The sequence below is a fragment of the Chlorocebus sabaeus genome, chromosome 11, assembly GCF_047675955.1.
Source record: "Chlorocebus sabaeus isolate Y175 chromosome 11, mChlSab1.0.hap1, whole genome shotgun sequence".
NCBI lineage: Eukaryota > Metazoa > Chordata > Mammalia > Primates > Cercopithecidae > Chlorocebus > Chlorocebus sabaeus.
In genome coordinates this window covers 94585313-94657401 of record NC_132914.1, presented here as the reverse complement: position 1 = coordinate 94657401, position 72089 = coordinate 94585313, and the positions used below count along the sequence as shown (strand labels likewise).

At 39.8% G+C, this 72089-nt stretch overlaps 1 long non-coding RNA gene across 1 annotated transcript; it reads left to right on the top strand.

Annotated features, from left to right (window-relative positions):
* Nucleotides 1–35744: 35744 nt before the first annotated feature.
* Nucleotides 35745–44671, top strand: LOC103238912 (uncharacterized). Its single transcript, XR_005239897.2, has 4 exons — nt 35745–36153; nt 36812–37074; nt 39362–39467; nt 41354–44671. It is a non-coding gene; the product is annotated as an uncharacterized lncRNA (long non-coding RNA).
* The last annotated feature ends 27418 nt before the right edge of the window (nt 44672–72089 follow it).

Sequence of the window (72089 nt, the reverse complement as noted above, 5' to 3'; positions counted from 1 at the left end):
CAGCTGTTTCTGCACCTCACTTCTGTGTTCTGTACATCACTTTCCTTTTTCTGTCCATAATTGTGATCTGACCATGTGGCAGCCCTGGAGTCACTCTGAACCTATTCTGGTCTGGGGCTGCCCAATTCTCAAATTTTTCTTTGCTCACTTCAAACTCTGTTATATCTAATTCCTAAAGTTTTTATTTTAACATCACCCAATGTTATGTTCATGGCTGAGACACCAATAACAAAAGACAGATTAACAGCAGAAAAAGCATACAAATATATTTAATGTAAGTTTACATAACATGGGAGCTTTCAGAAATAAAGACCTCCCAAAATAGGGAAACCTGTATATTTCTATGCTAGGTTTCATGGAGAGTGAACAGTCTTGGGGAAGTATGATTGGACAAAGTAGGTATGACATGGCAATAAACTGGGGAAGACTTAGCAAGGACTTTTTATTCAGATTCTTTTTTCTTTCTCTCTCTCTCTCTCTCTGAGACAGAGTCTCATTCTGTCGTCCAGGCTGGAGTGCAGTGGTGCAATCTCGCCTCACTGCAGCCTCCGCCTTGCATATTCAAGTGATTCTCCTGCCTCACACCCAGCTAATTTTTGTACTTTTGTAGAGACAGGGTTTCACCATGTTGGGCAGGCTCATCTCGAACTCCTGAACTCAAGTGATCTGCCTGCTTCGGCCTCCGAAAGTGTTAGGATTACAGGCATGAGCCACTGCACCCGGCCTTTTTATTCAGATTCTGTGAAGCATCTCTGTGTCTCTGAGGATAAGGATATTCTTTTCCTCTGTAGTAGAAAGAGTACCTCTTGAATGAGGGTCTTATGACCTTCTTCAGAGGGGAAAGAGCAGGGGAACAGGAGAGTGACCTTCCGACTTCTACCATTTTCTCAAATGCCAAGGTGCCATATTTTGGGGTAGGATGATCTGAACCCCATCAGGTTATCATCGTGTTTTCCTAGCTAGAGCTTTACTTCCTCATGGGCAAAAACCATGTGTAAACATCTTTCACTTAGGAAATAGAAAAATAAATAAACATATTCTGTGCCAGCCACAGAGCTAAGACGTTTCCCAGATGTGTTCTCATTCACTTTGGACAAAAACTCTTGAAGGTAGTATGTTAAAGCATAATTTTCAAAATGTTCAAAACATTCTTCTTATACAGATATATGGTGAATATGTACTGAATTTTATTAACTCATTATTAAGAAAACTAGCAGGATGAAAAACTCGGTTTGAAACAATTAGGAAAAACAAGAACGATAGGGCACCAGGTAGGGCAGAGGGGGAAAAATAATGCTGAGAGATCATTGCTAAGTTAGTTGCAAAATCAGTTAATGTCCTACAAGGCAATAAACCCATAATCTGGGGGAAATCAAGACAATAATTAAAACAAATTTACCTTGAAGATCTGAATTGGCTTTTATTTACAATTCTAGAGTCAGGCAACACCTCATACTATAAAATAGAATAAGTATTCCAGTGAGCCCAGCAGAGAAGGCTGGTTTAATAGACAGAAAGGGGCTGAGGAAAGCAGAAACAGGAAAAAATAATCAGATAGGTCATTTCAAAGTTATTTTTCCTGTAAAGGTTAAAGTAGAGGAGATTTCCTTATCATGTTGGCTAAAACAGGCTTGTTGGGAGATTTGGCTATTATCTATCTTGCGCATGTGCGCACTCTCTCTTTTTTTCTCTCTGTCTCTCGCTCTTGATTTCTGGGAAGGTCAGATAAGGGTCTTAGTTTCAGCATGTCAGCAGGGAACTCCAGCATGAAGGACACCATTTTGGTTTGATTTGTTGGGCCTAGTACAGAGCTCAGCCCAAACCAATGAATGGCCTTTTATAAATTTTATTTAACAGGGGCTATTTTCTCCACCGGACAGAAATGTGTATTATCACATCTTAGCAGTTTTACAGAATCGTAAAATATCTGGAACCTAATCAATTATGCAAATTTACATTTCCCTAAATGGTCAGATGACTTTGAAGTGGGCCTTGTTGAAAATTTTATTAGCACAGCATTAAAAGATAACTTTATCTTCTTTCTGCCTTATTTCCTGTTTTGGAAGTTTTCTGTAACAGTAGGTATTATTTATTCCATTTTACAGATGTGGAAGCTGAGGTTCAGAGTAGTGAAGTTCCTTGCCTGTGACTGCAAGTAAGTAAAAGAGCCATGTATAAGTGCTAATGTTTGCTTGATTCCAAAGCTCACCTTTGTCCTACCATTCTATGCAGTTAGGTACCTTAAAGGTATTCAATAAATATTTCTAAATTTATTAGCATAGCAGTAGCATCCCATGGCTTAGTTTATAAAATATTAGCCAAGGAACATATAATAGTTAATACTTGTCCCTAAAGTTCTTAACTCATGGCAAAGCTTACACATCAAGAAAAAAGGAAATACCATTATTTGAATGACAGTCCTTTAATTCCCAGTCAGATCCTGCATTTTAGAGAAACAATCAAGATTGTCTTAGATTCTACGATATAGCATCCTAACCTTGTAATACTTAGATATTCACTGAACAAATATTGATCATCTAGTGGATATCAGGATCCTTTGTTCCCCCTATATCACCATTCATGGTAAGATACTTAAAGGTAGATAAAATTTTTTAAATTTTATTTTGAGAGTTATAAGGCATTAATTTCAGATGATCAGAGACAAACTAGTGATAGGTAATAATGTCACATGTTAAAGACTGAGAATTATCCTGGTAGCTAAAATATCATGCTGACTTCCTAATTCTAAAAAATTCTCTAGCCTATTGAGGAGTGCCATCAAAGGTGACATTTGGTAACTTGACAATGGAAGAAAAACAATATAATTTTTCTCAAGACAGATCAGGCATCTCTGCAATGAATTTTTCTTTGCATAGAGCCAAATAATGTTGCAGTAAGCCATGCCACTTTTCTTTCTATGTAACTTCAGTAAATCCACTCCTCGCAAGGTAGGACAATATCAAATTCCTGTACTTATTTGTATGGTTGTAGTACTGCTTCCGGACAGCAGAGGTCACTAATAATAGGTATACTAGATTACCAAATTTTAATAAATGCAAAATAACTAAAGGAGGAAGCAGTTTTACCTAAATTTTGTGCTCTGTGGTAATTGTACAAAATAACCAATAATGCCATGTATTCTTTGAGACATTACACACTTGCTCTCTACATACATACACTGGGTAAAAAAAAAAAAAAAAAAAAATCAGAAAGTCAGTGTTTATTGGTATTCCACTTGCATACACACACAGAAAAGGAAATTACCAGGCATGGTGGCTCCTGCCTGTAATCCCAGCATTTTGGGAGGCCATCGCTTGAGGCCAGGAGTTTGAGAACAGCCTGGGCAACATAGTGAGACCTTGTCTCTACAAACTTTTTAAAAAAATTAGCCAGGTGTGGTGGTGTGCACCTGTAGTCCCAGCTACTCAGGAGGCTGAGGTGGGAGGATCACTTGATCCTGAGAGGCTGAGGCTGCATTGAACCAGGATGGTGCCACTGCACTCCAGCCTGGGTGACAAAGCAAGACAAAAGGAAACTGGTAACCTCAGGAAGAGTCTACTGGTTGTCTAGTTAACAATACTCGAGTAACCAACAGATGATTCCCTTAGAAAACTAGGGGAAAAAACTGTCATATTCTTCTAGTGATAATACAGTCATCAAAAGCACAATCATATTAGGTAATAGTCATCTGGCTGTTGATCTAGAAATCAGTCAACCATTTGCCTGATAGCACAACCAAAAGAACACTGGTATTTGAGGTTCTTCACCTTTGGTTTGACCAATTGCTAGTAACAAAACATTTAAACCATAAATGAGAATTCAAGTCAAGGGCACTAAATTCTAAGTAGCTCTTAACATCTTAAGATTGAAACGTTGACCGGGCGCGGTGGCTCACACTTGTAATCCCAGCATTTTGGGAGGCTGAGGTGGGCGGATCACGAGGTCAGGAGACCATCCTGGCTAAGATGGTGAAACCCTGTCTCTACCAAAAATACAAAAAATTAGCCAGGTGTGGTGGCGGGCGCCTGTAGTCCCAGATACTGGGGAGGTTGAGGCAGGAGAAATGGTGTGAACCTGGGAGGTGGAGCTTGTAGTGAGCTGAGATGGGCCACTGCACTCCAGCCTGGGTGACATAGCGAGACTCCGTCTCAAAAAAAAAAAGATTGAAATGTTGTTGTCTAGTCCCTAGGCCAGTGGTTCTCAAGCTTTTTGGAAGCAATCGTTCTGTATCAAATTCGCTTGGAAAACTTGTTAAAACACAGATTGCAGGTTCCACCCCCAGAGTTTCTGATTCAGGAAACTTGAAGTAGGGTCTAATAATTTGTAATTATTTAATAATTTAATTTAATAATAATTTGTAGTTCTAACTGGTTCTCAGGGGATGCTGCTGTCAGTGGTCTAGAAATCACACTTTGAGAACCACTACTGTCCACCAAAGCCTGAATTCCAGAAGCCCAGCAACACTGCACCATGGTCAGATATAAAGGACCAAAACCTCATCTAAGAGCTCAAAAAGCCACATTCCAATTGGCTAGAGCTCAAACTAATAATGTTGTTATCCTGTTCATATTTTAATCATGTCCGTTGTCATCTCATTATATTTTGTCTGCCCTTATCTGAGTGTGTTTGTTTGTTTGATTGTTTGTTTGTTTTGAGATGGAGTCTCACTCTGTTGCCCAGGCTGGAGTGCAATGGCACAATCTCAGCTCACTGCAACCTCTGCCTCCCGGGTTCAAGCAATTCTCCTGCTTCGGCCTCTTGAGTAGCTGGGATTACAGGCACATACCACCAAGCCCAGCTAATTTTTGTATTTTTAGTAGAGTCAGGGTTTCACCATGTTGGCCAGGCTGGTCTTAAACTCCTGACTTCAGGCGATCCACCCGCCTCAGCCTCCCAAAGTGCTGGGATTACAGGCATGAGCCACAGTGCCTGGCCATCTGAGTGTTATTAAATGTTTTCCTGGTTATGTTACCACTTTCTATCCACCCATCCATCACCTTGCTGTTTGCTGTGCATTCCTCATCTCAGGTTCAACAGCCTTATAACCAAGTTGAATTTTTTGAAACATGGAATTAATAGCAATGGACAAAAATCCTAAAGAGATAAAGAGACTAACTGAAGCAATGATCAAATAAGAAGAGTTTTGTTATGAATGGCCAGAAAAGTCCTCACCCACTTCGGCCTGGCCTTTCTAAGTTCTCCTTTCTTTATCTTGTTGTTTTGTCCAATCACTAGCAGGCAGGCCAGATCCTGAGTGAGTGAGTATTCAGTGAGATGCTGTGTTGTGCTACAAATTTCCATGCTAACAGAGAGAACTATCGGCAGAAAAAAAAAAAAAAAAAAAAAAAGTGAGAGTGAATAAAATGCAAAAGCCATGACAAAATATCATTGACTCATGAATTTGTCTCCCAATTTTTCAGAAATACATATTAGCGCATTTCTAGTTATGCTCCATGGGTCAGATAGAGACAGGTGAATAGCCACAGTACAACAAAAGGGTTCTTTAATGCCCTCATGAATGAATTCGCCTCATTTCCCAAAGCTGAAAGTGAATGAAAATAAGAAATTACAATGGAAATCACACTGCAGTCTTCACTCTGGGCTAGCTTACAATGAAGACTATAATAATAGATAATAAATATGCAGCAAACCATGGCTGTTAAAGGAGATGATTCTTCTGCCGGCACATGGTACACATCCATCATTGCATGTACAATAGGCCAACTGCTCCACGTTGCAGGAGCAATGTTACTAGCCAGTAATTACAGGCGTGAGGATTTCCTGCACACAGAAAAGGAAGTGAAAGTGCCTTTAACAATACAGGCCTCATACACTTGCTTTGTATGCAAAAATGTCCTGTTACAACACTGTCACCCTTGCCTTTTGAGATGAATATTTATAAAGAAGTTTCCGGAACAACAACTTCATTTCAAACTTGGGCTGCAGTCAGATAGGTTAGGTTTAAAGGACCCAGACTTTAGAATGAGGTTAGAATCTCCAGGCCATGATGGCAGAGAGGAAAGAAGGATTCTAACTATAACTTCAACACAGTGTTTTTTAAATCATGTTTTATTAATTCAGTCCACATGCAGACTTCTTCAGGCAGAAAGAATTTGCATTTTAACTAATTCACTTTCTGATAAATATCAGAAATGAAGGAGTGTGCCCCCATTAGTGATTAAAAAGCCTGGAGAGATTCCTGTCCACTGGATTTTGGGGTGGTGCCTCATCTCAGGTCTGTAATTGTATGCTGTCAGCAGCTTGCCACAACGCACAGAGCATATGGCATCCTCCAAGGATTCGCTACTATTTTTTTTTTTACCTTGTGAATCAGTCGGTTACTCTAACTCCTCTGTGAGATAATTCAAACAGCTGATCCCAACCAACTTGAAGGTGGGAAAAGCTCTTTGTCTCACTTTCTATCCTACTGGCTGGGGTAGGGTTGCAGCATTTCATCCGTGGTTTACTTAATAGTACATAGCTAATTGGCATTACTATTCCTGAAATAAAGAATGGAACAATGTATTCCATCCACAGGGCATTCCAGAACCAAATAGGTAGAGTTACATTTTTATGTAACCCAAAATTGTCTTTTATTAGATGGGATCTTAAATGAAAATAAATTGCAAATTTGTTTTTATTTCACTAACACTGAGAAACACTGGAAATGTAATCAATTCAAGATTAGCTCTGCTTGGAGAAAGACAGAAAAATCTGAGTCTCTTAAATAGTTTTAGACTTAGTCAAAATCTTGTAATCCAATTTACAGAATAGCATTTCCTTCAGTCTATTTTTTGTTTTGTTTTGATCAGAACAGGACAATGTCTACTGTAATTTTACTAACTACGACATTCTGGACACTTAGCATAGAGCAAAGTCATGAATATCAGACTTCTTTGAGTTCTTATCTTTCATGGTTCACAGATCTCATCTCTTCTTTGATCATCAGGGTAGCTCCCAAATTGAATCTGTTTTTCTCTCCTTTTTCCCTCTACAGCCAACTATTTCATTCTGGACCAAAAGATTAATGAAATCATGGTTAGAGTGAAAAAGAACCTAGTGAACCAAAGAGTGATAAATGAGTAAATAAATCTCAAAGAAAAAATATAATGAGACAAAAATATGCCTAAGAAGAAAGATGAATAGAAGTATAGATCTGGTGATCAAATTTCAGCATCAAATACACTTATAAATAATAATTTAAAAAAAAAAAACAGGGGCAAAAAACCTCCAGAGAGATAGTTTAATCCCAAAGGGAATCTTTCAAACAGAAAATATGTTTTTACAGCACTTTATTGACATCATTTTCAAGTTTCATATTTAATTGCAATTAAAATGTTAAAACAGATTCTAAGTTAGACTCAGCTTAAGTCTGAGTTGAAGTGAGTATTGCAAAGACAATTGGATTCAGAAATGAATGACACCCCTCTATTTCTGAGTAATGGCTACAGTTTCATTCAAATGTCTTAATCAAATAAAAAATAAATGATGGGAAATAGGATGACACCAAAGAGAAAACCATGACATTCTTTATAATTATCCAGCTGCTTCAAAAAGGCACACATTGGCCAAGTGGTTTCCTGATTCCAGCAGCACTCGCAGATCTCCTACTGTTGACTCTCAGGAGACCCAGTTTACCAATGTAGTTTCTCGTGGTTTTATATGACATGCCCAAGTATCTAGCCACCCCAGTTCAATTAAAGGGAAAACAAACAAACAAACAAGGACTGGGGTCTCTGTCCTAATTTTCTGTCCTGGCTTATCCTGTGCTTTTAGAAGCTGTGCCCCAACCTTATGTCTCATGAGCCATCTCCCAGCCCTTCCCAGAAAAGCAAGGCAGGCATCTCCTGCAGTTGAGAAGTAAAGGAAAATGTTTAGGAAAAAGAAATGCCAAGACAGCAGAAAGAAATTTTAATGACTAAGTAAACGTAAAAGGCAATAAAGAAAAAACAAAGGCCAGGGAGGGAAAAGAGTGCCTATATACAGAACAATTAGCAAAAAGGAAATTACTAGAGCTAGGAAAAAATCATTAGTTTTCTAACTCTGAGAATGAAATGCAGCAGCAAGTTGCCATTATTGGGACTCTTCCGAGCTCTGGAGGGTTTGGTGCCAAGGTCTTTAAGCCCATTCTTTCTTTAAGCAGCTAGCCTGGGCTGGGAGATTTCAGTCTGAAAAGATCCAGAAACATCAGCCTCGGAACTAAAACCAGTGCCCAAAAGTTTCCATTAACGTGCTCTTGTGTGCAGCTCACCAGGAGGGTGACACCATAGACTGTGCTAAAATGTTCCAGCTTGTGGTAACATATGTGCAATACTTAATACTAAAAGATAGCATTAAATGTGAAAACACAGGTTATTTTTTTAAAGCTAAACAAATGCAAGGTATTACTATCACAATATTAGGACGAACATAACTGTTATTTTCCTGAGTTTGATTTATTAAGAAATATGCAATCAATCGTTGAAAGTAGCTGTCACCAAAAAATCTGCCTCCAAAGAAAGTATAATCTTTGTAAAATACAATTGTCTAAAATCCACCTCTTCCCACCCCTCTTCCACTAACAGCATTTCTCTGCTCACCCTTCAGTGGTCCTCCTTTGTTCCAGTGGTGAAGAGAGAATTCCTTGAAGGCTCTCAACCAGACTACTGTCTTCTCCAGCCATATCACGTACCTTTTCTCTGGGCTTTTACCACCCTGCTCTGCCATTCCTCATATTTACCAGGACACAGGACCTTCCACATGCTACTCCTTCATCAGGAAACACTCTTCCCTTGACTCTTGGTCAAATAAACCCATACATATCCCTCCAAAGCCACTTTCTCAGAGAAACCTTCTCTGACCTCCCTACTAGAGCTAATCCTAACAGAACAGGCTCTCAGCAGCCCATATACCTCTCTCCCCCTACTACAATGAATACTATACACTTGACATTTGAATGATGTAGGTCCCCATCAAAGACTTAAACTCCATAAGAGTAGGGACTGTGTCAGTTTTGCTCACCATTTGCCTCAACACCAATGATAGTATCTGATAAATAGTAGATGCTCAATAAATAATCATTGAATAAATGGATGAAAAGAATAGATCCCTTATCAGGTAGTTAACCAGCATAGTTTATCGAAAACAAGACCAAATTTTTGAATTATAATTCTTCACCAAATATTAATTCATCAGGTAGTTTATTCAACAAGTGTGTACTGGGTTTCCTAAGTCAACTAGAAAAATAAACAAAGCACAATCCCTGCCCTCAGAGTGCTTATACTTTAGATTCTGTAAAGTTACAGATAGTAAAAATTTTCAATTTTGCAGGCCAATCTCTTGCAACTACTCAATTCTATTGTGTAGTACAGGGGTCCTCAACCCCTGGGCCGTGGACTGCTATTGCCTGTTAGGAACCAGGCAGCACAGCAGGAGGTGAGTGGCGAGTGAGTGAGCATTACTGTCTGAGTTCTGGCTCCTGTCAGATCAGTGGCTGCATTAGATTCTCATAGGAGCGCAAACCCTATTGTGAACTGCACATGTGAGGGATCTAGGTTGCCGACTCCGTATGAGCATCTGATGCCTGATGATCTGAGGTGGAATTTCATCCCCAAGCCATCCCCCATCCCCTTACCCCACCCCAGTCTATGGAAAAATTATCTTCCACAAAACCCAGCCCCAGTGCCAAAAAGGTTGGTGATCACTGGTATAGTACAAAAGAAGCCATGGGCAATAGGTAAATGAATGAACATGTCTGTGTTACAATAAAACTTTATTTACAAAGACAGGCAGTTGTTTTTGGTTATAGTTGGTTGCTGGTTGGCTGTAGTTTGCCACACCCTACTCTAGGAGAAGTTACAGGACATGTGTTTAGATATATATAAAATTTGCATTCACACAAAATATTTGGATTCAGCAACCATATGTTGGGTCCCTTCTATGGGCCATGCACCCAGCTAGGGTTGTGGAGCACACAAAATTCAGAATGCTGGACTTGTCCAAGGTGCAACTTATTATCTAAGGGGAGAGATCCACATGCTCACTTATTTTTATAAAACAGCTTGAAAAGGATGCAGGATGAAAGTCTTTATGTAACACAGTAAAAATAAAATATTCTGAAAGCCCAGAGGAGGCAGGGATGCAGCTATTTGGATTCCTGAAAGAGTCATTGCCCATAAGTGGCACATAGAAAGCCATGCCTTAGAAAGAGAATCTCAATGCCTTGGGCTGGGTGGTTGCAAGGGAAAGAGGAAGGGGGCAGGGGGACATGTAAGAGCTGGTGCGTGTAGCCTGGTTAGAAGGATCTGAATTAGTGTGGCAGCTGTTGAAACAGGGAGGAGAGGACAAATTCCAGGGACACTGCAGTGGTTCCATCTGTGAGACTGATCTGCTAATTGGTTTATACTGTAGTGATATGGCAGAGTTGTCTTGTAACTTACAGAGATAATGCCATGAGAGTGTGAGCAGAATATGAGCTCAGTGTTGTTTAGCCACCAGGGTTGACAGCAGAGGCCCCGAGTTATCATAACTCCATCTACCAAGTCGCCTTGTGACCTATATGCATTTATAAATAAAATAAGAGACCAGGGTTAGGAACAGCATGAACAGGTGAAAAACTGCTTCTCTGTGTTTTGCCTTTCAGACCACGCAGCCTATCATTAGGGGATCATTGGTGACTAATGCTTTTTCTACATAACTTTCCATCCTACCTCTGATTCCAAGAAAGACCAACTCTTGGTCACTCACTTTAAAGGCTGGATCTTTTCTGGGAAGACCCAGTTTTAACTCACTAATCAGAGGCTCATTTGCAACATACTCTTCCCCAGGGTCTGGAGAGCTATTCTGGGGATATAGGGGTATTGACTTGAGAGGCCTGAGGAAGAACTCCTAGACACCCCCAAATCTACACTCATTCAAGCAGTGAATCAGCTGCTCTGGTATTCATTTCCTCCAGCACCCTCCTTGGAAGCGCTAATGGACTACAAAAATGTGGAAGGGAAGGCAGGCAAGCAGGCCCAGAGGGAGGTGTAGAACTAAGGGCAGCTGATAGAAAGCACCACTGACTAATACTCTCCTGACTCATTCAGATCCCTTGGACCATCTTTCACATGTCACTTGTCTTATCAGGCTCTGTGAGAACCTTCATTAAGGCTCCTCTATCTTAGAGCCCATGACTTATTCCCTGGTGGACTCTTCCTCTTCAGCTTAAGGGTCACTGAGAAAGAGGCTGAGCCAGGCAACTGTGGCTCTACTGAATAACTTACAACAGGTTATTTTCTCTTTTGAAAAGTCTGCTTCACCCTCAGAATCTCACAGAAGCGGTGGTGCCCTTCATCACCTTGAAGCATTATTTTATTGGCACAATCTCTGATTCACATTAGAGAGACCACGCATGAAACTGGAGGAGTATAATTTTCTGTAGTGGTGGGGACATGAAGACACAGCCCCCAGCCTCAGATCCCACCCTCCCACCCCAGTTAATGATCTAATGCTGGGCATGTCATCCAGTCTGTGCAGTCATCCTCAACATACACAGGAGATTGGTTCCAGGATGCATACCCTCAACTCCCACAACAAAATCTGTACATACTCAAGTTCCACGGTCAACCTGCATGTACAAAAGTTCAGCCCTCCATATATGCAGGGTTTGCATCCTGCAAACACTGCGTTTGGTTGAAAAACATGTGCATATACTTGGATCCAAGCAGTTCAAACCTGTGTTGTTTAAGGGTCAACTGTACAAGCATTGATATGAGTGAAAGTATGGGAATGGGCTTTGGAAATGATAAAGACTATGTTGGGGCTTTTATGAGAGGAGACATGGTTAAAGAAAAGAGCATGGGATTTAGAATGAGATTCAATTTTTATGCTGCACTCTTCAGGTAAAACAAGTGATGTCTTAGAATTCTCATTTCTTCTTCTGCATAATGGAGAGAATGAAACCTCTGGGACTATTTCAAGGATGCAGTAACATAATGTGAGTGGAACATTTTGCAAACTGTAAAGCACTAGACAGATCACTGTTGTCCCTGTAACAGTATCGGATAATCACTAGTCAAGTTTGATCCTATCTGTGTTTTGAGGAAAGTACAAAGGACATAAAAAGGAGACACACACAACAGCACTAGATGCTGAGGAGATTATACAGATCATATTTCTCTATGCCAGCCAGTTAATTCTTAATAGAGAGCTCCTGAGAAGGGAAATCAGCTAAAGAAGCTGAGAGGCCAACCGTAGCACTTTTCAAAGAGAAAATCATTTTCCTCACATCAAGTTTGAACTTGGTCAGATGTAGTTCATTGGATATTTGAGCCTTGAAAAGACTCCAGTCTCAGTGGAAGGTTGAAATTTATCTAAAATAAAAATAAATAAATAAAAATTTCAGCTTTTTTTTTTCTATCAGCAACATAAGCACTCTAAAGCTCTAAGAATTACAACTGCTTTTGTGCAACATTCTGCAGAGACTTGAGGTAAACCGGGTGATGAGGAATGAAGGCAATTGTTGGAGTTGGATCCACCTTAATTCCAAATCCACTGACACTCTGCCATAGCTCAACCTCTCTGAGCCTCTTCTTTTCAACTATAAAATGAAGTCTATTCCTCATAGGTCTGCCATGAGGGTCATCATGTGAGTAAAACACTTAAGAAAGTGCTAATTAAAGTCTTGGTCAAAGAGAGTCCCCAAAGGCTGGATGGAATTATGAGAGGTGTGATGGTTAATACTGAGTGTCAACTTGATCGGTCTGAAGAATGCAAAGTATTATTTCTGAGTGTGTCTGTGAGGGTGTTGCCAAAGGAGATTAACATTTGTGTAAGTGGACTGGGAGAGGCAGACCCACCCTCAATCTGGGTAGGTACCATCTAATCAGCTGCCAGCACAACTAGAACAAAACAGGCAGGAGAAGATGGAAGAGAAGACTTGCTGAGTCTTCTGGCTTCTATCTTTCTCCTGTGCTGAATGCTTCCTGCCCTCGAACATCAGACTCCAAGCTCTTCAGCTTTTGGACTCTTGGACTTATACTGTGGTTTGCCAGGGGCTCTCAGGCCTTTGGCCACAGACTGAAGGCTGCACTGTTGGCTTCCCTACTTTTGAGGCTTTGAGACTCGGGCTGATCCACCACTGGCTTCCTTTCTCTCAACTTGTAGACGGCCTATCGTGGGACTTTACCTTGTGATTGTGTGAGAAAATTCTCCTTAATAAACTCCCTTTCATATATACATATATCTTATTAGTTCTGTCCCTCTAGAGAATCCTAATAAAAGTGGGAATCAGAAGAAATTCCCTATGTAATACTAAATAATAAGAATTATTAGTTCATGGATTAATAACAAAGGCCACTGATATAAACCAGTTTTATAGCTAATATTTTATTAGCTTCTTTTTTTTCTCTTTTTAAAGACTTCAAATGCATAAAGTTAGTTAATCACCCACATCTTCCTTCACTTCTACTGTAAAGAATTCAATGTATATTCTTCCATTTCACCTTCCACGGCTGTGTGTCTGTGAGTACACACACTCATGTGTAGAGAGACACACAGAGAGAGGTAGGAACATTCAGGTTTTCGGTTGTGTTTGCCTTGGTTTTACGTATTGATTACCCTGACAACAAACACATCACAGGGTTGACCCTGTTCTTAGTATTCCAGAAACACCATTGCAATGAATATCTTCATAAGTGTCGGCATATGGGTCTGAGCCAGCTTGTCAGAGGTCTATTCTCAGGAGCTGGATTTCTAGGTTATGAGATGTGCACATGCTTAATTGTATTACACACAGCCATATTCCTTCCAGAACAGCTGTTCTGATTATACTTCACTCTGCAGCGCATGAAGGATGCCTTCATTCCCACATCTTTGCCAACAGTTGATATGATTTGACTTTCTAATTTTTGTCCATCTGTTGCATATAAAGTGATATCTCAATGTTGTTTTAATTTGTGTTTTTCTGATTACTGAGACTGAGTATTTCTGTTGTTTATTAAACAACAAGATTTACTCTTTTTCCTATTTATCTCTATTTCCTATTTTTCCTATTTTTTTATTGCTAATTTACAATGATCTTCTTTAACTCCAGATAATAACCTCTTATTGATAATGGACATACAGATTTCTATTTCCACTATTAACATGTCTATATGCCCTGCATTGAACAGAAATCTTTGATTTTTATATCATCAAATACATCAGTATTAGGGTTTGTGATTAGGGGTTTTGTTTAGGAATTCCTTGCCTTCCCTGAGATCACAAAAACACCCCTCTACTTGATCACAAGTCCAGGAACAAAGAAAGAGTAGATGACTCTCCTCTGCTATGTCAGGCTCTGACTGCTCCTCTCCTCTCTTCTTGTTGTCCTTTTATGCTCCACAACGTGATTATTTTCCATTTCCCTTGATTATTAGGCCTTGGCATGTCTTATTCCTTGTACTCTATCAATATCTGTTCTCAATTGTTTTCAGAAAAGTATGGATAAACACGTTTATAGGTATCACTGGCTGATAAGATAAAGTGCATAACCCATCTCAAGGACATCTTCAATTTTCACAGAGTACATTTTAATGAAGTACTCCAATACATTAGAGTATGTGATATTGCAAAAAAGAATGCAGAGCTCTCCAGTCAGGTAGACCTAGGCTTGAATCCTGGTTTTGTCAGTTATTTTGTAAGGCTAATCAAGTCACTTAACTTCTCTGTGTGCCATTTGAAAATTACAATAACTATCCTATAGAATATATTGCTTAGAAATAATAATAAAAATGTTAATAATAAGAGCTACAATATATGATATATTGCCTAGAAAAGGCCGGAATATACTAAGATCATAAATGAATGCCAAAATCTAAAGGGCTTGACAAAGCAAAGATTTCTCTCTTACAGAGAAACCTGTCTAACATTGGTCAGCTACACATGGTCACTCCGAGACCCAGATAGAAACTTCACATCTAGAATGTTACTGATCATATAGCTGAGTACAGAGGGTGCTGTGGTTCACCTCAAAGACTTCTCATTAAGGACTGAGGTGCTCATTCTCCCAGAAGCCAAGATGTAGACTGCTGACAACTTATAGCTGAAACCCTTTATTGCCCTCAGCCAAAGAGAGGTGCCACCCACAAGGGTATGTCCCAAGCCCAGGGAAGCCTGCATCTAATAACAGGCTGGTGTGAGCTACAAAGGGTCAGATCTCTTGCCTCAAATGAGAACAATTCAGAAGGGCCATCCAACACCAGAGCTCCATAAAAGATTGGCCAATGCTTCTGTTGTAGAACAACCTTACCGCAGTTCATCTCCCTTTCTCCAGTCCTGTTTCCCTCACTCCTTTACAGGCAGTATTCCTGAGAATTCTTATCAATAAAATGCTAGCAAGACATTTTTTGCCTACCAGTCTGTTTCTTGGGGAATCAGACCTCAGAGAGTTGGTATTAGCAGTTGGCCTAGGAAGCCAATTCCAAAATGGGATTCTGAAGATGGACCACCTGAGTGTCAGTCTGGCAAGAAAAATATCAACACTTCTGGTAGATGAAGTACAGATATTCCATGGAAGGCTTCAATAGTGTAATTTTTAAACTTTTAATTTTTGGTGAAACATGGTGGGATAGTAGTGAAAGAAAATTCACTGGCAGATGCAACATCTAAAGAGCTTGAGAGGTGTTGGGGAAATGGCCATTAGAAGGACTATGGAATTGGGTGGCTCCTATCAGGTGACATCAATGCAACGGAGAAAGACAATGAAGGTCTAAGGATGGTTTATCTCCAATTTAAGGTAAATTATGAAAGCCAGAAGGCCTACTTGGCAGCACAAAAAGCCAAAGGTCAGAAAAAGCTGAGAATCAGACCAGGACTTAAGTATAAGGATACAAATGCTCCAGTGAAGGTTAAATTCTCAACCTCAGCAAGTCTGCTATGCCAAGGTCAAGACCTTTAATTGGGAAGGTGTGGAACCTAAAACCTAGGATGGGGATATCTGTATCAATGCATTTGAATTCACATAGGACAAAAAACTGTATACATTTATGATTTATCTCAGATTTACATAAATTCCCCATCCCTTTGTTATGATATCACATGAAAGGACCTAGACCATCTAGACATTCTTCAGAACATCACTTGGCAGCTATATCAATGACATTTTGTTAATCAGATATGACAAGTAGTATGTGGCAAGTTGACTAGAGGCATTAGTAACTCCATGAGGATTCAAGGGCCCCCTGCCTTAGTGAAGATTTTAGGGGCCCAGTAGCCTGAGACATACCAGAACATATCTCTCCAGAATAAAGGGAGAATCAAGGCATCTCATGCCTCCAGCATGAAGAAGGGAGCAAAACATCTCATATACATCTTTGGGTTCTAGAGGCAGCATATTCTACACTTGGATATTCGTTCCAGTCCATTCACTAAGTGATACAGCAAGTTGCCAGAGCAGGTCCAGGTTGCAGTGGAATCAGTCCTGCCTTACAATTGTGGGCCTTACAATCTGCCAGTTCCTGTGGTAATAGAGATATTTGTGAAAGGAAAAAAACCAATATGTGTAGTACACAGCAAAGAATTTAACCTTACACAAAATAAGCTCTGGCCTTTGTCCATGGCTCCTGAGAGATAATCTCTGTTTGTATGGAGATTTTGGGCTGGCCAGACAGTAACAATATGATTTCAGATGGGGCTACTGATACTTTAGGGTCCAGGCTGACTATGCCAGGAACACCAACAATGTGAATTAGAATGGGGACTTTGAGTTGCATGGTATCAGTCGGCCTGGAGACTAAGATCAATCAATCACGCCAAAAATAGTGGAGCCCAATAAAAACTCTGAACATTGATGTTGGGTGAGCCTCCTTGATTGGCGATGGTCTGTGGGCATTGTCACACACCAGTGCCAGGAAAGCAATGTGTACTGACAGAAGGTCCACATTTGGTACTTCCCCAGATTCTGCCCTTTGTACTTTTTTCCTTGGCTGATTTTATTCTGTGTTCTTTCCCTATAATGAACCATAACTATGAGTGTAATCACTTTCAGTATGTTCTGTGAGTTCCTCGACTGAATTATCAAAACTAAGGGTAGTTTTGGAAACCCCCCAAACATCCAGTTGGGTGTCAAAAGTGAGAACAGTCTTGTGGAAACTATTTGCTCTAACTTTTTAGTTGGCTTAAACTCTTCACATGGAGCTATTGGGCAGAAGGCCCAATAAGAGATCTACAGTATAGAGGCCTTAGGATTCTTAAGCAAAGCCATGCCATCTGCATTGGACAATTATATACTGTATTCGTCTTTTTCTCATGCTGTTAATTAAGACATACCTGGGACTGGATAATTTATAAAAGAAAGAGGTTTAATTGACTCACAGTTCCACATGGCTGGGGAGGCCTCACAATCATGGCAGAAAGTGAAGGGGAAGCAAGACATGTCTTACATAGCAGCAGGCAAGACAGAGCTTGTGCAGGGGAACCCCCGTTTATAAAACTATCAGATCTCATGAGAATTATTCACTATCATGAGAACAGTATGGGGGAAATTGCCCCATGATTCAATTCTCTCCACCGGGCCCCACCCTTGACATGGCAGGATTATTACAATTCAAGGTGAGATTTGGATGGGGATACAGCCAAACTATTTAATATACTATTCAGAAAACAATTCCTAGCATGCTACTAGGCCTTGGAGACTGAGTGTCTGAGCATAGGAATCATGTGACCAGGAAGCAAGAACTCCCCATCAGGAGCTGGCACTGGCATACATACCCTGAATAATAAAGTTGGACAAGCCCAGTAACAACTCATCATAAGATTGAAATAGTACATTGGCAGTGAGGCACAAGCAGGGTCATAGGGCACAAGTATGCTGCACAAGCACATGACCCAGATCCCCATGTCACCACTGTTGCACCATCACCTCCCCCTCAGCTCACACCTATGGTCTCATGGTGGGGTCCCTTATATTCAGCTGATGACAGAGCAAAAAAAGACTAAGCTCAATTTCCAAATGTATTGGTTCAGTGTGTAAATGCAAACCAAAATGGACTTCAGCAGCCCTGAAAAACAGCAATAAGGGAAAATCCTCTCATCGGACGAAACTTTGAATGGTATACCTGGCCATCTGCTTTGTGAGGACTAAGAAGTGGTTCAAGGTAAAAGAATGTATAGACTCTTGGACAGTTGTGAATAGCTTAGCTGGTTGATCATGGCCTTGGAAGTACAAAGATCTGAAAATCAGGGACAAGAAGTTATTGGAAGAATTCATGTAAATAGACCTATGGGAACATCCACGATGTAAAAGGTATTTATCAAACAACCAGCTTGGCCAATTGACATGAGCTGGCCTCTTTCATCAGTCAGCATAAAACCATGGGATCCATTTCCTATTACATCCCACCCACCAGAAGCTGCCAATCTGATAAAGCTATGGAAAGACCCTTGGAAGGCACAGCTAAGAAAACAGCTTAGCATGTCATCCTGCAAGGATGTGGGCTATTCTCCAGAACATAGGATACATCTCTTGTAGACAGAATCAGGACCTTCCTACCCCCAAGATGTCTATATCCAAATCCAAAGAACCTATGAATAATTTACCTTATATGACAAAAGGGACTTTGGGAAGGGAAAATTACTCTGGATTATCCAGGTGTGCTCAGTGTAATCACAGGGTCCTTATGAGTGAAGCAGGGAGAGGTAGGAGAGGCAGATAAAGAAATGAATGACAGAGCAGGGAGGAGAGTCAGAGAGAGACTGAAAGATGCTACACTGCAAGATGCTACACTGCTGGTTTTGAATATGGAGGAAGGGGCTAAAAGCCAAGACATAGAGGTGGCCTGTAGATGCTGGAAAGTAAAAGAAATCGATCTTCCCTAGTGCCTTGAAATGAACAAACCCCTGCTGACACCTTGATTTTATCCCAGGGAGACTCATTTCAAACTTTTCATCTCCAGAACAGCAATATAATAAAATTGTGTTCTAAGCCACACTTACGTTGTGATAATTGCTTACAGTAGCAATAGGGAACTAACACAACATTCTAAATCAATGGCCATTATATGGTTCTGTGGTTTTAATAAGTAGAATATATGAGTCCAGGAACCAAGCAATGAAAATAAGAAATAAATGTGGGATGACCCCCACTTTTTACCCCATCTTTGTAAGCTCAACGCCTAGCAGAAGTGAGACACATTGCACATATTACTGAGCTAGACTGTCAGTTATTTAATTACTCTGAGTTTGTTTCCTCGTCTGCAAATGGGGATAAGATGTACATCCTCGTGTTGTGAGAACTGAATTAATTTATAAACAGAGCCTGGCACAATGTTCACTTCCCCATAAACTTCGACTCCTCTCTCTCTCTCACACCTGCTGATAATCAGCTGAGTCTACTTCCCTTTTCTCCTACATTTCTTTCAAATCCATTCTCATAACTACTGCTTAAACAAAAATTCAAGCCCTCATCATCTCATGCCCAGAAGAATGCAATAGTCTTCTCGCTAGTCTCCCTACTTGCAGTCTTTCCCTTTCTCTCATCCTCCCTCTTCAACCCCGCCAGAATGATTCGCTTTTCTAAAAATATAAATCCCAAAAGTCTTCTCTAAGGTACCCACTTTTTAGTTTTGAAAACCTTTCTCCTCTAATTAGAAGCCTTCAATGGCTCCCCACTGCTCTCAAGGTAAAGTTTGAAATCCTCAGCATTGAATCCAAGGAGCTTCAAAATTTTGCCCAACCTGCCTTTCTAGTTTCTCCTAGGGTTGTGCAGGAAAATGGGTTTTTCAGGATACAGAACAGCTCAAGGGAGAGATAGATTGCAGGGAAATGTGGGTATTATATCTGCTTTCTCCTTCATTAGCATGTGGCCTTGCAGAAGCTGAGGGATTTCTTCAAGACATGGGAAAACCAATTTTTATAATTTTTTTTTAAAGGAAGGCGGCAATTTATTGCCATGAGGTGTCACAGAGTGGTAATTTATGCCACTAGAAAATGTGTTCATACCCATGCAAACTGTGTCTTTCCAGCAACACACATTATAGTGGACAAAGGGGAAACCAAAACCAACTCAAGATTTGTTGCATCTGCTTCTGGTATGTTCTCTATCCTTGGCTGACTAAATTGGGAATCCCAGTTCACCCTGTGGGCACATCTGTATTTGTACATGTGTGTGGAGATATATGCCTGTATGTGCATGTATACACATGTGTGCCTGCATATGTTTGTATGTGCATGTATGTGTGTGTAATTTCTGCTAGTCACAGCATTCCTCAACAGCATTCCTCAACAGGGATACTCTTAGCATTTGGGAAAGGGTAGTTCTTGAATGTGTGGAAATTCCAAGTTTCTTGCAGGATGTTTAGCATCCCTAATAAGTAGATACTAAATGTCTATTGTTATTGTGACAACCACCCTCACATTTCCAAATGCCTACTAGGATGGCAGTGCCTTCCCTCATTGAGAATAATTACTTGATAGAAAGTTCCATGGGGGTAAGGAGCTCTACATTTATGTGGCCTCATGAGCACCTAGCATGAGGCTTTGCACAAAGTAGACAATAAATACTTGTGGATGAGTAAATGAATCACTGAGTCAAATCTTTACATTCATGGTTATCTGCCATTGTATATTATGCATGTGCTCTTTTCTCTCTTTGGAATGACCTGCCTTTATCCTGATGAGTCCAGAAATGTTCCACCCATCCAAAGTAAACTACTGCAAACCTTCACTGACTCTGTAACATGGTTAATCTCCAAATATGTTCCCATCACTGTTTGCACAAACCTCCTCCCTAGCATTTACTACAGTGAATTGAATTTGTTTTTATGCCTATATATTCTGTAAGACTATGAATACCTTGGAGGATGTGGGGGATGAATTATTTATCTATGTATTCTCTGGAGTCTCAGCATCTTACCTGGCACATAATAACTTGTTGAACATTTTGTTGAATGAATAAGTGAATGAAGGACGAAGGAGAGATAATTGCAAGCCTATGCAGAATGATTTTAAAACCCAGGGGAAAAATCTGGGGAAACTGAATATTGAAGGGATTTTCCATGGGAGAGAGAGAGCAAGCCTGGGACAAGAGCTGGATTTCTAGGGGCCAGCTAGAGGAGAGGTCAGGGAAGCATCTTTGATACTGCTGCACAACAGCCTAGGAGAGGAATGTGTAAGGGTAGGAATGATAACCTGAGCCCAAGTTGTCTGTCTTGCAATGAAAGACTCAGAAAGGAGCCACAGATTCCAGCAAACTTCTACAAGCTTCTTGCCTCAGCCTTTCATGGGCCACGTCCAACCAGTGTACACACTAAAAGACAAGGAGGCACAGGCTCTGAAATCAGGCTACCTGGCCTCAAATCTCAACTTTGCCACCAATTAGCTGTGTTACAAGGAGCTCGGTGTTTACATTTTCTATGTCTCAATATCCTTATCTGTAAAATGGGGATAATACTAGTACATACCTCTAGGGCTGGTTGTTGAGGTGTAAATGAGATAACACGGGTAATGTGTTTAGAACACTGCTTGGCACATCATAAGCATATAACCAGAATTAGTTGTATATAGGAAGAGCTTAGACTATCACTTAGAATAATCTAAGAAAGTCTCCCAGGACCAACTAAGAGAAACTTTTGAGAACTATCTAGGAAGAGGAGACAGAAACTCTGCTTTGGGACTGTTACTCACAGAGGTTTGTAAGATTTCTGCAAACATTTAACCCCTCAAGCACTTATCTTGCTCACCCTTAGCTATACTTCCACAGATGTCAGCAATAAAATTTCTAAATGAAAATCTCTGTGAGTTAATTTGGGGGAACATTAATGAAGAGAGGGTCTAAAAAGATCATTCAACTACCAAATCTGTCCTGAGAGAGAAGCAACCCTTCTAACAACAAGCAGATGCTAATACCTAAGACAGTCAAATCCTCAGCAAGTAAGGCCTAGAAGCAAACGGAATAAAAGAATTCCCAGGATGAAGAAGTGACTCCAACATTTGACTTGCAGGTGCACAGCTCCCTAAAAATGCCTAAAACTGACCTTGTTGCCTCTGCCTCCAAGTATACCATTTCTGGCAGGGCAGTATTCTTTAAGTGCGTGAAGCTGATATGGTTTGGCTATGTCCCCATCTGAATCTCAACTTGAATTGTATCTCCCAGAACTCCCACATGTTGTGGGAGGGGACCCAGGGGGAGGTAATAGAATCATGGGGCTGGTCTTTCCCATGCTATTCTTGTGATGGTGATTAAGTGTCACAAGACCTGATGATGTGTTTATCAGGGGTTTCCACTTTTGCTTCTTCCTAATTTTCTCTTGCTGTCATGAGTAAGAAGTGCCTTGGCTGGGCACTGTGGCTCATGCCTGTAATTCCAACACTTTGGGAGGCCCAGGCTGGCGGATCACTTGAGGACAGGAGTTTGAGACCAGCCTAGCCAACATGGTGAAATCCCATCTCTATTAAAAATTAAAAAATTAGCCAGGTGTGACTACAGGCATGCCTGTAGTCACAGCTACTCAGAAGGCTGAGGCACGAGAACAGCTTGAAGCCAGGAGGTGGAGGTTGCAGTGAGCCGAGATTGTGCCATTGCACTCCAGCATGGGCAACAGAGCTGGACTTCAGCTCAAAAAAAAAAAAAAAAAGAAAGAAAGAAAGAAAGAAGTGCCTTTTGCCACCTGCCATCATTCTGAGGCCTCCCCAGGCATGTGGAACTATAAGTCCAATTAAACGTCTTTTCGTTCCTGGTTTCAGGTACGTATTTATCAACAACGTTGAAAACAGACTAATATAGTAAATTGGTATCAGTAGAGTGAGGTGCTACTGAAAAGATACCCAAAAATGTGGAAAAGACTTTGGAACTGGGTATCAGGCAGAGGTTGAAACAGTTTGGAGGTCTCAGAAGAAGACAGAAAAATGTGGGAAAGTTTGGAACTTCCTAGAGACTTGTTGAATGGCTTTGCCCAAATCGATGACAGTGATATGGACAATAAGATCCAGGCTGAGGTGGTGTCAGATGGAGATGAGGAACTTGTGGTGAGCTGGAGTAAAGATGACTCTTGTTATGTTTTAGCAAAGAGACTGGCGACATTTTGCCCCTGCCTTAGAGATTTGTGGAACTTTGAACTTGAGAAAGATGATTTAGGATATCTGGTGGAAGAAATTTCTAAGCAGCAAAGCATTCAAGAGGTGACTTGGTTACTGTTAAAGTCATTCAGTTTTATAAGGGAAGCACAGCATAAAAGTTTGGAAAATATGCAGCCTGGCTATTCGATAGAAAAGAAAGACCCATTTTCTGGGGAGAAATTCCAGCCGGCTGCAGAAATTTGCGTAAGTAGCAAGGAGCCTTCCTATGTGTTGTGGGAGGGACGCAGCGGGAGCCAGTCTTTCCCATGCTATTCTCATGATAGTGATTAAGTCTCATGAGATCTGATACATTTATCAGGAGTTTCCACTTTTGCTTCTTCCTCATTTTCTCTTGCCTGCCGCGACGTAAGAGGTGCCTTTCACCTCTTGCCATGATTCTGAGGCCTCCCCGGCTATGCAGAATTAGAAGTCCAATTAAACCTCATTTTCTTCTCAGTTTCGGGTTTGTCTTTATCAGCAGCATGAAAATGGACTAATACACAAACTAATAAACTTGTGGTTTTTTGTTATTTTGTTTTCCGTTAGCTTTCACATCAAACTTCTCACCAAATATTACTTTATATTTTCTATTTTGAGTTTTTTCCATTTTATTTTTGAAATATTAAATGTATGAATGTGTAGGTCCTGTTTAAAGAATAATGATGTATCTACCCATCCAGGTTAAGAAACAGAATACTAGGAGTTCTTTAAATGTCCCTATGGGTTGCTTCTTTATAATCCTATTACTTCTTTACTGGTTCCCTTGGGTTCACCTTTACTGCTCTGATTCCATTGTTGTCACCAGATTATCATTACTCCATGCCAAGATCAAAACCATGGCTTCTTCATTCATTCATTCAAAATATTATTAGCACCTCCTGTAAGATGAGCATTATGTTGGACCTGACTGACATCAAAGGTGAAGTTCTGCCAGGAGCTCAGAGTCAAAGGACAGACAGACCAGAATGGACAGGTTAGAACAAACAAGTATAATGCATACATGACAGAAGTAGAACAGGTGCTTTGGTGGCTGGGGGAAATCCCTGGCTCATCTCTATCTCCTGTGTCTTCAATCTTCCTGGATTTCATTGTCATCATATTTTACTCCTGGTCAAAGCAGACACTAATTCCCCTCTGCCTGGCTTTATGACCCTCCAAGAATCTGGCACCAAGGAGATTGTTAAGTAGACTACATCAGATTCAGGTCTGACTCTCAGCTCTACCCCTTACAAGCCGTGTCATCTTAGAAAGCCTACTTAACCTCTCTGAGCTTCAGACACCTCATCAGTAAATGCAGAATAATCATATCTCCTACAGAGTTAAGGATCCGTCCCATGACGAACATGAAGGTACTTTGCCAACTAAAAAGTACAACACAAATGTTGAATGGGATGTTCTTCCTTTCTCTTTTTGTCCTTGTTGAAACGTATCCACCCTTTAAGATTCAACAACTGTTGTTCCCATGGACCCTCCACCTCCTAGGCAATCTCTATGTTCCCTAGATCCCTCTTGCTATTTTTGTCAGCACCACATATTTTGTGATGTGATTACTTCATGAGAGTGCAATTATTTTCTCAAATCAGACCCTGAATTATTTTTAAGGTAGGATTATGTCTCATATATCCCTAGTGTCCTCACAGAAGCTAAAACTCTGTTTGGCATCATTTAGAATATTCTTTCTCACACATCATTGCCGATGGAGCAGAATATACCTCACTTACTGTTAGAATTCCACTATAGAAACATTGTTTCAATGATACTTCCATAGATTTCAGCCAGAAATTTGTTATGAAATTAAAATGGTTGCAATGAAGAGAATGCCAGCAATATCTGCAAGTCTAATGTATTGTTAAGTTGACATCAAATGAAGAATTAAGAATTCCAGATCTTGGCTTATGTTCCCCATCATTGATGGCATTTCCCCAGGCAGGTCTTTCAATGTGGCCATATGCCTCAGTCTTGCCATCTGCAAAATGAAGTCATTAACTGCTGCCTACTGATTCTAAAAGAATTAAGTGTTGATATATTCTACAAGTAAGCCGTTGTAATGCCATGATCTCACAGAAATAAAGAAATCAAACATATTTAAGATATCCTTATAATTATTACTGTTTCTACATTATATTAAATTATCCACAGACAAAGATATCCACTAAGCCTGTGAACAAGATGAATTCCCAAGTCTGTTTTGCTCAGTCTAATTTAGTCAAAAAAGTGAACAGATTTGGGATTTTATGCACCGTGGAATTGAGGGGCGAGCAGGGGATGAGGGCAGAACAAGAAAAGCTTCTCAATCTCACTGAGAAAGCATCCCCAGCTCAAATTCCTTCTCATGTCCTTAACAGTCAAGCTTTAAAGTCATTGAAGAACACATGACTTAAAATGCCAAGAAAGTTAGGATTCCTTTCTTATCATTTTCTTTTGACTTTATGATTAGCAATTGGTAATCTAAAAACAAAACCTATACAGCAGAGTCAGAATACTGACTTTTAACTATGTTAACTTTTTCTGCTTTCAGTACCCAGTTTGCTCACATTTTGGCCAATTCACATTGACTGTTATTGCAACCCCAACGAAACACCAATAATTGGTGTTAAAGATAAATAAATAAGCCACTACTACTAATTAATATAACTTACCATTTCTTAAAGGGAAAGTGAGGAGTAGGGCAGAAAAAGGATAAGATTTAGAGCCAGAAAGACCCAAGTTTGAAACCCAGTCACTTACCATCTAGATGATGAGCAAGTTACCTTCTCTGAGATTTGGTTTCCTCATCTATAAAATGGAGAGAACAAAATTTACCTTGCAAGAGTGGTGTAAGAATTAGGGTGAAGGTAGCTAAAACATCCATCACAGTATTTGCCCTGAGTAGTTAGTATATTTTAAATGTTAGAATGCATGCTGGCAATTTACATTAAATTATTTTTCATCCAGGTCTCCATACCCCTACTTCAAAAGGCCTTGACCCAACACCATAGACTGAAGGGTAGAGTGAGGGGCAAGTGATCATAATATTCTAAGGAGAAGAGGAAGAAAAAAGGAAGGAAGAAGTGTTTGGAAACAGCATATTCAACACGACTATCATTTTGTATTAGATTATTTGGGTTATTTGGGACATGATTTCCAGGTTCCCTATAGAAGCCATGCACCACCTTTCTGGTAGCTTAGATTTTGTTTCAGGTGGGTTGTGGTTTTTGTTATTTTTGTCACCATTGTTTTAATGACTGTTAGCATCAATCATTGTCAGGCAAAAACAACTTCCAAGCAGACACACTTTTAACAATCGGCATTAACTGTGGTTATAGATTTCCTGGCTGTGTCTGTGCTGCTGCTGCTTATAACGCTGAAGTTCATAAAGGTGAAGAGTGTCTGACAGCATACTTCTGGCATTTGAAGATTTCATTTGGCAGTATCGACTGCAGTAAACTGGACACCCACCAAACAACATTGATAAGAGTATCTCTTGTGGCTCTGAGAGGCAGTCAGATACCCTGAAAAGAGATGTGGGCTCAAAATTCACAACAGCTGGTTCCGCCCCTGATTCTACAATGGATTTGCTCTGTGACCTTGGGCATTTTATTAAAGCTCTTTGGCACTGAGCAGCATCTGTAAAATTGGGGCAGTATCAATGTAATACACCTTCACTTCACAATTCAGTGGCATGGCATTTCTATTACAATCTAGTGAACACCAACAATGGGATGGAAGCTCTACTGAATACAGAATAAATCTTTGGCTGGCAAACTGAGCTGGGAAAGCAGGATGCAAACCCAGAGAAAAGATGAGGAAATAAACTCGGTGGAATTACCATGGATTTTACAAATACAATTTTAGATAGACTGGTATAATGATAATAATTAAGAGACAGGAGGATGCTATGCCCACATCAGAATAAAAGGACAGAGAGATAAGGAACTATAGCTCACCTCGATTTCAACATTCAAAGCTACAATTATGGTGTTTTTGCTGGACCTCACAGCTAGTTCATTTGATTTTCCTGCCTGATTGGCTGAATTCAAGCTTTGACACATGGCTTTTGGCTCTACCGGTAGGTGAAATCCATGTTATCAAGACAAGTTACATATGCAAATAACCCTCAGCTTCTAGCTCTTATCAGCTGCAAACATAGGGGGTGGGGAGCAGGGAGGGAGAGTAGTCCTGTGTCTGTTTTTGAATTCAGTGGCCTGCAGCCCAGGGAAATATGGGGACACTTCATTGCCACCGCTACTATATGATCTATGGAAGAGGGACTGTGGGTATGAGAATGAAACCCACATTACAATAGGTTAGGATGGACTCATGGAAGTAATGCTGAGTAGGAACATGTGCTGGATGGAGAAAGTGTGTGGACAGACCCGAGGATGGATGAGACTCCTGTCACTGTCACCCTGAAGTTGTAAAGCAACCCCTCCATAGGCAAGCAAGGTGCAACAAGAGGATTAGATTTGAGAGTCAGGAAGTAGAAACACAGTATGACTCGTGGCATTGGTGGAACAGCCCTGATGAGTGCTACTGAAACTGTGGTCCACAGACTGTGTTACCAGTCCACGGCAACGCAAGCACAGAAACTGAGGGTAAACATTTAGGAACTTTTATAGCAGTTTGATAGAGTAATTATATGTTTGTGGAGTCTAATACTAAACAAAAAATGAGCTGCTGTTCTATGTCATTTTAAAATTCCATTTTCTAGCACTTTATTATGATTACAAAGTCAGTGGTTACGACAAATTTAGAAATTAGATTTTAAAAAGGATCCTTTAACACATATTGCAGGTTGAGAAGCAACAGTCTAGTTCACAACCCACATAATTTCTTTAAGTAAAAAGGCTTTGCAAACACATCTATCCAGGTTATATGTGATCTCAAGTCAACTCAATAAGTACTTCTTAAGCACCAAATAGCATGTTAATAGGAAAGAAAACAAATATAACGTACATAGATCTAGAGAAAACAACATAACCAGAATATCTGAGTTACCAAAGAGGAGGTTTTGACTCAAGGTATGTAATAGCCTGGGTTTAACTAGGAGGCAGAAATTCACAGTACTTTAAACAGAGAAAGTTTAATATAAAAATTATTAAACTAATGCTAAAAGAGTAAATACAAAGATGTAAGGAGCACTCTGAAGGGTACCCTAGGGCTGAGGGAGGGTACTCACGGCAGGATTGGACCTCACTAGAGAACACAAATGGTCGAGAAGTTTGCTGGATTCCCAGGGCCAGAGTTGGCTCACAGTTGTGGAGCAAGCGGGATACAAGCCTCCAGGGAGCAGGTGAGTTGATGCTGGGCACACAGAGGTAGGTGGGGTATCCCAACATGAGCCTTAAGTAGACAAAGTTACATCGGGAGGGCCACAGCAACGTGGTTACCAGGCCAGGCCAGGGCTGCAAGGTGGCCAATGAACTGCACACTCTGGGCATACATGGGTGGGACAGAGCTGAACTACATATGTACCCTCCCCACCCCCCCCCCCCCGGCTCCCACTCCCATGCCACTGCTGATGGGCCATGCATCAGCAAGCAGCAAGAAGGAAAAGGAGGCGCACCAGAACCAGAAGCCCCCACCTCCTGCAGGGTCCCTCCAGCGCCCTCTACTGGCTAAGGTTAACATGATGCTCTCTGGAAAGGAGAAATAGCGCCTCAGTCCATGATGTCAGAAGAGGAATAGAAGGCTGAATTTGGAGCTGACAGCCAATACATTGATAACTGGCACAAGGTTAGAAAGAACAGAATTGCAACTCGGCCAGGCACAGTGGCTCACGCCTGTAATCCCGGCACTTTGGGAGGCTGAGGAGGGCAGATCGCTTGAGGCCAGGAGTTTGAGACCAGCCTGGCCAACATGGTGAAACCCCATCTCTACTAAAAGCACAAAAATTAACCGGGGGGCGGGGGGCGGGAGGCGGGAGGCGGGGGTGGCGGGGGTGCCTGCCTGTAATCCCAGCTACTCAGGAGGCTAAGGCAGGAGAATCGCTTGAACCAAGGAGGTGGAGGTTGCAGTGAGCCAAGAGCACACTGCTGCACTCCAGCCTGGGTGACAGAGTGAGACTGTCTCAAAAACAAAAGAAAAAAGCAACTTGAGCTAATAAATATGACTCAAGAGGCATGGCATTTTCCAAAACAGAAGTAATCCTTCAGAGGTCTGAACTTTTAATTAAGCATCTACTGGGCACAGGGTAGGGAACTCAGTCTTTGAGACTACACAGGGGAACACATGACATTGGAGTTTTCTTGTCTTGATAAACTATAGCTTGTCTTTCCATATTCCACATACAACCATCCTTCCCTTTATAAAATCCTCACCAATCTGTGACATTGGCAACATGGTATTATGGCTTTAGAGTTGAACAGACAGAATTCAGGCTCTGCCACTTTTAAGTGGTGAAACTTTGGATAAGTAACTTCGCCTCTCTGATTCTCACTTTTCTCAGGTAGAAGTAGGATTAATAATACCTACCTTGAAGGCTTGTTGCAAGCTTTAAAAACAATATATTATATAAAACACCAAGTACAGTACCTGAAAATTAGCAGGTGCTGCATGAATGGTAGCTATCACATGTGGCTGTCAGGTAGAGCAAATGATGAAAAAAAAAATTTGAGCTAAGATGTGTCCCTGACATTCCAAGAAAACATGCTATGCTCTACAAGAAGCATGGATGCAGCTGAAATGCTAGAAATAAAGCCAAGATGGTGTCCTCCATGATTGACCTAACTGACTAGGTCATTCTGCCATGACCTAACATGGCAGAATGCATAATTGACTCCAGTTGTTTTCCCAACATTGCATTTGCCTTCCAGCCATGACCTCATAGTGAACAGTTACTTCCCTGCTTCTTGAAATTGGGCCTAATTATGTGACTTTCTTTGGCCAGTTGGAATCTGGTAGATGTAATGCAACTTCTGTTTGGGCTTGAATTGTGCTTGCATGGCTGGATGTGCCCTCTTGTATTTCTGTCATCTCCATGGGAAGAAAAAGCCTTGATTAGCCCACATGTCCCAATAAGAGCATAAGAGATGTGTGAACCAAAGCCACCTAGTCAACCTCCAAACTCACACATGAGAATATTGTTTAAACCACTGAGTTTTGGCCAGTTCGACAATAGCAAACCTATACATCTACTAACCTGTGAGAGATACTGCTGGACATACTCTTGCTTTGGGAAGAAATGTTGACCATATGACTTCAAGGTTATTACCAACTATAAGATTTTATAATTTTAATTTTTATTCATCCGTCTCATAGGTACCTTGAGGAATATAAACAGACTATTTCACATCTCTACCTCTGAAAAGCTCACACTCTAGTAATATGGACTAGGGGTCAGCAAACCTTTTCTGTTATGGGCCATACAGGGCATTTTTAGGCTTTGCAGGCCAGTCTTTGTCACACTGCTCTAGCACTGAAGTGCAAAAGCAGTCATAGACAATACCTAAACAAATAGGTGTATCTGTGTCTCAATAAAACTTTATTTACAAAAACAAGCAAAGGGCCAAATTTGCTCTGAAAGTTGTATGGGCCACCGGTATATACAAAACTGATATGCAGGAAATAATTTCAGAGCAATATATGATGTCATAATTAGCATTTTTAATGGCAAAAACTGCAATAACTTTTGCACCAACCAAATACATTTTGTTTACTTTAATACTTACAAGGTGCCAGACACTATTCTAGGACTTACAAATATTTACTTAGTCCTCATAATAACTCAGTAGGTCTCATTGTCCACATTTTACAGATGATATAACTAAGGCACAGAGAGGTTAAGTAACTTGCCCTAAATCAAAAGCTGTAAAATGGTGAAGCTGGGTTTTTAACCTTGGAATACAGACTCTAGAACCCTCTCTTTTAACCATTTTGTGATGATGCCTGTGGTTACAGAACATAAATAAATATAGCTAACTTTCACTGGGGAGCTTACTATGTGTCAGACATCATGCTGAGTATTTTATATCCCTAATCTCTTTTAATCTTTAATACATGTCTGTGAAACAGATATTATAGCTATTCACTCTTTTGGAGATAAGGATACTGAGCTCAGAGAGATTAATTATCTTGCCTAAGACCACACAGCAAGTAGGTGGTTTTGCTTCCAGGTGCTCTGCTTCCAGACCCTGTGCTTATAACCATCCAGCTATCTCTTTTTGGAGGAATTAGGGAAGAGCACAGCAGTCAGGTTAATTAAGGAAGGCTTCAGGGAGACACAGGCCTAAGCTAGGCTCTAAGGTTTGGTAGGATTTGAATAGAAAAGGTACACAGCAGGATTTGTCTTATTTGATGCACAAAGTTTTTCTTGGCTTTTTTTTTTTCTTCCACATCCTCGAAAACCTAGAGAGTTTATATAAAATCTGGATTTCTAGCATCTAAAAATGCAGATGATATGTCAAGACTGGACCACACTGTGCCATGGCAGTGTCCAATCACAAGGGCCTCGAGGTGGCCATACCCTTTAGACCTGGTGTGCCATCTCCAGTTTGTCATGCTCCCCACCATTCCCTATTGCTCACACCCATCTAAATGTGGAGTAGGGAAGAAAGCATGAGGAAAGGCATGAAAGCAGAGATTACCATGGCATGTGTGGGTGTGTGGGGCTGTGTGTGTGTGTGTGTGTGTGTGTAGTCCCAGTCAGGAAAGAAAAATAAGACAGAAGTGACTGAAGGTATTGTTCAGAGCACAGTGGGGGAGTTTGGTGGGAGCCTGGAAATTTAATAAAGGATGGACAGTGAATGACTCCCCTGAAGAACGGTGGTCCTGGGGGTATGGCATTTTTAAAGTTGAATTGGGTAAGAGAGATTATCCAGGGGAGAAACAGGTAGCAAGATGAGTTGGGAGGACAGGGTAATGACCCACAGAGAATGCAGTAAGAGCCTTAGACCAAGAAAGAGTCCCTGTTTCTGCCTGGTTCAGCCAAGAAATATTTAACACCTTGTCTGGCTTTATTTACTTAAGTAGTCTCTGGGATAGTAAACAGAGTGGAAAAAGGTGGTGTTTAGGCTAGAGGGCTGATATGGGAAAGAGCTGAGTCTTCACTACTTAACAGATGGGGGAGATTAAACAAGAGAGTGTTGGCAAATAGAGAAATGTCACAAAAGGAGTCTGCAATAACAGCCTCAAGCCATTGGTATCTCTTTTCTTGTCTTTTCCTTCTGTACAGTCTGCATATAACCACCCACTCCTTGCAATTTCTGGACATTTAATAAAATAATGTATGTGAAAGCAGTTTGCATAGAGCTGGGCACATAGCAGGTGCTCAACAAATATTAGTCTGAATCTGAGTCTGAATCGAGATAGACATTTCAGCTTCCCAATCTGTATTTCTGTCAGGTCTATAAAACGAACTTCAGCTATAATAGATTCAGTACTTTGAGGGTATTACTGCAGCTCCAGAGAAAGGAGACCACTAATGAGGAGAAACCGTGGCAAGAGGAAGAGGATGAAAGAGTAACACATATTTTCATTCCTATAGGAAATAATTGCCTAGAAATAGCATAAACTTTCCCAAGTTGAAAAAGAATACTGTACTTTAAATTCCCTCTAAAGCACATGATCTAGTGACCGCATTTTCACTTGAGTTGAATCGTGTGGCACAGTAAATACAATTACAACCAAAGTCAATATACTTTTTCTGTCACACATTTCCTTTCATCAATGGGTTTCAAAGGGTTGGTGTCAGTATGGGGTTGAAATGCTCCTACCCAAAGCATCTAAGTTATGGGAACATGAAAAAGTTCTTCTTCCATGTTAATTTTTTTAAATGGGAACAGTGTGATATAGTAGAAAGAGAACTAATCTAAAAATCAAGGATTCTGATACTAACCCTGCCAGGTATTGTAGACTTTGGGCAAGTTAATTTCCTTCTCTGGAGCTAAGATTCTCCCTCTAAAAAAGGAGGGCATTCAGTGAGATCAGTGGTTTCCAAATCTCCCTGAATATTAGAAGCGCCTGGGGGAACTTTTAGAGACACAGATTCCTGGGTTTCCAACCTGTTACCTAGAATATCCAGGGATGGAGCCAACATCAAGTCCTTAATGAAAAGCCACAACAACTTAGTAACATACATCCACAAGTATTTAGGTCAGAAGTCTGTGGACTTACAGACATCCACTCACCTTGCCTGGGCCAGATAGCTCTGCTGGTCTTGGTTGGCTCAGCCACATCTAGGGATCAGCTGGAAGTTGTCTGATGAGAGCCAGGTTCTGCTGAAGTAGCTCAGCTTGAATACACATGTATCTTATTCTACTGCAGGCACCAACATGCTAGATTGGGCACATCTTCTCATGGCAACAGCAGAGGTGCAAAAGAGCCAGCTTTAATTCACGAGCTCATTGCATGCCTCTACAACATCATGTCTGTTAATATCCAGTTGGCCAAAACAATGCCTAGGCTAATATTAGAGGGAGGAAGTGTGTTCTTCCCAAGAAAGTTAGTGGAAAGGAGTGAATATTTTTGAAGAATAATCCAATCTACCACAGGATGCCAAAAAAAAAAAAATTCATTTTTTTTTCATCCCTGGTGACTTGGATACACAGCCAGGAATAAATTATCTAAGGTATTTTTGAATTCCAACATTCTAAGATGCTTTAAATTGATATAGAGGCACTGAAATCAGGTGGAGGAGAAGATAATCTGGGTGAAATTAATACTTATCACCATCGACCAAAAGCCTTCATTGATGGTACAGAAGATGAGGGGCCAGTGAGTTGAGAAAAACATGAAAAAGACTGATCTTCCTTCCATAAGCATCTGTTTTCTTTCAAGGACTTAATCTGAGCTTCCTCATTTTGTCCGTGGCAAAACCCCTGGTATTGAGAGGTTACTATTTTCATCTTTTCTTCTTCTTCTTTTAGTTGAAGGACGTGGCACAGAAAGCCAAAACCTCCTGCTTAAGGCACACAGCTCACACAGGGCAGCACTGGGACGCTAATCTGCTTTGGTTCCAGTCTCTGCTCCCTTCACTGAACCTACAACAGGGGGTTCTGACTAGGGCCTAAGCCAATGTGCAGAGGTTAGCTGTTCAAATCCAAACCCTGGGAGACTGACACTGCCTGGAAACCCTGAAATCTCTGTGCTTCCCATCGAAGGGTTTGCATCTTTGCATCTCTTGTGGCACTTACTTAGTTTTATAACACAGTCACCTACCACCTGAGAGTGTCTGGGCAAATTGTGTATCTCTCTGTGCCTCAGTTTTCTCTTCTATAAAGTAGGCATAATAGGAACTGCCTCACAGGGTTGCTCTAAGAAGTAAATGAGTCAATATTCCTGCCACTATATATTGTGTAGATGTACAAAGTCTGGCACATGGTACTTGCTAGTTAGGTATTTGTTAAATAAATAATGGCCTCTTTTGTGCACAGGTCTTGTGTATAGGATATACAGCAGTGGTTCTCAAAGTATGTTCCACAGACCTCATCCCACATCTAGTATACTAGAAACTCTGGGGCTGGGCCCAAGCAATCAGTATTTGAACAAGTCCTCCAGGTGTTTCTCAGGTCTGCTAAAGTATGTCAAGAATCTTTCTGTCCTCTGGCTTTTATTCCATATATCAATAAATAAATGTCAAATAAATTAATGGTGTTTGACAATTATTGAATCTTCCAATCTATTAGGAATACTCCAGGCACTTTTAATCCTCTCAGTCACCATCAGAGGCAGTTGCTATTATTATTCCCAGATGAGGAAACTGAGGAACAGGGTAACAGCCAGTAAATTGGCAGATCTGGGATTTGAACCCTTCCATCTAATGCCAGAACCCATGTGCTTCAACCTCACATGACAGGGCTGAACAAAGGCTATTGAATAAATCAGGAACAGCTCTTACCCACAAAGCTCTGACTCTGAATACAAACCCAACAACCATGACCACCCACCTGCCACAGGGAAGTTGAGAAGAGTAGACAGCAGTTGTTCTCCAGGATCAGAGATCCCTGTAGTGTCTCCTGTATGCTGGGGCCACAGTCTTTGCCTTGCTGGTCACTATTCGTCACCTGACAAACCTCCCCAATTGTGCTTGACCCTTCCCTCTGTGGCTGTCTCCCTAGACTCAGTGTCTCTGTGTTTAGACCTCTGATATTCTGGATTCTTCCAGGCTTTATTTCTTTGGTTTCTAACTAGACCTGAGTTTTCTACCAGGCTCGTTCCACATGTCTGATCTCTTGTCTGGCCAGCATTGTGCATGCCTGGATGAGTGCAGAGAAATTGTTTCCTGACTCCTGAGAAGCACAGCACACTCCTAAACATATTAAGAGTTTTGTAAGAGACAGCTCATTTGGCTAATTTTTAAACTGCATTATCAACTCTATTTGTGCCTGCTTCTTAATACACAGGAAATGAAATCTCCTGGCTCATAGCAAAGAGGCCATCTCTAAAGGGCAGCTGTTGAATCCCTGAATGTGTATTTCTTCAGGAACAGTTTTGTGAGACTAACCTTCTCCCTCCACTCACTGCCATTTGCTCCGGAGCCATCTCAGCCTTCCCCTGGATTCTGAGGGCGCTGATCACAGCCACAACACACATGGTTGCCTGTAAAGCGCTCTCACCCAATCCAGGAGTCGGGTGGCGAGCCACCAATGAAGCTTTAATCTCACCTGGGATAGAGGCCAGCTACGCTCGCAAAAGAATCAGAAAAGAAAGGAGTTGGGCTTAAAAGAGGCACCACCTGCCCTCCCTGGCCCTCAGAAATAGGCCTCAGACCAAGTGGGGAAGACAGACAGAGAATGCCTGTGCACATATGCTGTCAAGAAGGGCTCACGGATGCTGAGGAAAGCCCAGAGGAGAGAGCAGCTGCTTTTGTTTCCTTGGAGGCAGAGCCCAGTAGGGAGTGGGTGAGACAGGAGCCAGGAAGACAATTACTAGAAAGGCATTCCCTGGTGTTCTAATGAGGCAATTAGAGTCACCGAGTTTGAGACTGTAAGAGTAGGATGGGGCTCTGAAGACCCCCCTCGCCCAACCCCCTCATTTTACAGAAGAGGCAACTGAGGCCCAGAGGGGGAGAGCCCAGAGAGACAATGCCAATTAGGGCTGGGACTAGAACCCAGATCTCCAGTCACCACAGTGCTCTGCCTCTGCTAGAATCAAAACCCACCCGACAGAGGGCTTGCACTTGAGGTCAGTTGAAGAGGAAAAATAGACCGGGGGGGGGGGGGGGACTGTGTTTTTACTCCGAGCAGCTTGGGTGGGAATTTCTTTCAGGAGGCACAGTCCACGTTCAGGAGGATGCCAGCAGCTGAAACAGAAATCTGGGGTGGCAGTGGGGAGGGACAGAGGAGGGGATAGCAGGGTTGGGGAGTGGCTGTCTCAGCCACCAGGAGGCTGTGACTTTCACCTGCCTGTGTAATGTACAGTGTCATATTTCTGCCACCTTATGCAAAGATGTTATTTGTCTCTGCATTTCTATGGAGCCCATCTCCAGCATTCTCAGGGGATCCCAGGAGGAGAAGAGCCCCAAGATGCCTGGAGTCTAGAATTGCGAACGACCTCCCAGGCTCAGAGGCCACCGAGCCTCACAGGGTTTCCTTAGTTCTTAACAAGTCCAATAAATCTGCTAACAAAGAGTGGAAGAAAGGACCTGAGGAATGCGCCCTGCCTCTGACCCCTCCTTGCAGGCCAGTGTCCAGAGTCATGCCGCCTCCGCATGCTCCCCGCTCCTCCGCCACCCCCCGCCCTCCCTGCGCGCTTGTCTGCCTGAATTGCCTCTTTGTGTGCCCGTCTCCTGGAGCAGGCTCGGCAATTTGCATCTTTGCTGTTCTCCTTTTAAAAATGACAGAAAAACACTCCGCAGAGTGGAGCTTGCCCAAGCGGAGCTTCTGCCGACAAACACAGGGGCACAGAAGTCAGCTTGACATTCTGCCAAGTGCGGCCCCTCCTGTCTCCTCCTCTACACCAAGAAGTAGACTTTAATCAATAAGTTTCTGAGAGGGGGCAGTGAGGAAGGGATTGAAGGAGAAAAAGCACAGATCTTCTCACCGTGCACAATTTAGAAAACATGTCTATGCACAAATTCTTGTGCAGGAGTCATGGAGATCAATGGTAAGCCCTTTGTAGTGGGTTTTCTTTCATTCTCTTTCTAGCCTTTAAAGGATGAAGGAAGAAGAGAACTATATTTCTTATGAATCATGTGCTCTATCATAATTAATTCTTCAACAGACCAATGCTCTTATTGTTATAGATGGAGCTGCTGTGAATCAGAGAGGTGAAATATTTCATCCAAGGACACATCTTACGTACTGAAGATTCAACACCCATGTGTTTTTCCATATATCTGTTGCCTCTCTGGCTTTTTAAAGCTACTGTATTTAGAAATAGCTAGCAAATATGGGCATTCAAAATTCTACCTTTCCTTCCAATTAAAAAGATATGCCAAAAGGATCTCTTCTATTCATCTTTTTCACAGAACACACCCTTTAGTGCTTTCTGCTGTCAGTTACATAGCTCACTCTCCATTCACAGACAGAATAGAGGAATTCACCGGAAAGGAGAACCACTTCACAGCAACGTTTTACAAGAAGCCTGATGGTGGGATGGAGCCCCTCATTCATATTAATGAGACATGCATGGAAGTGGTGATGAGCATGTGGAGTGTGGCTAAAAGAAATGTGGTTCTTCACTTGGAGCTGATGTGAAACACAGGCAATCTGTTGGCCTGTGAGTCCACTTGATATATTTTTAAGAGTGGCAGTTTCTTCTTCAGGGTTTTCAAGCACCAAGAAAATAATCTCACATAATATAAAACAGATAATCCAAGCTTCAGTAGGATTCAAGTGGAATCAGGCTCCAACCTTCTGTTTCTAAGTGGCGGTAAGCTCCACCACCTGGTCCACCAACAGCTGAACTTGGTCTTCATTCACCTTCTGTGAAGTGCATCCACATTTGTACTTGGGAGCAAGAATCCAGGGCATTATGGTGGCTGGGACCTCCATGTGCTGAAAGAGTGAAATGGCCAACCACCAGAGAGTCAGGACTGGGTTGGCCATTTCACTCCTTTAGCACATGGAGGTCCCAGTGCTGCAATGGGGTATACCATTGGGGTATCACCTGACTTGCTTTTCAAGGTCTGTAGGAGATGGTGGAAGGTTCCAAGCAAATCATCACAGCTACCTTCTCAATTGTTGATCCTGTTGAGTGAAATGTAACAGTGCATAACTAGGCCAGGGCAAACTCTGATAGAACTTGGCACTTTCACATGCAAAATATTTTATATTCAAGTTAATTGACATGGGTCAGAGAAGCAGACCTCCCACTTCCATATCACAGGGTTAAGCTTCCATTTCCAGGCAATGCTCTTGAGATAAGTTTTCTTCTCATGTAGGTGGCTGCCCAGGAGGATGCCCAAAGCTTAAAGGGAAGCAACTGTCAGGCTATAATCTCAGAGCCCTGGATGGAGGGAGTATAACTTGGAAAACATGTATTTCAAAACTTCCTTTGTTTTGCAAAGAGTGGGGGCTATTTTTAAGAGATTTTTACAAGTTTGACAGCAAGTGCCAACCTGCTTTAAAGTTCTGGTATCAATGGGGACCATCACATTGGAAAGAGGGCATTCTACCTCCCTGTATGGACTGAAGCTCCCCTACCCTACCCTAAGAAGAGCCTTTTGGCTAATGTATGGAGATAACAGGCTAGGCATAGACACTGGATTTTCATGAATTCCTAGCATAGTGCCTGCATATATTAGTACTCAACTAATGTTTGTTGTAAGAATGAATGGTTAGGATTCTCAGCAATGGCAGCTGGGAGCTTTTGTCTCAGGAAGAAGCAAGTAAGTCTGAAAGTGGAGAAAAAGAAAGTGCATAGAGCATAATGAATGCAACTGACAGGCCAGAGAGGAGACCTTTGGGAAGCATTCCTTTTTGGGTCTCAAGAAACAACTATGGGCAATCTGTGTGTACTGGGGAAAGTTGTTCAAGAATTGAAGACTGTGGCCAGGTGAAATACACACACACTCACATACACACACATGCACACATACACGCACACATCTTTTTCAAGCTTTAAAGAGTAATTGTTCCTTAGTCCTATCTTTACAAGTTAAATAAGTAAATAAATAAGTATAAGCTCAACCTTACCCAAAATATAATAGATTTTAAATCCATGAGGATAGCCATTTTCTTTAGGAATACTAAGGTACACGATATCAAATTACTAAAACCTATTAAATTTTTTCAAATTATGTCTAGCACCAAAGTGTCAACAACAAATTGAGAATAAAGGTTCTAAAGCATCAAACTTGAAAGTAAATGATAATAATTTTTTAAAAAAGAAGGTGAAAGCAAAAAGTAAGCTTTCAGTCACTCTGTAAATTATTTTCTTTCATTTCTAGACTGAGAGGAACTTCTTTTAAAAGCCAAGAACAAGAATACCACCCGAAGACATCTGTTCCTCTCATCCTTTAGTGAAGTGCAGATGGAGATTCCTACGTGGTTTTGGTAAGAGGAATTGGTCATGCTTATTAGCCTGGGCAGATTTAGGTTTCAAATAATAAGCTAAATTGAGAACTACCAAGAGACCAACATTTGCAAAGCTGCACTGTAGCCTGAAGAGGGACATGCCAATTTTAGATTAATTAAAAAGGTTATTAAATTGTTCAGATGGCACGTTAATGAGCAATCTGCAGGGTGCTCAGTCAACAACCACGCCTCCCAACCTTAATTACAGGACCCTTATTGAAAAGGATCTGGGCAAGCCCACAAAGGAGCTAGAAGAACATCCATCTTGAATATAATATGAATATGGTCAACCCAGGACAAATCCCATGAAGAAAGATGGTATATTAAGCTTATAATATAAATTCTTTCAGAAGGAAGGTAATGCTGATTCTATTAAGCTTATAATATAAATTCTTTCAGGAGAAAGGTAATGCTGATTCTAGCCAGCTACAAGGCACCGAGATATTAGAATTAGAGATACAACAGATAATGTGCCTTTATATTTTGGACCCAATAGGTTCAAGTGCCTTGGAATATTTTACCAACCCATATTTTTCCCAAGGCCTGCTGATAAAATTAGAAGGCTTAAGTTATTGTTTCTGTTACATAAGGTTTACATAAATTTATAAATCAAGACATTTTAATATCTACCACCGACTTCAGCATTCAAATGTCGGAAAAAAGATACTGCCTCTGCCCGGATGAGTAATTTTCAAAGTGTGGGCTACATGGGGCCATGTAATGAACCTCGGACTGATCTATAATTGCAACTCCCTGCTTTGGTTCTTTTGGGTGAATTATCCATAAATCCGTAGGCTTAAGTTTATATAAACAGCCAAGGTTTACTTTCTAGTAAATTCCTAAACCAATTGTTAATGGTTACTAAAATTTGGCATTCATGAACTAAAACTAAGCAGCTCCTAGAACTTATTGAGAAATATAATTCAATATTCTTCTATGAAGTCTACCTCAGTGCTTGGCAGGGATGAAAAACTTCTATTGCATATGAGCACTTGCAGATCACTGGAAATCCCACAAAATTCTGGATGGGTGATTTATTTTCATCATATCAGAAATTTTCTTGAGTTGGTCATGATTTGAATAGTTACTATTATTCCTTTTGAATTTAAAATTACTATTAGTTTATTTTTACCTTTATCAAGGTAGTTTGTTGTGAGTTGTTTGGTTCTTCTTATACACTGACACGTCTTTATCATGATGCTGTGCTGTGGGCTTTTTTGACCTTTGATACTTCAATAAATTCCCCCAAACTAGTGTTGCAAGGTCTAGAAAATAATCAGTTAAATAGGAAGTTATCTAGACAACAAATAATTTTTAATTTTAATGTATGTTTCAAATATTACATGAATAATACTAAAAAATTATTTGTTCATTTGAATTAATATTTAATTGGGTGTCCTGAATTCTACCTGGCAACTATATTTCAAGCAATGTTGTATTTTATTGAGAAAAGTGAAAAAAAAATGGTGATACAGAGTTTGTCTTAATTGCCAAATCAGATAGGTATTGGCTGTCAGAAACACTCTGAGACTGTCAAGTCTGGTTCAGTCAGGGAAAAAAAAATGACCATGATTGATTAGTGATGTCTGCCACGGACAAGACCCAAAGACTTACTGACTCAGGTGTTGAATTTTTGCTATCTCTGCCTTAGTGGCTAAAGTAGAACTATCTTGCAAAATCCTACTAGAAGCTATCTATTGATTGTGTCACTCTTTTGCTCAAAACCTTAAAATCCTTTAATACCTTCCATTGCTCTTAGGATAAAGACCAAAGAGGGTTCTTAATGTGGTTTTCAGAGTGCTAGCTCCTGCCAACTGTTTTAGCATAGTCTTTTGCCATGTTCCCTGTCACTTTCTGTGTTCCAGCCTCCCTGGCCTTGGTAAGTGTCTTCCATTGCCTGGAAATCTCTTCGTCTTCTTATTTATTCAAGTATCTTCTGCTCATTCTTTAAATCCCAGCTCCTCAGGTAAGCTTTCTAACACACAGAAAAAGTCAAGAATCATTGAACATAGACTCATTGCAACTATCTTAGTTTGTGATAATTTTTTCATGTCAATATTTGATTAATGTATTTTTCCATGACTAAATCATAAAATTCTTAAGGGAGCAGCCATCTTGGTTTTATTCACCATTTTATCCCCAGAATCTAGCACAATGTTTTCTGTATACTATGTTTCAATTATATATCTGTTGAATGAATTAATTCATTTAAATAATCCCAAAATGAATGCATGTTTTGGCCTAATGAGTTCAATATTATGAAAAAATCTTAGTGGTCCATTTAAAAGGAAATTAACACTTTTTTTTTCAGGCTATAATTACAAACTTATTTAGAGCTCTCCAAATGTAATAAATAAAATGAGCATTATCTCTCTCAATACTAATCAGAGTAACCCTTTTATTTATACACTTGTCATCAGTACCTTTAAGTGTTTCCTTCAGAAAAATGCTTTGGTGGAGAGTTTAATACAGTAGGGAGGAAGTTTTTAGGTATGCATAATATTTCCTTTTTTGTCATTAAATATTAAATATTTTGTTGGAATGCATTCTGAGTATCATCCTTGGTAAAAATTTCATTCAACTCACCCATCTGCAATGACTTCGATGTGTTAACTTGGCTAGGCTATAGCCCTCAGTTACTCAATCAAATGATAATCCAGGTGTTTCTGTGATGACATTTTGCAGATGTAATTCAGTCCACAACCAGTTGAATTTGCTAAGTCTAAAAAAAATTCAGGATTTATATTTGAATATTATGGGTAGGACTGATTCAATCAGTGGGAAGACTTAAAAAGCAGGGCTGAAGCTTGTCCCAAAAAGAGAAGACAGCCTGTCTGTGGATAAAAGCTTTGGCCCATACCTGTGAGTTTCAGCTTCACAGATTTCAGATTGCTTAGCCAGCCCCCACATTCATGTAAGCCAATTCCTTAAAATAAATCTCTTAATATATATATGAGGAGATTTATTAAATACATATAAGGTGTATATATATATGTGTGTGTGTATACACACACACACACACACACACACACACACACACACACACTGGTTCTGCTACTCTGGTTGAGCCCTGATGACCCACACCATCCAGTGGTACTCATAAATGGTTTGTCAAGAATATGAAAAAAAAATACTTCATTCGATAATATGGAGCTCACAGCAATGCTGATTGCAGAGCTTTTGTAATCCAGGCTCCCCTTGCCTCACCCCCCTCCAAACCACCTACAAGTGCAAGAAAATCCAAGGTATGACTTTTAAAGTAGACCAACACAAACTTATTTTAAAAATATTATAGGAATAACAATATGGGAAAAAATATAGCTGCTGGTTCTAGAACTCATTTCCAGAAAACCCTTATCTTTGTTGGGAAGAGACTTTGATGAGCAGCCTTAGAGTATATATGAGTTCTGAATGTTGATAGAACTTTTCTTTATGAGGGAAAGGGAAATACTCAGTGGTACTGGAGATGTAACAGAGGGCAACAAGTGGCAGAGGGTGGTAACAAGAAGGCAGATATTCACATTTTGCTATGATCTGAATGTTCATGTGACCCAAAATTTGTATTTGGAAATCCTAACGCCCAAGGTGATGGGATTAGGAGATGGGGCTTCTGTAGGTGATTAGATCATGGAGGTGGAACCCTCATGAATGAGATTAGTACCCTTATCAAAGAAGTTCCAGAGAGCCACCACCTGAGGACGCAGCAAGGAGGCTCCATCTGTGAACCAGGAAAGGGGCCTCTAGCAGATGTTAAATTTATTGGTGTCTTGTTCTTGGACTTCCCAGTCTCCATAACTGTGAGAAATACATTTTTGTTGTTTATAAGCCACCCAGATTATGGCATTTTGTTATAGTTTTCTGAACAGATTAAGACACATCCCCTATGACTGAACCTTTTATTTATTCCCTATCCCATTCCCTGACTCTCTGATAAAGTTACTAAACTCAATTATAAGTAGACTTTTTGAGAAGCCAAGGAAGAAATTGGGCTGCATGCAGTTTGGAATGGCAGCATGAGTGGCTGTGGGAGTGGGTAGGGGGAAGAAGAAAGAGTTCTTCTTTCTTTCTTGCAGAAAGAACTAAGCCCACCCCTTTGATTCCCCTCTCCTCCCCTTCTTCCACCATCACCCCCAGCAAGATGGGGAAGGATATAAATGCACACTGAGCTGTGGAACTGCAGTCCTTAGGAAGCTTATTCAGATCCCCTCTGTGGGATTGGTTAACCTCTAATTACCTAAGTATGATGTCATTGTTTCCTTCTATGCCATACTTAGGCATTTCCAGGAAGCTGAAGTCTTTACCTACTTGGCCTAGTGTTAAATTGTTGACAGGTCATTGTAAAATCCCTAAGGCAGCAGCCAAATATCAAATTGGTTAATTAACAACAAAGTATGTCAAATATTGTTACAATCTATAGCAGGTTGTCAGAATGGCAAATTCTTCTCTTCCTTAGCATACATATTCAGATTCCACTTTTGTCTTCATGTCCTTTAAAAATAAATATTTACAAGCCACTAAATATATTTAAAATGTTCTATCTTTGTTGAACCCTTGGAAACTGTTGCTGTTAAGCTTTTCTCATAAGTGTTTACCAAAAGAAGCAAGAAAAGAATGTTCTCTCTTCTAATAGTCATGACTACACTCACTGGAATTTCTTGAATGTGGCTTCACTTACCTGGTTCCCTCCCCAGCCGTGAATATGGTTCCCTGGAGACAAGGTAAAGGCTGACCAGAAACACATTCCTATCTGTGATCCGTGGCAGTGTTATTTTTTGGTGCCTGTTCAGTTCGATTCAACTAATATTTATGATCTAGACTCTGTGCTAGGTGATAGTAACATAGAGATGATTCATGTATACCTTCTGTGTTCTGTGAGTTCAACATCTAAACAATGAAATGCCATTTGTGTGATAGGGGTATAATAGAGGCAGAGAACAGTGGAGAGAGTGGCTGGCTCCATCAGTGGTGGGTGCGAGGTCAGTGAAGATTTCACCCAGGCAGTATGATAAAATGACAGAATTTGAACTCCATCAATTGGAAATGTAAAAGTTAAGGTGCATTTTAACCAGTATTAAAAGGCTCGGAATGGGATGGATAGAGAAACCTTAAACTAGAGAATTTTAATAGGCAGCTAATTCTTATTAGCAGCTAATGCCACAATCATGAGGAATTGGGAGAGGAAAGGGCACTCAAAAAGAAATGGATAAAGTGCACTGTCCTTTCGGTGGTTTATAATTAAAGAATTTCTAACATGGCAAGACATAGCTCTGTAGAGCCAACCTTAGTTTCTGGGGCAGCTAGATGCCTTGAAAGTCAACATTTTAAAGATGAGTAAGAAGCTGGTGTGTGTGTGTCTTTGAGGAAACAGCATTCCTGTCTTGTTCTCTGACCTAGACCAGTGCTATTGTATCTAGTGCCTTTGTTCTCAGGTGCATTCTCATCACCTTGCTTATAGAAGGTCCTCAATAAATTATGATAATGAAAGCTATCATCTCTTGAGCTCAGATTTCATTGTGTCAGGTTTGCCCTCTCATGGATATTAACAAATCTGGCTAAGTAAAAAATCTTGAACTAGGAATGTCATAGAAAACTTATATTCCTAGAACTTATATTCAACATGCAAGTACACACTCTCTTTGGGCAACTTCGTTCTCATCATGGTTTTAACTACAATATGTATGTAGATGACCTTCAAATGCTTACATCCCAAGCAAAACTATTATAGGAACACAACTTATGAGCTCTATTTTTTTTTTGAGATTTATGGAACATCCAAATGATGAAAATAAATTAATTCCAATGACTATGGTAACACACATTATGTAAGCTTTGCAGGGAGAATTTTGTAGAAAATTTTTAGCAATATTTTGCTATATATTTTGTTATACAGCATTCACTGAGTTTTTGTTTAGGACACAGAAATTAGAACCGTAAGTCACAAATATTTTAGTATTCTACCAATAGCAGTTTCTCCTCTCTCTTCTCTCTCTCTCTCTCTGTACGTGTATGTAACTAGACATATAAAAAAATGTTAAATGACCTAAGTCATGTTAGAAACCTTGCAAATCTTGCAATGAAGCACAAACATGACATGATGCAGGCATAAAAGGCGTGTTTTACTATGACACTGACCTTACAAAACAAAATAGTTCATTTTGAATGACAAAAGCAGATGAAAATATGTTTAAAGCAGGTCCATTGAGCACTTTAGGCTAACATCAATCTATTTACCAACTACCCCTTCTTATAACTGTTTCTCATAGACAGCATCATAGAACTAATAACATAACCTGGAATCCAAATTTAGTAAGGCTATAAATAGCTAATTATTCCAAATTATGAGCTTACAGGGTTATTTGCTCTTTCTAAGGAACCTGTCTTCTAAAAAGCAAAGTTCACAAAGTAGAAAAGTATACATTAATGGAGAGAAAAAGAAAAAAAAAACAGAAAAAGATAGGAGTTGAGAGGTTAAGTTACTTGTCGAGGAACCCACAAGTGGAGAATAATCAAAGCAATATTTAATCCCAGGTCTGCCCATTGAGTATGGGAAGGTGGAAGAAAGCAAGGATACTTTGCAAGTTGGATAGCTTGATATCCCAGGCGGGTAGCAGCCTTAGTTTGGATTATTCCCTTCCTATGCCCTTTTCTTAAAAAACAGGAAACATCAAGCAAGAGAGCTAATTTGTGTTTCTCAATTTTTTCTTGTCCAATGTCTGACACAGGTACTGCTGGAAAGGAAATAGCTTTAAAATGCAGTTTTATAAAATATCAAATAAAGTTATGACAAGAAAACTGATGATCCACAAGCCAAAACATGAGTTCCTGATATGCTATGACCTTTATTGAAAACGTGTTACTTGTTAACATGGTATTTGCCCAAGTGTGTTGGGGAGGACACTGGTTCTAAAGATGGTGTGCATGCACAATACACACACACACCGTTTCATCATCAAAAGAGTAAAAGAGTTTGAGAAACACTTTTGATTATAGCTTCTCCCACACTCCACTTGGTGGTTCACTAACATTGGAACTTGAGTTTTTAAATTTTTAACCCAAGGGTTTTCCAAACTTATTTGACCATGGACCTTTTCACAGCATACATACAATTTTGTTTTTTTGTTTTGTTTTCAAAAACTCTGTTAAATATTATGGAACTCTTGTGGAGCACCTTAGAAAGCATAGTTACAGCTTCATATGATCACATATCTGGCTGATTTGAGGGCTATATAAAGGTCCCTTCTGACCCCTTTTGTAATACCTAAAATCTCAACAGCTCTTAGAGGCTGTTAAACTTTTGAGGCCTTTATTAACAAACAAATATTCCAAGAATTAAATATTTAAAGCCAAGAGATACCAACTAGGTAGTGCAGCCAACTGATCGATGGGAATCCCACCTAGACCAATAGGCACCTTGTTGCTGTCCATTTCAAATAGAGAGAAAGGGGTGAGCCTACACTCTGCTGCTATTAGTATATCCAGTCAGTTTCTCCACACTGTTGATTCTTCATCATCAATATTTTCCAATGTATCATTTCCACTACTACCAGCCTAGCCTAGATTTTTGTCACTCCAAGCCACTCTCTTCTAAGCCCTCGTTTTATCATCTAACATGCACATACCCACCAGATAGATCTTCCCAAATACATTTATCCTCTGCTGAAGAATCTAGAATGGTTCTCCATTGCCCATCAAGTCACTGTCTTCAGCCCAGCATTCAATACCCTCCAAAAACCATATCCATCTAATGTTATTTTTTGTTTGTTTGTTTGTTTGTTTTCAAGACAGAGTCTCACTCTGTCTCCCAGGCTGGAGTGCAGTGGTATGATCTCAGCTCACTGCATTCTCCACCTCCCAGGTTCAAGCAATTCTCCTGCATCAGCCCCCCAAGTAGCTAGGACTACAGACACACATTACCACACCTGGCTAATTTTTTGTATTTTTAGTAGAGACAGGGTTTCACCATGTTGGCTAGGCTGGTCTTGAACTCCTGACCTCAAGTGATCTGCCTGCCTTGGCCTCCAAAAGTGCTGGGATTACAGGCATGAGCCACTGTGCTGTCTAGCCTGTAATGTTACTTCTTATTGCTCTCTATTCCCTTCACTGAAGACAGACTCTTCAGTCTTCTCTATGAGTTCCAGGTTCTTCCTCTTCTTTTATTTTCTGTTTATATTCTCCTCTCTTTTTCACTTCTCATCCTACCCTCACTCATCTTTCAAGTTCTACTTCCCCTGAGGCTTTTAGTAACTTCACCGAACATTGATCTCTCTTTCTCTTTCCTGTACCAGTTGAGGGTGTTGTTAAATGTATTTAGCATTTCATTGTATAATTTTATTTTGTTCCCTGTTACAACTGTGTATGTTTTGTACTTCTCTCATCACCCTTGCTTCTAAATATAAACCTCTTAAGAGAGCAAACCTTGTCTTAGTCTTAATTTACATTCCCTACCATATTTATCATGTACTGGAAACATAAGACATGCTTCCTCAATTATTGCCTAGAATGAAAACAAAATGATGATTATAAATGGATATAATGCAGTTACTAAAGCCACATAGGACCTTTCCTTGATAATACTTTATTTGCAATAGTTTTAAGATATTCTCTATAATAATCAGCATAATTACATCTTTATACTATTCTACAATTCCAATCTTTCACCATTTCAGACTACCTTTCCTCAAATGATCTTAAAGGCTTCTTTTCTCTAAGAAGGGATAGAAGTGAAGAGCTAAGCTTGACTTTGAGATTTTGGATTCCCAAAGTCTAGGGGTATGTGTAGCACACAGACTCTAAGGCTGCCCCCAATTATCCCTGCTTTTTGATATCCATGCCTTTGTTTACTCCTGGTCCCTTGAATGTTGACAGGACTGGTGATCTGCCTCTGACCAGTAGACTATGGCACAGGGATGGGATGTCACTTCCATCATTATGTTGCATATAATTGGAACTCTGTCTTCCTTCCTGACTCTTCTTTGTCTTCTCACCTTGCATGCTTTGAGAAAGCAAGTGGCCATTTTGAAGAGACCCACATGGCAAAGAACTGGTGTGGCCTTCAGCCAACAGTAAGCTAGGAGCTGAGGCCCTCAGTCCCATAGCCCTGCAGACATGGAGTTCTGCCAACAAACAAATGAACTTGGAAGCAGATCCTTCTCCTGTTGAGCCTTCAGATGAGACCCAGCCCTGACTGACCACCTGGATGGCAGCCCTGTGAGAGATCCTGAAGCAGAGGACCTAGCAAAGCCAGCAAACCTTCTGACCCAAAGAAACAGTGAGATGATGTTTGTTGTCTCCAGCCACTAAATTGTAGTTATTTGTTACACAGCAATGGATAATAAACACAGGATGTTAAAGAAGTATTTTTATGAGACTTTCAATAGCTGACATTAAGATGTAACTGTCAAAAGAATTAACTTTGTAATTCAAATGTTCATTGTGGGCTCTCACTCACCATGGAAGCTCATGCAATAAGGCCGGAGAAATTAAAAATGTCTTATGTGACATCTGGTAGAAGTTTAAAAGTATAGACAGCCATCATTAAAAAACTCATTATAACTTTATTTAAAACCTTGGTCCCAGTATTCAAAGATCAAAATCTAAAATAGGCTTGGAATTTGGTCACTTCTTAAGGTCTATGTCAGATATCTCTGTCAAAGCCCACATATTTTAAGAGTTGCTAAAGCTACATACAACACTATGGTGAGCATTTCATGCCTAAGTATGAGAATTGTATTTGATGAATATTAATTGATAAAATCTATTAGCTAGATACTTAATAGGAGAGAAGACTGAAGGGATTGAGAAACCAGTGAATAGAGATTGCTAATTAAGAAAAAAAATCTGACTCTTTTACAGGTTTACATCTTGTATTACTACCTAATTGGCCTACTGTTTTGTTTTGTTTTTATTTGGCAGTTGAAAGAGCCTGTAAACACTTTAAATCTCTTAAGAATTTGTGATTCATTTGGTGAAACAGTAGCTGCTAGACTTCTGGATTTTAAGAACTAGGAAAAATGAAAATTCAAAAACAAAAATAGGTAGTTGAATGAATAGGTGATTGAATATACTGCCACAGACAGTAAACTTTGTTTTGTCAAGTTAGGACATTAAAACAAACAAACAAAAATCACTGTATGCTATAATCATTATTTTATAGAGAAAGAATAATTCAACCTCAACAGAAAAATAATAATTTCAAAATTTAAAAACATAACTTTAATTTCAATAAAGCTATTCTTAAGAAATATTCACTATGTTGTCTGTATTATTCTCTCTTCTTTGTAGTTCATCACACCATTTGAAAACCCTGGGCTAAAGGGACATCCCAGTAGAGCACGAGCTAAAAGTCTTTTGACATAAGACTGCCTAGAATATCCCAAGGAAGTCCTATCTCATTTAGGAAATTCAAGGTGAATTGTTTCTCTATAAAGTCCAGATGTATCAGTGACACTAGCTGAAGATAAGAGTCTATTACCAGTGTCTGTGTGTTTCTTTCAGCCTTGTTTTGAAGTATACATTCAGACTTTTTAAAATACAGTGACTATCAGGCTCAGACATTTTAATGAAATTCTTCTCCATTCCCCCATAGAACAGTCATGGTTTGGACAGAAATGTTGCTATGATCACTGACCCAGACACATCTTCTCCCAGGAAGGCAGGTTGCTGGGACCCAGAGGGATCACACCACTATGCAGTGGCCATCTTAGATTAGGTTATGAGGCCTCTGAGGAAATAATCAATCTCTGAAGGCTCCAAACCCAAGCCTAAAATGTCAAGTGATGGCAAATATCACAACGACATTTTACATCCCCCCGTAAAGAACAAAATTAAACCTTCACAGGACCTGAAATTCTCCAAACACCAATAGACTCTTTGGCGAACTCTGACAATGGAATTTCATTATGGCTGGATAGATGTCTCAGTATTGGATCTCCAAATATATCAGTGAACGTGAGGATTGTTCAGACACCAATGTTTACAGTACTTTGAAATATATCGTGAAGCTTAATTGGAAAAAGCACAACCATCCCACGGGCTGAGCTCCTTTTTGTTTATTTGGAGGTGGCCGCTCACAGTGCCTATTCACACTTATAGAAACTTCCGGAACTGTAACTGAAGGATGCATGCAGGCAACTGTGGTGGAAAAGAGCAGTACCTGAGAGGAATGTCAGAGCTAGAATTAAGCTGATTGGCACACATTAAAATGCAACATAATAGCATATTTGTCACAGTGGCCCTCTCCTGCCGTTGGCTCATGAGGAATAATGATGGCTTACTGACAAGAAGCAGGGACTCAGCCGCTTGATAACATTGTGGCACTGATGGTTTGAAGAGGCCCCACCGTTGCCTGCATTTGGCTGCAAACAGCAGCCATTCACTCATTCAGGCAGGGCGCTGACAACAGACCCACAGCCATGCGCAACAATGTCCATTTTGAAAGGCTTAAATAAAGCATTCTCTGCCATAATTTCCATTGTCATTTTTCTCCCACTGTTTATATAATATGGCCAGGAGTGGGACTGTAAACTAATATTATATTCAAGAGCCTCACACAACAAACACCAGGACTGTGTTTTCGGGGGGGTGGATTACCAAGCTTCCTACAGAGGCAGGCACGCCATGGCACACACAGCCACCTGCTTTATTAAAGCAGTCCTTTCCTGGGAAAAGAACATTGCCACGGAAAGAATGAATTAATTTGGCATTTCCTTCGGTCTCACTCAGCACGCAGTGTGCTTCCCTAAGCATGAAAACAGCACATCTTCACAGGAACATTTCTAAAATGATGTGCCTACTCATAGAAAAGATCAATTTGAATAGATTCAAACCCCAAGAGGGCAATTCAACACAAAAAGTTTTCAACCAAAGTCAAGACAGATTGTCCACCTCGTTTTCAAGTCCAGCATAGACTGTTCTCTTTGTCCATATTTCAGCTGATAAACCCTTTCTCTCTTTCCCTCTCCCAGTATGTCTATGTATACAGACATACACATTTATCTGTGGCTCTTCCTATACTGAGAACAAACTTCTTGCTATGTCAGCATAGAGACTATTGCTGTTGAGATGAGAAAAAAAAATGTGTTCCCTAATATAGGAAATAGAAACATAAAGTTATTGAATGTGACTTTTGCCTGAAAGGCTGTATCTAGGTTGCTGGAAGAAGAGATGAAATGGGATTATCAAGGGGTGGGGATTGAGAGAGAGATAAATTGGTTGATTACAATGCTAGCTGAGGGATGTTGAAAACATAGATTTTGAGAGGTGAAAGGTCAGATTCAGTGCAGAACAGCCAAAATGGAATCAGAGCTTAAAAGTACAATTAGCAGATTGAGGGTCAGAAACTATGCATTGCAATAAGGAAGTGATAATTATAAACGGCGAAGGAGAGGATGAAAATCCAGATGCGATAATGTACCACTGAGAAGAGAAGCTGGAACTCCCTGAATCATGCATGCACAAGAGGACAAGACGTAAACTCCACCAACACTAGGGCACATTAAGTATAAAATCAGACAACTGTGGGGTTTTTGTTTTTTCTTGTTTTTCTTTCATTCTTGGATCAAGTGTTATTGTCACTGAATTTCCCAGGTTGGTTTTTGTGTGGCATTCACCACAGAAACCTGTTAGGAAAGCAGAAAGCTAAAAATCCTCAAAGACAATATTCCAGTATTATGTGCATTTGCCATGTCCATAACTTTGGATGTCACAGATACAGTACTTATTATTGCCATCCTTCATTTCCTAATAGGTGCTTGAGAACAGTTTATCCCAAGTGATTTTAATACTTATAAAATCAAAAACCATGGCTGGTTAGTACCATAGGTAAGAACCTAATACTAACAAGCAAAGGGTATCAAGCAGTGGTTCTTCATAGCAGCTGCCCATTAGAATCACCTGGTCAGGTTTTTAAAATTTTTCATTCCAAGGCTGCATCCCAGGTAAATTAAATGAACATTTCTGGGGGTAAGATTGCACCTACCTTTTTTTTTTTTTTTCTCAAGTTTGAGAATCCACTGGTATTGAGAAATCCCTGTGGCCTCATTGACTTTGATTAGTTCCATACCCCTAGATGGCACTCCCAGCTCCAGCCTGTTCAATCCCTCAAATATTGGCCACTAGACCTAATGAAGCTCCAATGTCAAGGTGCACAGATCAGCAATGATTTATCCCTTTACTTGGCAGAGCCATTCCAAGTTCCAAGGGAGTCGAAAGCCTAATGCAAAAGAAAACCAACAGAGTTGGCTTCAGAAAGCAAGAGGCAGATTCATCCTGAAATAAACATGAACTTTTATGTGCCCCCTACCCAAGCCCTGATATATATCCTCTAAATATCATTGCAGCTGTCATTTTAGGGCAAGTGGGACAACAAACAGAAATTGGACAACTACTATGGTTTTCTACCCTCCAGGATTTCTGCTGTAGTTTTTATGCTCTCTCTCAATGCGAAGTAACCTGCTAACATCCAGGAATGGCTCTGACCCTATAGGCTTCTTGTTTAGTCTTAGAGACCCAAATGAGAATGTCTTAGTTCTAGACTCATTATCTTTTATAGCCATATTCAAGAACTCTATTAACTCTGGTTAGAAAGTAATTCCAAAAATTCCCTGCTTGATTATTTTTTCATATCCACTAAAGCCATAAAGGCTGACTGAGCTCTTTGTTACTCCAATCAAACAAAATGATACTAGCATATAATGCTTCCTATATTGTTATATATTTGTTGCATGATGCACTACAACACCCTTTTCTACAGTAATTTTTTATGCTTTCATTCTTTACTAAGGTGGTTTTGTTAGTCCTGACTTTAAAACTGATGTCTGAGCTAAAACTTCACAACCTCATAAAGCTCCCTAACGTAATTCCCTCTACACCATTCTCCTTATTTCTTAATTCCTGTAATTCTCCTGAATTATTTCAGCATTTGTATTTGTTACTCCTGTTTTAAAAGAAAACTTGCAATTGCTCCCCAGTGCCTACTGAATGAAGTTCAAGCTCCACAGGCTGCCTTTTAAAATATTACATAATCCGATTCCAGTCCTCATTCCTAGTCTTGTAGATAATTGATCTCTCTTTGTCCCTGGAACATGCCATGCACAGTCCCATCAATGTACTTATATGTGTGCAATTCCCTTTACAGCGAGAGTGGTCCCCATTCTTCTCTACACCAGGCCTGTTGAGCTAAAGGGTTCCCCCAGCTTCATCCTCAGTCATGAGTTTTTAACCTAAAGTATATCCTTCTTAAAATCCTCAGATGGATTGATGGGGTGTGTGTACCTCTTGAAGTTATAAAAAATTGCTTGTGTATTTGGTAGGCTGTAACTTTGGTGGCCTGCAATGAACCATGCCTCCCAGTAGTCATGCCCTTGTGTAGATTCCTCCCTGTGAATCTGAATTCAGAGAAAGTGACTCTGTGCCAGTTCTGGCTCAAGTCTTAAGATTTTCTACACTGAGGGAAGCCAGCTTCCATGTAAAAATTCCAACTACTCTGAGACCACTAGACTGTTAGGAAGTCCAAGCAGCCACATGGAGAGGCCCACGAGGAAGACAGCTGAAGCCCTTGGCCAACAGCCAGCAGCCAGCACCAACTGCCAGTCATGCAAGTGAGGGCATTTTGGAATTTCCAGCTGCTCCAGTGTCCCTGCTGAAACCAGATGAAGCAGAAGAATCACCTGTCAACCCACAAAATCATGGGAAATTAAGAAAAAGCAAAACAAAACACTGTTGTTGTTTTGCGTTTGGATCTGATGGTTTGTTTCACAGTAAGCGATAACAAAATGGAGGGTATGTAGGTGCTTCTGAGTGCAAATTTTTTGGGGGGTTGGGGGAAAAGATCCAGATTCTCAAAGGAGTTAGTGACAGAAAATAGCTTAAGTATGTTTATATGAGGAGGATCCTGTAAAGCACTTAAAATAGTATCTGCCATATGGTAAACATTTAGTAAGTGTTAACTATTATTATTATGTAGCCAACATTCTATTCTAGATATTCTAACAAGAATTTCTGGAAGGCAAGTCATCACTATGATTGGGAAAGAAGCCAAAATTATAATAAAATGAAAACCTGTGCATCAAATCTGAAGGATGAGTATAAAATAGGATAAATAGTCTTAAACCAAGAAATTCAAAAATAGGGTGGGTAAAGTTTGAAAAGATTATATTGGAAAGTTCAAGACTTTGGCAGGACACTATGGCTCACACCTGTAATCTCAACACTTTGGGAGGCCAAGGCCTTTGTATTATCAACAAAATAAAAAATAAAATATAAAAATAAAAATAAAGAATTAGCTTAACAGAAAGTATTCACTGAGAATTTCTCCTCTCATCTCCATATGAAATACCTAACTGCATCCTGGATTGCCCTGAACTAATCAGCTTGGAGTAAAGGTCCTAGGTGACTAAGGGATGAAAAGAAGGATGATGGGTAAAATTGGGGATGATTTTGGGATGAAGAGGAGGTAAGTTTTGAGAGGGCATGTCCACTGGCCCCTAGATTATCAGTGAGGCAGTCAGTGTAATCATTGTCCTTCATTGACCAGGGATGGTAAGGTGCCTTGAGGAGCACAGTGAAGGTTCAAAATAGCCATTGAGGGAATGGGGAAAGCCATCAGCCAGAGATGAGAAACATGGTGGTCAAGCAGCATGGTGAGCCTAACTGTAGCTGGAGGACTTAGAAATGTAGGTAATCACTCACAAACAAGCATCTCAGTGCGGTTCTTTCTTGATTTACAAAAATGATATAAACAGTAACTAGTCTCTGTAGATGTTGGGCAAAAGCAGGTTGGCCATATACCAGGTCTGTTAAAGGGACTTGGCCACTGGGTTCAAGAGCAACCCACCGCCGATAAAGTCCCTCCTTACCCAAATACTTTCCCAATACTTGCTGATGTTTGACCTTGGGCAAATTAGTCAGCTTTTCTGTGTTTCAGTTTCCTCTTCTGTAAGAATGGCTGTTTGAGGGTTAGATAAAAAGCATGCATGTAAAGCACTTAGCCATTATCATTATTATTATTACTTCATAAACCAATGGTGATAATGTACCTTTCTTTTGACTCAAGTCCCATTCTTTGGGACATCTTTTGATTTTATAACTCTCCATAATTATGCATACCTAAAGATTGTTCTATTGAAATGGAAATGTACATCTTTATGCTACATATTTATATAGTAATTTCTATAGATAACATCATCCAAAGCTACTGGAATCTGTCGTCAAAAGTTGTGTCCTACCCTACATATTCATTTTAGGGCTCCCAGACACAGCAGTGAAAAGTCAAACTCTAGTTTTGATTTATCTTGTCAATGTCTCTCTTTCTGTTGGGAATAAAGTGTTCACACACACACACACCTTTTAGAGCTAATCTAAGAGAATTCAGGTAGTGGAAGAGTCAGTGAATATAAAATCTCACTAGTGTAGTTGTGATGGTTAATTTTTTGTGTCAGCTTGACTGGGCCACAGTGCCCAGATATTTGATCAAATATTATTCTGAATATTTCTTTGAGGGTGTTTTAGATGAGATTTACATGACAACTGGTAAACTTTCAATAAAGGGGATTGGATGAGCCACAATGTGAGTGGGCCTCATTTAATCAGGTAGAGACCTGAATAGTACAAAAGACTGGCCTCTTCTGAGAAAGAGGGAATTCTGCCATTGGACAGCCCTCACATTTCATTGCAACACTGGCTCTTCCTGAGTCTCCAGCCTGCTAGCTCACCCTGCAGATGTGGGAGCTTCCAACCTCCATAACTGCATGAGCCAATTCCTTAAAACAAATCTCTCTCTCTCCCCCTCTCTTTCTCTCTCTCTCTATATATATATGTGTATATATGTGTACCTATTATATATACACACACGCACTTGCCATTGGTTCTGCTTCTCTGTAAAGCCCTGACTAATGCACTAGTTATTTCTGAGTTTCTCATGATGGGCCACCTGAGGGCCTAAGATGATGGAACGTTATTTAATAGAGACCTAGCAGGTAGCAGCAATACATAGCATACCAGTCCAAATTCTTTTTTGACTGCAAATTTATGAAAATGTTCTTCAGAAAAGTATTTGGAGATTTAAAAAGGCATTATATCAAACTTGATGCTCTTAGAGTTTGTGAATTTTATTCTTCTACAGCAGCAACATTCTGCCTATCAGATCATGAAATGCTTCACCTATGGAACGATAGTATTGGGTTCTTGTAATTTCTACATTTTGCCCAAGGCTTTTTATAAGCATAGTGAAATATGCTGTCTCAGAGATAATACTCTTTCGACATCACCCATATCTGAGGGCCTTTCGATTCCATGCTACCTAGTGTTTCTGCCATATTTCAGGTAATATAACTCTCTGTATTATTGTCAGAAAGGCTCTGTCATACATATTCAGGAAGCATTTGCCTGGAAGACAAATGCAGTGAACAGTATGCTGTAGGTAGAAGTGTTTCCTATCCATTCTCCTTGTTTCATTTCAGATCATAACAAGTTTCTGTCTACTCTTTAAATGAGTGTTTCTGGACTGCTGGAGCATTTAAAAAATCACTAAAAATCAAACTTACAATTCATCTAATTCTAATTTCCCATGTTGCCTTGGTTTAACAACAGACTTCTTTTTCACCACATTTGTTTGATATTTTTCACTTTCTTCTGTCCTTCCTTGTCTATTCCCTGTGATTGTTCTTTGTGGGGCTTTGTTCTGAAGCCTGCTCTTACCACCTCCTCCTCCTTTTCCTCAGACCTCTTTTCTGCCAGACTACAAATAACATTCCATTGTTTTTCATTCAGCTTTTCCTCCACCAAGGCTTTTTCTTTGTTGTGAAAACATAACCTCTCTGAATTTATTCTCCTCCCACCAAAATCTACATTATTTTTATTTCCCACCCCAAAACAACAGTCTCCCACTATCTTCCATCTTCACAGCCTTTTTCTTAGTTGTTGAGAAAATCAGGAAAATCAAGCTAAACCTTGATCATTTCTAGTGGTTCATTACCATTCGTTATCATTATTAATCATAGGAGATGTGAATTTCAAGTTAGGTGCTACATTTCTAGCTGTAGGATCTTCAAGTATTATTGCAACATCTCTGCCTTCAGTTTGTTAGCATGTAAAGGGAGTTTTATAACAATAATCATATGTGCCTCAGAGGACTGGTGCTAAGATTACATAAGATTAGCATATTAAAGCATGTTATAAACTATGAAAGTGATAATACGAAGGTTAGTATCCAGTCATTCAGGTGTGTATTCACTGTGAGACTTCCTGTGGATTAAAAATTAAATTAAAAACCCTACCATAACAAGTAAATAAAAAAACTAAACAGCACACAATTACCAAACTTAGTCTCAATTGTGCTACATTCTCTCTGTCACCTAGAAACTAATTAGTACGACATAATCACATACTTCCTGCCCAGTAAACATACAAGTCCCAGAGGTACAAATGATTTGTATCATGAATCAGTGGCCACCGCTTACTGGTAATTATCATATAAATGAGGAGCTTCAAGTTGACCTCTGATTCCCTAGACCTTTTCTGAGACAGCAAAGATACACCAGTTATGCAAAAACTTGATAAAATTTAAATTACCTTTCTAGCCACAGCCTTCTGGATATTCTTTGTTTGGGTGGAAAAGATCACAATAAAAATAACGACCCCCCAAAATCCTATCAAAACAGATACTAAAATACTAAAATACGGTATTAGTACATAGGGGTATGTTTAGAAATAGTTCCCACAAGTAAGAAAGAAAATTCAAGAGCAATTTGTAATAAAGCTCCAAGAACAACCACTTGCATTAACTCTATGGATGTTCTTATACTCAAGCCTTTCTTGAGGAGTCAAACAAGTCAAATTTAAAGGAGGACACCCAGCTCTGGTCCTGATTAGCCTATATGAATTTTGTCAGTCACCTTATTTATCTCACCTATGGTATCTTCCTTCGTATAATTAAGCAGTTAGATTAGGTGACTTTAGGGTTCTTTCCTGCCCTAGCATTCCTTGATTCTGAATCTTGAAGCAAGCGTATACACTGTAATATACCTTAAATATTACTAATTCCGTCATTCTTAACATTAGCTGCAATTGCAATAATCTGGGAAGCTTTAGAAAACTACTGACGGTGGGCTCCACCCTGAGTCTGAATTAATTGATCTGGGTGCAGCTGGACATAAAGGATTTTTAAAGTTTCCCCATGTGATTCTAACGTGCAGCCAAGATCCAGAAGCACTGTTAATTACAACATATCTTTTGGGATGTGGGTAGTTCCTCTTTCTTTTTATTCCTCATTCTTAGAAGCTAAACTACTTCACTGAGGATGTCTTGTCACTAAAACATGAAGAATCCAGCCTAACCTGCATGGTTGTGGAAGCCCTCAGATGACAGTAGTGAAGGCATCTGGCAGGGTGCTGGCATACAGGAGGCATAGGATAAATTAGCCTTTACTTCTTTCTCCCCTCTTCCCTGGTCCCCGAGACATCCAAGACCTCCAAGAACCTCCATTACTTATCAAGTAGGGGAGTATCACTGAAAGAACCTAAATCAATTTTCTAAAGTAGAATTTCTATTCTACTATCTATTGTGAACTCAAAACATATGAGACAGGTCTCAGTCAATTTAGGAAATTTATTTTGCCAAAGTTAAGGATGTGCCCGTGACACAGACTCAGGAGGTCCTGATAACATGTGCCTAAAGTGGTAGGGGCATAGCTTGGTTTTATACATTTTAGGGAGACGTGAGACATCAATCAATATATGTAATTTGTACAATGGTTCCGACTGGAAAGGGGGGACAACTCGAAGTGGGGAGGGGGCTTCCAGGTCATAGGTAGATAAAAGACAAACAATGGCATTCTTCTGAGTTTCTGATTAGCCTTTCCAAAGGAAGCAATCAGATACGCATTTACCTCAATGAGCAGAGGGATGACTGAATAGAATGGAAGTTTGCCCTAAGCAGTACCAGCTTGACTTTTCCCCTTAGCTTAGTGATTTTGGGGTCTCAAGATTTATTATCCTTTCACACTATCAACTCAATGAAATCAGAATGACAGCAGACACCCTGTCACCATCATTTCTTCAATACTTAAAACAAATATTTATTCAATGAAAAGACAAACTAGCCAATGTCTCTATAAGGCTTTGGTCTCCATCCCTTCTCCCCCATTCCCAACACACACACACACACACCCGCCTCTCTGTAACTCTGCTTCTTAGTGAAGTAAAAGAACAGAGTCTCATAAACCACATCTTTTTCTTTCCCCTAGATCAATACAGATATTTATCATATAGACAGGATCATACAGATATCTTCATATAGAAACTCTCAATGAAACCCTCATTTGATGCATGAATAAATGGACTCATATTTCCTCACACTTGAGTTTGGAATATAAGAGAAATACCAAGTGTCAAAAGACAACATTACAAGAAATTTAAAGATCTTAATCGGCTTTTGTGTTCCAGAATTGGACAAAACCTCACCTATAAAATAGAATAAATGAACATAATAAGCTGAGCAGAGGAGTTTGGTTTGAGAAACAGAGAAGGACTGAGGAAAGCAGGAACAAAAAACAGTAAGTGGATTGGTTGTTTCAAAGTGGCTTTCCTTGTAAAGGTTAAAGTAGAGAACTTCCTTGTCAAGCTGACTAAACTGGGGATTTAGCCCTTCTCATTCTCTCCCTCTCTCTCTCTCTCTCTCTCTCTCTCTCCCCCCCCTCTCTCTCCCCGCCCCCCCCTCCACCACTCCTCCCACCCTTGATTTCTTGGAAGATCAGATAAATAACTTAGTTTCAGCTTCGTGATATAGAACCTTAGCATGTGTAGCTCCATTTTGGTTTAGTCTGTTGGGCCTAGTGCAGGAGCTCAGTCCAAACCAATGGCCTCCTATAAATTTTATATAACATAAAAAATGCTAAAATTAGGAAAAATATACCTAAGAAGCTGACTCTGCAAGTGTGCAAAGCCACCTGGGGTTCAGTTTTGTAGTCCCTACTGAGAGCCTCCAGCCAACTACAGGAGGGCTCCCAAATCAATGAAAAGATGAAGCAAAACTTTTTTTTCACACAGAGGCTTCACCAGAGGAGCCTCTGCTTACAGTGTTTGCCAGCCCAGCCCTTGATTTCAGTGATCATTATGTGATGGACAAGCAAGGCTAGAAATAGACGAGAACAATATTCTATCAGCCAATGTTCCCAGTCAATCAGAATAATGTATGTGTTTTCTCTTTCAAGAAGAGGATGTGGAATGGAGTATGGTTGAAGCCTGAAGTTATCAGTGAACAGGAAAAAAAAAAAAAAAAAAAAAGACAAGTTGCAAATGTTCTGGTCTTTCCGTCCATCAGTTCCAATATAACAGCAATGTCTACATCATCATTTTGCTCATACAGTCAAATATTCATGGAGGATTTTGACCAGGCATCTTCAACTACCCGCCTGATTACTGAACAAGTCAGGCTGTCTTTGGCACTTTGTTCCGAGTCATCACTGATGACTTGAGAACAGGAGGTTATAAAATTCTTAACAGTGGGTAAGATTGTTGAACTGTCTCGTGTGCCACTCTTACATGCCTTTATAAATCCATTAGGCACAAAATGGTGTTTATCCTGACTAATCATATCTGAAAATTACAAGAGTGAATAATCACTCCTGATTATGGAAACATCAAGGGGGCTTGTCTTAATGCCGCTTTGTGGGGGCCATTTTCTAAATCCCCCATGTTCATAACTCTAGAATTAACTGGAAGAAAATATTCAGAACAAACCAGATGGCTCTAAAGAAACAAAGCTCTTTTTAAAGATTGGCTAAATAGGTCAGTGTTCTTTCTAAGAAAACCAGACTGTTAGCCCTGGACACCCTGAGTCAAGAAGTGGAGTTAGAAGAAAAGAAAAGCCCCTCCCCAGAGAAACAGAAGTGATTCATTCACCTTGAGGAGGGCCATGTGCTCATTAAGCCCACCAGGGAAACATTCTATGAACTTGAACAGCAATTTTCTAAATAAGTGGTAATTTCCTTAATGAATCTTCCCCCAAGCCCTTTGTGAGCATAATTATGTGTAATTTCAGAGGCAGAAACAAGGCCTGAGAGGCTAGAAATGACTTGTTCACAGTCACACAACAAATTTTAGAGTCACGTTTGCTTCCTAAGTCAATAGACTGCAATAGTGACTATAACGAAGAGATTTTAAAAACTGGGGCATATGCCCAAATAAGTCATCAGAGCAAATGCCATCATCCAAGGAAGCTCCTTGCTCCTTAATAGGAACCTGGCTGATCACAGTCACACTTTTTTCCACCCTTAACATACTGGCTGTTGGTTATTCACAAGTATTGAATAAGCAAGAGAAATGGCACTTTTTAATGCCTCAGAATGAGAAGCTAAATTAATCATATTCTACTTAAAAGAGAATTCGCTGAATATGTAGATTTCAAAGCAATATTAGAAAAGTTTCTCTCTTTTTTTGCCCACTATATTTTTAAAATAGCATACAGGTTAAAAAGCAGTAGAAATAGTTTCTGTGGTGGTGTTTTTTTTTTTTTTGTTTTTTTCTCTATGGGGTAGGGTCAGATTTTACCAACTGCCAAATCTCTTTATATAATCTCTCCACGTAATCTCTCCTAATCCCTTAGAAGTGTATGGGATGCTCAGAATAGGTATTAAATGAGCCTTTTAATAAGCATTGGAAGCAGAATTGTGCAAGAGAAAGGGGGTGGGCTTGATATTGACAAAATACTGGGTTCAAATCCCAGCTCTGCTGTTCAACCTTGAATAGATTATTTTATAATATTGCACTGCAGTTTCTTCATTTCTTCATAAAACAGGGAGAATGATGCCTACCTCACATGGGTGCTGTGCACATTAGAAACAATGTGTGTCCCACACAGTGCCTGGTTCATAGGCATTTCCTATATGATGAGCCCTCTCTTTCCCTCAAAATTTTAATCAGTCCCAATCCTGGAATTGTACCAATTGGTTTAGATTTTATGGAGATGTTAGAAAACTTGGCCAACCATACTACGAAAGCATTGTGAACAAGAATGCCCAACTAAGTAAGAATCACAAAGTGGGCTGGGCGCGGTGGCTCAAGCCTGTAATCCCAGCACTTTGGGAGGCCGAGATGGGCGGATCACGAGGTCAGGAGATCAAGACCATCCTGGCTAACATGGTGAAACGCCGTCTCTACTAAAAATATAAAAAAAAAAAACTAGCCGGGCGAGGTGGCGGGCGACTGTAGTCCCAGCTACGTGGGAGGCTAAGGCAGGAGAATGGCGTGAACCTGGGAGGCGGAGCTTGCAGTGAGCTGAGATCTGGCCACTGCACTCTAGCCTGGGTGGCAAAGCGAGACTCCGTCTCAAAAAAAAAAAAAAAAAAAAAAAAAGAATCACAAAGTGACTGTGAACAAGGAGAGTGAATAGGAGTTGTCCAGGCCAACTGTTTTCATTGGACCTTAGGCAAGTTCCTCCCAATGTCAGTTTTTCATCCGTCAGTTTCTTCACTGGTAAAAAAACAAACAAAACAAAACAAAACAAAACAAAACAAAACAAAAAACAGTAAATATAGTACTTTCTATTCACATATTTTGTTGGGGAGAATAAAATCATATGCTTAATAAGTGATGAAAGTGTAAAGTATAATTTTTAAACATAATAAAATATCAAAAATATAGGTAATTCTCATTCCCTGGCTTTCAACATTATACATTCCAAACTCATTTTTTTGTATGAGAATGGTATATGGCCATTAATTTATTGAACAAAGTCTATATGATGGTTGTCTTTTAGCTTTGATCTACAAAGAGAATTTGTGTATGTAGATGCATTGCACATAGATACATAAATGTGTAAAGAATATGAGATAAGAGGTGTCCTTGAAACAGGAAGAATTCAACATTTATTTGGAATATTTCTGTTTTTCAAGGGTTAGCAATCACTGAAGAAGTAGAAATTTAAAAGGCCCTCTGACAATCTTTAAAGTTCGTTGAAAGTCAATGAGTCACAGAACATTAACAGTAGTCTATGTTTCTTCAGTAACTATTATGTATAAGGCATTGTTTTACCTTATATGTTGGTATAAGGTAGAACTCTTATACTTTTGCTCTTTTTACTTCTTTCACCCCTATTATGACCTTCTGATACAGATATTAAAATTATTCCATTATATAGGTGAGAACACTGAGGCCCAGAGAGGTAAAATAGTATGTCTTGGGTCACAGAGCCAATAAGTAGCCAGAATTTGAACTCAGGCTATCTGGAGTGTTCCAGAGTCTGCACTCATAACCACTATACAAATACACTTTTATTTACATTTTCAAGTGATCAATGCTGTTATTGAATTGAGGTCAAGATTTTACCAGGCATGGAAGGAAAGGAGAGTACAAAGTAAATACAAAATAAAGGTATCAATCTTAAGGATATTTCACTAAGTTCAAAAAATTAAGCCAATTTATAAAACAATGTACAGGCACATGTTATTATCATACCAATGCTATATAAAATAGTTAGAAGAAAAGAGGAATTACAGAAAGTAGGGCCAAGCAAACTTATTGTAAGAAGTAGTTTTTGACAAAGGTCAAAGAATGGGTTGTTAGAGAGGAAGACGAAAGTATGTTGGGGTGAGGGGTGGCGGTAAGTATTTTCAGAAGAGTTTACAACATCCTGAAGCATAAAACCTAGTCCTCTTGAGGAAAATTGCTTCCTTTTAAGAGAAAAGGAAGAGATAAGAGGGTAGCAGTTGGGAGAATACTATTTTTCTTGACTAACTCAAATGCAAACTGTAAAATTAACCCAGAGAAATGAATCATATCTTGGGGAGAGTATTCATCAAGAGCTGTCAACAACCAAATCATCAACCTCCATGTGCTCTCCATTGCACCAGAAATACAGAGCTGGAAAAAGAAAAAGATGTCCTCTTTTTCTTACCAACTAATAAGTTTTGCAATTATAGACAGGAAAATCTGACCACCTAATAAGTTTCACAATTACAGACAGATACACGAAGAACTCTGGTCATCAATGTATCAGCAAGCACAAAATAATAAAATATATCCCCAATCGATTTTAAAAAGGGGAAAGTTATGCCAACAGCTTATTCCTTCTTTGGACTAGAAACAAGGGGTAATTCTGTCTTCAGGTGTGACTTAATGGAAAAATTGGCACTGGGACCCACTTGCCTTTGTTTCTTTGTTCAGCTCTGCAGTGTCCCTCAGGGCATCAACACCTTGGCCTGTGCATTGGTTTATTTTTATAATGGTGCATGGTGAGGGTAGGGATGGATAAGTCATCCAAACCTAGTCTAGGCTTACTTTTCCTTGCTGTCCTCAAGAATAAGCCTCTCTGGTTGGCACTGTTTCTTCATCCTCCAAGTCCCATTTATGACTTGGAATACATTCCCATTAATACCATAGACAAAAACAATCCAACCAGAAATAAACACTGACATGATTCAATACCTTCTCAAAGTTTAAATGGTGACAGAGACACGCCCATAACCACAAAGGCAGATAAAATTAATATCTATACTTCATAAATGATCTTTTACATTATCTATCTCCTCTCAGCATTATGCCCCTCTCAATTTTTTATTTTTTAAAAAACCCATAAGCTGCACTTTGTTTATATATATGAAAGTACTTTTAATATTGCCCCAAGAGTAGGGGCAATATTACAGTCAAACCAACCTCAGATTTGTGCCCATTTTGATACTTAGCTACCACAGAAATCTCATTAAGTTACATTTCAAAACCATTTCCAGTGTTTATTCTGAACTTTTTAAAACAAAAACCAAGTTGCTACTGCTTACAATCAGGAACCTGATAGGAACTCACCTCTACTGGAAACAACACTGAGTGCAGCCTGGCCTCTCAGTAGCTCAGGGTTATAGTGCTTTTAACAAAGGCTGGAATCCTTCACTAAGCAGGGGCGATGCATTTCCAGGACACAACAATGACAGCGGGGGAAAGGACACCACAGTTCACATATATACCCACCGCGGGATCACACATGCACTGTCACCTGTGCAGTTTCATTATCTGGATGAGAGGAAGAGACTTCAGTGGCAACATGGCCAGACTGAGCTGAACTTACAAAATCATGGAGTCTTGTCACTTCCCCATAGTGACTGTAGTGACCTGCTTCATGACCACAACAAATCACTCACATCCACTTGCTCTTGGCCCAATTTCTCCCAACAGCAAAGAGGGCAAAATAACATAAATAAAATCTATTTTCAACTATGATTTTAAACCTTTACTGACTCTTGAATGGTCCATATATACCATAATTCATAGGCCAAAAAGACACACCATTTTAAAGACTCCCTTTTATGTATACATAAGAATTTTATTGAAAGAGTCATTATTCCAATCCTAGGTCTGCCACTAACTAGCTGTACAGACTCAGGTGAGTGTCTTAACCTATCTGAGGTTTGGTTTGCTCCTCTCTGAAATTTTTTTCTTTTATTTTTTTCTTTCTCCCCTGATTCTAGGGCTTTCGTGACGATCACAAGAAGTTGTGTATATGAAAGTACCTTGAAAAATATAAACTGTTATGAATACGTACAAGCGGTAACAGAAGTCCAACCAAAATTCCAAAGTGCATCCTGATCTCTCTCTCAATTGTGATGTTACAAGAACTCAGCTTCTTTTTCTCAAATCACAAAATACCAATACGTGAAAAATGACCCTGCCCTTTAGAAACTGCTGCTATTTCAAACCTGTAACCAAGAATGTATATTTTCTTTTGCCTCCTGCAAAATGTATAATAAAAAAAATAGTTCAGCCTCTGGAGAACATACAGTTATCAAAAATCAAAATGAAAACTCAAAGGAAAATGTAAGAAATAGCAACACTTCCCATCAGCAGGTAAATAAGTCTTTGATAGATCAGAGCTGGGAACAACTGTCTGGAGGAAGAACATTCTAGCAGGCATTGTTCTCAGTAAACAAGAAAGCAGATGTCACCCCACATTTTGTGAAATATTTATGACTCCGCCATATATCCTTTTGGGGGAGCAAATTGATGACTCTTCCACCCAACACAATCACCTGGGGTGTGCCAAGCAGTCTCCATCAATCACTCTGACATGATTTGTTTCACCTTATTCAGAGGCTGCCTCCCCTTCAATCCAATGTCCAAGATGGAAAAGATGAAAAAGATGGAGTAGCCAAGGCTTCTATAATCAGCTTTTTTAATGCCAAGAGTTATAGTGTTTGGGGGTAGTGCTGCTGGATGCAGAAGTGTTTTGTCTTCTTCAAACTGGCCAAACAAATGGAGGGACTGCGTTAATCCCATTGCAGTCAAGTGCCACTCATTCTGTATTTACAACTATGCGCATAATGCTGTGTCACAAAGCAATGTTTCATTTTGCATAAGATTTAAAATCAGAACCCATACTGCCTAGAACTGGATTCATGATGGAAATTCACATCGACAATGGATGAAAGTTACTATTGCCAAAAGAAACTTAAGCACACACCAGATTTAAATTAGCTCTTTAGGTTACTGAGAACTGATCATTTATTCAAAAACATATATTAGCCATCTCTTGAGTGCTGGGCAATGCATTATGCAAAGATGTTTCTTCCCTTAAGGAGGCCTCGGACTCAAGTAAGAATGAAAGCAAGTGATTGAAATGCACCAAGTGTCAAAATAATGATATGCACTAAATACTTCAAGATCACGAAGGAGAAAGAGACTCCATTAATTAAGGAAGCTGTCGAGTTGGAGGTGATGGTCAAGCTAGAGCTGAAACTCCGAGGTTGCATCCCAGGCAGATGGGACAGCATCTGCAAAGGCATGGAAGTGTGACCCACCATAGGGTGTTTTTTGTGCAAAGAACAACAGTTGCATGGGGAAGAGAGACAATTAGGCTGAATTCTAGGTTAGGGCCAATTAAAGGACCTTGTAAGTCACATTAGGAAATTTAAACCTCATCTGGGCAAAAGATAGGCAAACTATGACAAATGGGCAAAATCCAATTCATTCATTTATGTCTCCTTAGTTCCTACAATAGCAGTGCTGCACAGTTGCTACAAAGACCATATAGCCTACAAAGTTTAAAGTATTTATTATCTGACCCCTCACAGAAAAAGTTTGTCAACACCTGCTCTAGAAAACAACAACAACAACAACAAACCATTAAAATGAGGGAATCTGTCAATGTGGAGAAATGACCTAGAAGCCAAAAAGACTAGAAACTACTTCAGTAGCCCAGACAAAAGATGTATGTTATCTAGACCCCTGCAACTCAAAGAATGATCCTGGGAACAGTAGTACTGATGAGGTTTGGCTCTGTGTCCCCATCCAAATCTCATCTCAAATTGTCATTCCCATAATTTCCACATGTCAAGGATGGGACCTGGTTGGAGGTGATTGGGTCATAGAGGCAGTTTCCCCCATGCTCCTCTCATGATAGTGAGTTATCATGAGGTCTGATGGTTTTATAAGGGGCTCTTCCCCATTCACTTGCTCTGTCTCACCTGCTGCCATGTAAGACATGCTTGTTTCCCCTTCTGCCATGATTGTAAGTTTCCTGAGGCCTCCCCAGCCATGTGGAACTGTGAGTCAATTAAATCTGTTTTCTTTTTAAATTATCCAGTCTCAGGCAGTTCTTTAGAGCAGTGTGAGAATGGACTAATACAAGTAACAACACCACCTGGGAGCTTGTTAGAAAGGTATATTCTTAGGGTAGAGGGGACAAAAAAAATAAAGGAAGGAAGGAAGGAAAGGAAGGAAGGAAAGGAAGGAAGGAAGGAAGGAAGGAAGGAAGGAAGGAAGGAAGGAAGGAAGGAAGGAAGGAAGGAAGGAAGGAAAAGAGGGAGGGAGACATGCACACTTGCTCTCAGGCCCCACCCTAGACTTACAAAATCATGATGTGCATTGTAACAAACTTTCCAGGTGATCACTATGCATGCTAAAGGCAGAGAAGCACTGGTCTAGACTACAGACACGGTTTTGGGTGTATGAAGAAATAAGAGATATAGAGATGTTTAGCAGGTAGACTTGATGACTGGTGATTAATTGGATGCAATTGTCAGCTATAGATGGGAACAAAATTGAGGACATTTCAACATTTTCACTGGACAGTTGGGTAGTGGCAATGATGCCACTTGTATAGATGCACAAATGAAGAACAAATATTGGGAAAAAGATAAAAAGTTACATTTGGGGACATGGCTGAAAATACCAGGTCATATAGAGTTAACTGGAAATACTGGTTTGGGGCATTTCAAAGGCAAGAGACATGCAAATGTGTTTTGGGAAATCATTAGCATATTGTGGTAGCTGAAGCCATGTTGCAGTAGCTGAAGCCATTGCATATTGTCATACATTTACTGACCCAGAGAAAACAGTGAAAAGAAGAGGGCTGAGGACAGAGCCTCCGAAACAAACATTTAAGACACCAACAGAGCAAAGGAAGTTCATGAAGGAGGCTACAAAGAAACGACTATTGACCAAGGGGTTAATTAAGAGAAATGATAGTTGCTGTATTTCAAAGTGAACAGAATATATCTGGATTCTGATGCTCTATTCTAGAGAGCAAACAAAATTATATTCTAAAGCACAATACAATCATGCCATTTCCTTCCTGAAGAATCTTCAGCAGCTCCATGTTATCTATAAAGTAGTGCTAAGAGCCCTTTAACCGGATCCCCAATTTATCTCACTACTGCCTCTGTGACAGCCTCTGCTTCAACCATCTTGAAGTAGTCACGTGGCATAATTTGCATTCTTCTGACTTTGTTCCTCCCACATATCTCTCACTTTGTTCCTGCCGAAGTCCTAATCTTTCTGTAGAGCCCTGCTCACATACTACCTCCTCCAGGAAGTCTTCCTAGATTTCTCATCCCTGATTATAATTAACCTCTCATTCTCTGTCTTTCAATCTTACATAACTCATGTACTTTATAATAGCTCTTACTTCAATCTGATTTGTTCTAGATAAGTTCTGGGAATGCTTGTCTACATAATAGATTGATCATATACCCCTAGGGGTCAGGGACCATGTCTTATTTGACTTTGTTCACTCTCTACAAAAGACCATATCTAGTGGCTAAGAGATGGTTATGATGAACAAAAGGGAAGTACACTAGTTCAATAGGATACATTATTCCCAAAATTATCACCCTCATTTAAAGAGAACTCCATGATATGTTAATTAATAGTTGTGTTGATTCTTCCTCAGGGTAGTTACATTATTTGATTTTATTTCTAGGAAAGCATGAAGAAGGAATAGCAGATATCACCCCACCCATCCTCCATCATGCTAGGTGCCATGATGAAGAATTATCCCTTAGAGACCCTGACCTTAGAGCAGTCGGCCGTGTCACTGTCCTCTCTAGGAATGTGAGACACCATCACTTCTCTTTCTCCCCACCCTCTCACCCACCTCTTTGTTCATTCCCAGCTCAGATAACCTCAACTGTCAGAAATCTTCTTGTCAAAGATCTTCACACTTATATATTTTTTCACTTTGTCAGGACAAATGTTTGTTCATCAAAACCAGTGGATAAGTTGTTATAATTTTTTTTGTCTTGAGTTTTCTCTTCCTTGGGGCAAAAAAGCAGGGGGCAGGGGAGGGTCAGACTCTTAAAAATGGACTATACCCAGTGTTTTCACTTTACGACATGTGCTTTATGTGCTATGTGAAAAATCTATGCAATAAAAGGAGAAGGGAAAAAATACTTGCTAGTGACAAGAAAACTTAGACACAAAATCGACCCCCCAAAGCCAGTAATCTAGTGGTAGGCTTTACAACTGAAGAATTGCATAGGAACGTGGAAATTATAAAGGACTGAAATTGCAAAGGCTGAAAGATCTGCAAAATATGTCCTTCTCAATATAACACTCCCAGCAGAGAGAGAATTAAACCTCAAATGTGAGAAAGCACTCTCAAACTATTTATTTTTATTCATCTAATAACCTACATTCTGTGATGTATTGGTGTCACAATTCAGTTGAAGGAGATATTAAATGGTAATAGAACTGCATTCATTACTCTCACCAGGTCAGTAAAGCTGGTCTATAACCCAAATGGTTTAAACTTTCAATATTTTTATTTATAGGAGATTGTATTGCCTATAATCTCAAATCAATTACACAAACATATGCATATGCACATACTCATTTGAAAGAAGAGGAGAAGCTGAAAAAAATTATATTATTTATTTACTGGGCCCAAATAAACAACATTATTTAAAATTATGAGCAGTTTCTAGGTAAATATCAAATGTTAATAACATAGTAGGTGATATCAATTCTTAAATTAATCCATAAGGGTCCTCTTAACCAAATTCATCTATTACTAAGGCTAAGAATTTGTTGAATTAGAATGCACTGATTTTTTGTTTGTTTTTAAAAACCATGCATGGAAGAAAATAAAAAGATACTTCAATTTCCATAGTCTTACATTTCCACTCTACTTATACCATTTCTGGAGTCAAGCTTCCTTGGCTGGAGCTCTGGCTCTGGCTGTCCCATGATAATTATGTGACTTTGGGCAAGTTGCCTAACCTCTCTGTGTCTGTTTTCTCTTATAGAAAATAAGGATGAAGATAGCACGTTCTCACTGTCATTAAGATTAAAATAATCAAGATGCATGATCTGAGCAGAATAAGATCAGAGACATAATATGGACTCGGCAATGCTGGCTAATTTTGTGGGGTAGGTTGGGGCCAGGATAACAGGATCAGTTAACACTTTCCTGTTGTGGTTTCTGTATCCAGCCTAATTAAGGTCTGAAAAGACTGCTGACCCTTAAGTTTTCTCACTGTTCTTTTCCTCTGATGACAATAGCCTATGGCATATTTTAACGCTAATTTATGCACCAAAGCGTTTACATGTAATTTGCAAGATAAGAAAATAATTTCATCACTATTCTCAAAATTTCAACAATTTCTACATTATTGAGGTATCAAAAGTATCCAAAGCATAGACATAATAAAAGATTCAGGAAAGGTTCCTAACCTTTGAGGTTGACATCAAGGAAAACAACAATGCCCTTTCCTCAACAGGTCCCTGGGCAGTTCTCAGTGGATGGTCATGAGTACATGCCAGGAAGTGGCTCTGCAGGTCTGATTGCACCTCTTTGTTATACGCCATCATTGTAGCTTTTTTATCATATGAAGTCTATTTTGTATATTACATCCAAAGTAGGTGCCATGTGTATTAAAAAGTACATACAGATACACATTTTTCAATACCTTAAGTTTCAGCTTTATCCATCAACAAAGAGAAAAACAAATCCAAAAATAAACCTAAATACCCTTCTTGTAATCACACTAAGCATGGTATAAATTTCCATGAGGTTCATAAGACTATAATACTGAACATAAATTGTTGCAGAAGGGCGATAAGAACTTTTCTTAAGCTTTTCTTTGTTACATTGTTTGTACATACATAGGTAATATAGAAAAGTAAAATTGGAAATGGAAAAGGAAATTAAAAAAGAGAAAAGTTAATGATTAACTCCCAGTGATCTTCATTCTTCTGTCTTCCAATGAGATAACCAAATTAAACACTGGCCAAGTTATCTTCTGCATGCTCATTAAAAATACGCAATAGTATATACACATACATACAGAAATGTTTGCTGTTTGTTTTATAAAAGTGAGCTTAAAATATCCATGTTACTGTG